Below are 71335 nucleotides of genomic sequence, written 5' to 3' on the forward strand. Positions count from 1 at the left end.
ATTTTTTTAAACATTTTTTTCAATGTTACAACCTAGATCATTGCTAAAAACTATGACATAATAAAACCCTAGAAAGGAGAGTTTCATACTATAAAGTATAAACTCTTTATATCCTTTTGGGTCACATATTATTAAACTAAAGTACTTAGATGAAACTTTTCCAAGCCCTAGCAAGGGAGATTGTCACCAGGGAAAACACCAAGTTGATTGCAGTAGTCCTCGTAATACTCGACACGTGCGTTGACAGCATCTCTGTTTCCTCCATTGCACTCTGCGCCATTGATGGCATGGATCGTTGCACTAAACCCTCTGTTTACGATATCGTGCACATTTTTCATCCAAAACCAAAAGGCTGTTTTGAATGAAATAACTGGATCATTAGCCACAATTTCAGGATTGTTTGAGCCATTGAACCCTATGCTCTCTCCCGCTGGTCCATAATTAAAGTTCCACGTTATCTGAAGGGGACCACGACCATAATAACCCTTCCCAGGCACACAAGGATATCGTGTATCCTCAACACAGTAGTTCTTAGAGGGACCATCAATTTCCTCGATGTAACAAAAGCCTACACGCATATTATTTAGTTTAGGAAGCTTGAATGGTTGAAATTTAAGGCTTTATTTGTATAGAAGTTCAAATAGTTGAAATGTAAGGCTTCAGCTGTATAAGATCTTACATCCAGTCTCGTGGGTGGCATGAGCAAAGAAAGCAGCGATCTCACGCTTAGAGTCGTTAGCATAACCACCCTGGCCAAACTCAGGGTAGGAGTTGAGAGCATCAAGGAAGGCGCGGCGCGTGTAGAAGTTCTTCCCGGCGCAGCTCGCATCAACCTGGTTAATAATCCCATCGAAGAAATCCTCCGTCACAACATCTGCGACCGAAATACAACCCCCATCACCTCCACCACTAGGCGGTGAATAGCAAGGACCGGCTTGGCAGCCGTCGCCACAGTATCTAACCCCGGTGCCGCAGAACCCAAATTGGCTGCAACACAGGCCAGCGTTGCAGCTGTAGTTCTGAGCCAGCACCGGCCACGGGAGGGCTCCGGCGAGGACTCCGACAATGAGGATTGCTACCAGCTTTGCAACCATGTCTGGAGAGGAGAAGAATGAAGAGAAGAATGTGAGAAATGGGATGATAAGGTTGAAACCTTGGTGGGGTTTTTGTAGAGTTATATTACCAGTGCGTCAGAAAAAAATTGAAGGAAACCGATGGCTTTAAATTCACTTTTGAATCTGTAATGGGATGCAGGAATTAAACTCATTCTATATATGTTATGACCCATTTGGAAATGAAGCTTGTAGATAGGGTTTCACAGTCGGTTTTAAAGTCACTTCTTTTAACATTTAGAGGTATGTTTGGTAACTACTTTCAAAAATTTGAATAGATTTTCAAAATAATATTATTAGGGTGCTCCACTAAGATAATTTTTCTATCAGCAAAAATATTTTCAAATTCTTAAGTTTATATTCAAACACTAATTAACTTTTCATAAAAATGTTGTTGATAGAACTTAAAGACGCTTTTAGAAGAGTCGCTTTCAATCTTTGCATGAGTTTGAGCAATATAGAAAACCTCTAATTTCTTCCAAATCTGGAAAAAAAAAACATCCAACCATTCTTGTCAAAAGTTCTTTGGACATCGATAAAAGTAGTCATGAAATCAACAATTGGTCCTTTTGCTCCCAATCAAAGTGATCCTGATTACTTTTACACCCGCTTCATCCAAATTTAGAAAGAAGAGAATCAATTCCATTAATGAACTTTGAAAGCTTGTAACGCTTAATTGCAGCCCCAACTTGTTGACGCTAAATTAGAAAGTTCTTGTGAACAAGTTCTGCAGAAATTGAGTGATTAAAAATAGGAATAAAACAAGAAGAGGACGAAGATGAGGATGTTACTATGTTAGAGGTCAATAGTCGATCGGCCATGAGTGATAATGAAAGCTCTCAAACCATGTAAAGGAAGTAATGAGAGAGAGTTTCATAGAAGAAAGAAATTCTTTACTTTACGTTTATTTGTCTTATTATTTTAATTATGCGATTGTAGAGATATATAGCATGTGAATCTAATAAACACTCTAAAACCTTTTGAGCTTGTAATATTTTTTCATAAGCTCTCTTTTCTTATTCATGTAAGAACAACACACAACAACATACAACGACCAAGATCATTGTCAAAGACCAAGAACAACACACAACAAAACCCTATAAACGAGAGTTTCATACTATAAACTCTTTATTTTTAAGGGTCACATATATCAAATCCAAATATTTAGATGAAACTCTTTCATGCCTTAGCAAGAAAGATTGCCACCGGTTGAAACACCAAATTGATTGCAATAATCTGTATAATATCCGATACGTGCGTTGACAGCAGCGGTATTTCCTCCACCACATTCCATACTATTGATGGCTCGAATTGTGGCTCCAAATCCTTGTCCTATGATAGAGTGCACATTATTCATCCAGAACCAAAATGCTGTTTTAAAGGACACTACTGGATCATTAGCCACCGTTTCAGGATTGTTCAAGCCATCAAACCCTATGCTCTGTCCAGCCGGCCCATAATTGTAGTTCCATGATATTTGAAGCGGTCCACGACCATAGTAACCCTTTCCAGCTACACATGGGTACTGTGTGTTGCTCTCATCGCAATAGTCCTTAGAGGCACCATCTATTTCTTCTATGTAACAAAAGTCTATGCACAAAAAATATCTTCATTAGACAAAGCATATGTAATAATATTATGTGATAAAAAATTCAAATTAATTTCAAATAATTGAAATATAAGGTTTTTTCAATTAACGAGATCGCGATCTTACGTCCGGTCTCATGCGTGACATGAGCAAAGAAAGCAGCGATTTCCCGCTTGGAGTCATCTGCGGAACCATCCTGGCCAAACTGAGGATACGAACTGGCAGCCTCAAGGAAGGCATTACGCGAGTAGAAGTTCTTCCCGGCGCAACTCCCAGCAGCTTGACTAATAATCCCATTGAAGAAACCCTCCGTCACAACATCAGAGACAGAACTACCTCCGGACGAATAGCAAGGGCCTGCCTGGCACCCAGTCCCACAGTAGTCATCCCCGGTCCCGCAATACCCATATTGGCTGCAACACAGACCCGCGGCGCAACCGCAGTTCTGGGCCAGCACGAAGGCAGGGAGGGCTCCGGCGAGGACCCCAACAAGAAGGATTGCCACCAGCTTGATAGCCATATCAAGAGAAGAATGTGAGAAATGGGATGATAAGGTTGAGACCTTGGTGGGGTATTTATAAACTTACATTACAGCTACAGTATCAATAGAATTCAAAGAACCTGATCAGTTCAACTTCAGTTTTTAATATGCCGTCGCGTGTAGTGTTAGAAAAACTGATCAGTCTCTGCTTGACCATGGCTAGAGAGTGAATGTGTGTTTGTGAAGATAAGACTGAGTTTTGGTGTCTATAAATAAATGTATGGAATTTTGATAATGGAATGATTTGATTAAGAAGATTACGGGTTCTTAAAATCTAGGGTTTTAGAGTCGACTTTGTATCAAGACTGCCTTGATCCAACCATATATAATAGTCTCCGCACAAAACGACATTCACATAAGGTTAGAAACTACAGAAAAGGACATTGACATAATATTTCAATATTGAGGGGTTTGCCATCAATCTCAAATCCAATAACTTTTTGGATTTGAGACATAAAATTTCAGATCAAAGTTAAGTATTTGTTTGTTTATATTATTTTCTGTTTGTATTTCTAAACAAAACAAAATTCATGTCTAGAAATATGGTTGGGTATAGCTTTTTTCTTTTTCTTTTTTTTTGAAATTTTATTTTTTGAGAATTTGAGTTCTAAACATGGAAAAAAAAACACATTGATGGGGTGCTTTCAAAATCGTTTTTAAAAAATAGATGAAAATGATTTTTAAAAACAAGGAAATTTTAATTATATTTTTTTCACCATTTTTTAATACTAGTAAAAACTCAAAATCACACAAGATTTCGAAGTTTTCATTTTTTTTTTTTTAAATTTAATTAAATATGTAAAAAACTATTTTCACAAAATGAAAATTAAAAAAAAAAAAATTCTATATCAAATGAAAAGTAAGAGAAATGAAAACCATTTCCCAAAAAGTTAAAAATGAAAAATGAAATAAAAACTATAGATATATATATAAAAGAAAACAAAAAAAAAAGGAAATATAAACTATTTTTATAAAATAAAAATTAAATAACATTCTCCAAATTAAAAGCAAATAATACTAAAAACATTTTAAACCAAGAGAGAATGTATCTTCATAGGTTTCAAGTAAAATATGGTGAAACGTCACATGTGATAAATCAATAAATTATGTTCCCATCTATCCATCAACGATAGAGGCATCAAGCTTAGAAAAATCCTTACAACGAATGTGGATCATCCTTGGCAAATATTTATATGGGCCGCCCATGGTTGAAGAACAGAAGGTAGAGTCAAGTCAAAACATTTGCAACCATTAATTCAGGCACTTTTTAAGGTTAGAAGAAGTATTTAATATAACTTTGAAGGTTGGGTGAAAATTGGAATATTTTTCCGGATGGCATGATACCGTATTTTAACGAGGTTAGTTTAGATCGAGTCTTTCAATGATCTTTGATTTGAGAAGTTTTGGAGAAGGGAGACCTACATATATGAGTTCATATCCTTGCTTTTTTATTATTATGATTATTATTATTATTATTATTATCAATCTCTCTATCGAAAAACATCACAAATCAAATAATATTGTGGATATTTTTTAGATTTTATTACTTTATATGTGAGTTTCATTGGTTTGTTCATATGTGTGGAATTTGGTGGTCCAAAATTGATTGGCCACATAAGCAAAGTTAGTTGATTAACTAACTTGTTTGCTTAGCTTTTCCCATGTACTTGTATAAAAGTGTGACAAAAAAAAAAAAAAAAGAGAAGTGTGTGAGTTTTCTGAATTACAAAACAAAAAGTGAGGATTTCAGAGTGTGAGTCTTCTTCATTGTACTGTAGAGAGAGCTTGATTATTCTCAGAATTCTTGAGGGTGTAAAATGGTTCAATCTTAGTGGATTTTTGGAGGTGATCTTGATCTGTGGATGTAGGATTCAAGTCTTGGATCCAAACCACGTAAATTCTGCTTGTTTTGTTTTGTTTTTCTTATTTCTAGTATTGTTTTTCTTTGTCTTCTTAAATTGGTGTTCGATCTCAATTTATTGAGGAACTTGGATAAAACCTTAACATTTGGTATGAGAGCCAAATCAAGAATAGAGAAAGAAGAATGTCGACTACAAAGTATGATATTGAGAAGTTCAATGGCAGAAATGACTTCAGGTTGTGGAAGATGAAAATGAAGGCCATCTTGATTCAATAGGGCGTTGAAAAGGCTTTATTGCCTGATAAAGATCTTCCAAAAAGCGTGACTGAAAAGGAAAGGCAAGAATTTCAAATAAAGTCTTACAACTCGATCATATTAAGTTTTTTGATCAGGTTTTGAGAAAAATATCTCATAAGAAAACTATTGCTAGGGTTTGGAAAAAATTGGAAGAACTGTACAGAACCCGAGCTTTGCCAAATCACATTTATCTGAAGGAACATTTATATGGTTTCAAGATTGAAGAATCCAAGCCAATTGATGATGCCTTAGATGAGTTTAATAAATTGGTATTGGATTTAGAGAGTTTAGATATCAAGGTGGAGGATAAAGATAAGGCATTCATTCTCTTAAACTCTCTCCCTAAATCTTTGAAGCATTTTAAAGAAACCTTGAAATATGGCAGAGATGCCATTACATTTGATGATGTTCAGAATGCCTTGAATGCTAAGGTGTTGGATATGAAGTCCTCTGACAAAAAAAAACAGTGGTGAGAGTTTAAATGCCAAAGAAAGACCTCAAAATAAAAATAACAATGGAAAATGAGGAAAATCTCATTCAAGATCAAAGTCCAAAGGCAAGAAAGATTATAGGAATGTCAAGTGCTATCATTGCAACAAAATGGGACATATAAGAAGAATCTGTCCAAATAGACAAGAAAAAGAAAAGACTCAAGCACTAGGAAGTGCTGCCATTATAGATGATGGTTATGACAATGCAAAGGTACTCATTGTTACATTGAATCAAAATCATAAAGAATGGGTCTTGGACTCAGGTTGCACCTATCATATGTGTTCAAGAAGAGATTGGTTTTCATCCTATCAAAAAGTTAATGGTGGAAAGGTGTTGCTGGGAAACAACATGAGTTGCAGTGTGGTTGGAATTGGCATGGTGGCTATTAACATGTTTGATGGAATGACAAGAACTTTGAAAAAAGTCAAGCACATACCAGACCTAAAGAGAAATCTAATATCTTTTGGAACTTTGGACGAATAAGATTATAACTTCAAAACAAAAAATGGGAAATTAACAATTTCAAAAGATGCCATGGTTGTCATGAAGGGTTAGAAGAGAAATGACTTGTATATCCTAGAAGGTCACACATTGAAAGGTTTAGTGGGATCAGTGTTAAGAACTACACTGATAAAACAATTCTTTGGCATAGAAGACTTGGTCACTTAAGTGATCGAGGTTTAAAAGAATTGCACAAACAAGACCTATTGTGTGGGGATAACATCAACAATATTGATTTTTGTCAGTATTGTATTCTTGGCAAGCAGCACAGGTTGGCATTCAAATCTGTAATACACAAGTCAAAGGATGTATTGGAATATGTGCATTCAAATTTATTGGGGCCTACAAGAGTTTCTACTCGCAGTGGAAACAAGTACTTTCTATCCTTGATTGATGAATACTCTAGAAAAGTTTGGTTATACTTGTTAAAAACTAAAGATGAACATACTATCTTAACAAAGGTTAAGGAGTGGAAGACTTTAGTTGAAAATCAAACTAATAAAAGAGTAAATATGTTAAGGACGAATAATGGGCTAGAGTTTTGCAATGAGGAATTTGAATTGTTTTGTAAAAATCAAGGTATTTTAAGACACAAAACGGTTATAAGGAATACACCTCAACAAAATAGCTTAGCAGAGAGGATGAATAGGACATTGTTAGATAGAGTAAGGTGTATGTTGTATAGTTCTAGATTATCTAAACATTTTTGGGGTGAAGTTGTAATGACAACTTTCTATTTAGTAAATAGAACTCCATCTAGTGCAATAGACTTTAAAACTCCAGAAGAGCTTTGGTCTGGAAAGCCTTTTAACTATGATCACCTTAGAATCTTCGGGTGCACAGCTTATGTTCACCAAAGTGAAGGAAAATTAGAACCAAGGTCAATAAAATGTATCTTCTTAGGTTATCCAAAGGGTATTAAAGGTTACAGGCTATGGAATAAGGAATCTTCGAGAGTTAAAATAATAATAAGCCATGATGTTGTGTTTAATGAAATGAAATGCTTTCTATGAGGATTAACGCTGCAAGTATAGAGGAAGATTTTGAAAACAGGAGCTTGACACTTGACAAAGACCATTTTGAGTTTGAGGTGGAGTTATCATCTCAAGATGGTCATGATCAACAAAATGATTTAGCACATGGTGGCTTAGAGACAGAAGATACTAAGGTGACATGTTCAAATGTTGAAGGTGGTGCATGAACCAACTCACAAGAAGCTGGTCTTGATTATCTCTTGTCAAGGGAGAGGGTTAAGAGGAACATAAAACCCCCAGATAGCTATGGTTTTGTAGATCTGATTGCCTATGCCCTATTGAATGCTATAGAGTATGAAGAGAGTGAGCCACTCTTTTACCAAGAAGCTATAAACAACAATGAATCAATGAAATGGCTCATAGCAATGACTGAAGAATTTGAATCCTTACAGAAAAATCAAACCTGGGTGCTTGTAGAAAGAAAGCCAAATAAAAAAGTGGTAAATTGTAAATGGATATTCATGTAGAAACAAGGTGCCACTGAGAATGAACCCATAAGGTTCAAATCTAGATTAGTGGCTCGAGGGTATACTCAGAGAGAGGGCATTGACTACATCGAAGTATTCTCTCCAATGGTGAAACATACCTCAATTAGAGTATTGATGTTCATTATAGCTCAGTTTGATTGGGAATTGGAGCAACTAGATGTTAAAATTGTCTTTTTACATGGAGACTTAGAAGAAAAAATTCTAATGACTCAGCCTGAAGGTTTTAAAGAGCCAGAAAAGGAACATCTAGTGTGTTTACTTAAAAAATCCTTATATGGATTGAAACAATCCCCAAGACAGTGGTATTAAAGGATTGATACCTTTATACTAAAGATTGATTTCAAAATGAGCAGTTATGATGGTTGTTTCTATTACAAGAAGTTACAAGGAAGTCTGATGATGTTTCTTCTAATATATGTCGATGATATGTTATTGGATTGCATAGATAAGTCACAAATTCAAGAGGTGAAGAGGGTTCTAAAGTCAGAATTTGATATGATAGATCTTGGGAATGCAAGAAGAATACTGGGCATGGAAATTGTAAGAAATAGAGAGGATCATACTTTATTCTTGTCACAAAAGGGCTACTTAGAAAAGGTTTTGAAGAGGTTTTCCATGGAGAATTCAAAACCTGTAAGTATACCATTAGCAGGACATTTCACATTATCAATGACACAATGCCCTCAATCTGAAGCTGAAAGGAAAGAGATGAATTTTGTTCCATATGCTAGTGTTATAGGGTCACTCATGTATGCAATGGTGTGCTCACAACCAGATATTGCTCATTTAGTAAGTGTTTTGACCAGGTTTATGGCTAACCCAGGTATAGAACATTGGAATGGAGTTAAGGGGTTGCTAAGATATGTAAGAGGATCTCTTGGTATAGGATTGAAGTTTGGATCTTCTAAAGAGGGTATTGGTATCAAAGGTTATGTGAATTCAGATTATACAAGGGATCTTGATAAGAGAAGGTCAACTACAGGTTATATTTTCTCCTTATTTAGAGGACCTGTTAGCTGGAAGTCACAACTACAATCGATAGTGGCACTTTGAACCATTGAAGTTGAATATATAGCAACTACTGAAGCCATGAAAGAAGCTCTTTGGTTGCAAGGACTTGTTAAGGAGCTTGGAGTGCTGAATAGTGTAGTGGAAATATTTTCAGCCAGTCAAAGTGCAAAATATTTGCCGATATATCCATAAAATCCAAGTACTGATATATCCGTGATTATTAATATTTTCATCCTTGGTTATCTTTTACAAATCCTCTTAATTTTTGAAATATAAGTATCATTATCTTCATGTAACTTGGTAGCATTTTCTTTGATCAAAAGTGATCCACATGATTTTCGAATATGTTGGATCATTGACTTTAGTTATACACATTCACGACTTGCTTCATCAATTGAGAGTATCTTTGAATGATTTGAAGAAGTGACCATTATTATTTGTTTAATCGATCTCCACGATATTGTTACACTACATTAAGTAAATATATATACCCCTTTTGGTAGTGGCCCTCCCTTGTCCCCCCCTTATGTCCATCTTTGTGTCTAGGTATGATAAATATTTAGCTTTTAGGGCTATAACCACAATAGCATTAATGAAAATCATCATGGTCACATGGCTAATAATCATTCTTTCTTATTTAATTAAAGTAATATATAGCATGGTGGTATTGTTCTTAAACATTACTACCACATATTGATTTTAATAAGATCTTATACCTTAGGAACTAAGATTGTTACGGATGGAAATACCAAATTGATGACAATATTCGTGTAAAACTCATTAGGATGGGCAACACATTGAGCAGAGTGCTAATAATATGATGAAATGTCACTACAAATCCTTTTTTATTTTTTTATTTTTTCCATGTTTGGATATTGAGGGTTGGTAGTATTGTAGTAATTCCTACATGTAATATCTTTAGAATCCATATTACATAAGTTTTGTAAGGGAGGTAAGAAATAAATAAATAAATAAATAATATGATTGTTAGATTTAATGTTTTTAGAATCGGATTAGATATTGAATTGAAAAAGTTATCCGTTCATGGTTTACTGGTTAGATCGATAGTTAAACCGTGATCAAACCAATAATATATGACCCTTTGCTTATTTTGATAACCACGGTCCCTAGTTTAAATCTCCACAATGTAAAGTTCCTTTTTAATATAACTAAAACCTATCCCACATCGGAAACTAATAGACCCCATGCATGGTATAAATACCTAACACATCTTTAAGAGGTTGCAAATGACATTTTGGATCGAATTGGAGAGGCTGTAGATCGACGATTAAACCGGCCAATCTGATTTTCAATAATTGGTTAGGTTTATTTATTGACTTTGACTTGTCATTTTATTTATAATTTTTGAGAAAATGTTTTATAAATCCAACGGTTTTACCTAATAGGTTACCAATGCCTCAATCTCATAAAGTAATTTTCCTAAAAAGTTATAGCCATGCTAATAGTTGAGATAGAGATATATAATTGTTCATTCAAAATTTATCCTTATAATGTATTTTATAAAGATTGATACATAAGTATACTTGATTTTATATTAATTTTTATAATATAATATTTCTTTTTATCAAATAACATGAGGAGTGTAACATATATACATCATTTTCTAAATTATTATTTGTATCCTTATTGCATTTTAATTAAAACCTTTTGAGTTTCCGAATTTTTTTTTTTATAAGCCATCTTTTATCATTCATGTAACAACAATTTGATTATACAACCAAGATCCTTGTCAAATACTACAATACAACAAAACCCCATAAAGGAGATTTTTATGGGTCACATATCAAATCCTTATAAAGGAGAGTTACAAACTATGGACTCTTTATTTTTAAGGGTCACACATATCAAGGATAAGTATTTAGATGAAACTCTTTCATATATACCCTAGCAAGAAAGATTGTCACCAGTTGAAACACCAAATTGATTGCAATAATCTGTATAATATCCGATACGTGCATTGACAGCAGCGCTATTTCCTCCGCCACATTCCCCACCATTGATGGCTCGAATTGTGGCTCCAAATCCTTGTCCTATGATAGAGTGCACATTATTCATCCAAAACCAAAATGCTGTTTTAAAAGACACAGCTGGATCATTAGCCACTGTTTCAGGATTTTCAAGCCATCAAACCCTATGCTCTCTCCAGCCGGCCCATAATTGTAGTTCCATGATATTTGAATCGGTCCGCGACCATAGTAACCCTTTCCGGATACACATGGATACTGTGTGTTGCTCTCATCGCAGTAGTCCTTGGAGGGACCATCTATTTCTTCTATGTAACAGAAGTCTATACACAAAAAATATCTTCATTAGATAAAGCATATGTAATTATACTATGTGATAAAAATTAAAATAAACTGCAAATAATTATACACAAAATAAGGCTTGTTCCAAAACAGGATCTTACGTCCAGTCTCATGCGTGACATGAGCAAAGAAAGCGGCGATTTCCCGCTTGGAGTCATCCGCGGAACCATCCTGGCCAAACTGAGAATACGAGCTAACAGCATCAAGGAAGGCATTACGCGAGTAGAAGTTCCTCCCGGCGCAACTCCCATCAGCTTGACTGATAATCCCATTGAAGAAATCCTCCGTCACAACATCAGAGACAGAAACACTACCACTACCACCACCCCCGCCCCCGCCGGACGAAGAGCAAGGCCCTGCCTGGCACCCAGTCCCACAGTAGTCATCCCCGGTGCCACAGTACCCCCATTGGCTGCAACACAGACCCGCGTCGCAGCCGCAGTTCTGGGCCAGAACAGCGACCGGGAGGGCTCCGGCGAGGACCCCAACAAGAAGGATTGCTACCAGCTTTGAAACCATGGCAGGAAGGGAAAGGAATGAAGAGAAGAATGTGAGAAATGGGATGATCTAAGGTTGAAACCTTGGTGGGGTATTTATAAACTTCCATTATAGCTAGCCAGAGTCTGATCAATAGAATTAATTGAAGTAATCTGACCAGTTCAACTTCAGTTTTAGATATGCTGTGGCGTGTAGTTTGGAACAGCTTGACCTTGACTAGTGAATAAATGTTTGTTTTTGAAGATTAGACTGCAGTTTTGGTGTCTAAATATAATTCAGTCTTCATTATAACTGAATTAATGATTTGATTAAGAAGATTATTGATTCTTGAAAGCTAGGGTTTTGGAGTCAACTTTGTAATGAAGACTGAGGCGGTCAGACCATATATGATAAACTCCACAAACGACATCCACATAAGGTTAGAAACTAGAGAAAAGGACATTGAAACAATATTTCAATATTGTGAGCTTTTCCATTAGTAGGGATGGTAATGGGGTGGAATGGATTTTTCCGGGTATCTGCCTTGTTCTGTCCCTAATGGAAAGGTGTTCTGTCCCTAATGAGAAAGGTTCGTGTTAAAGATAAATGAGTTTAAAAAGTTTTTCAAAACCCAATATGGGTTGGGGGCGGATTCACATATGACTCTGGCCACCCAAAATGTATGGAATTTTGATAGTGGAATGATTTGATTAAGAAGATTATTGGTTCTTAAAAGCTAGGGTTTTGGAGTCAACTTTGTATCAAGACTTCCTAGGCCCAACCATATACAATGAACTCCACACAAAACGACCTCCACATAAGGTTAGAAACTACAGAAAAGCACATTGGCATAATATTTCAATATAGAGGTTTTCCATTAGTCTTAAATCCAAACAACTTCATTTTTTTTTTTGAAGTTTGATAATTATGAATGGGTGATGCCACTAGTGAGACATAAAAAGGGCTTGTTTAGCAAATGTTTTCAATAATAGTTTTCTCTTTTTTAGAATAAAAAATTGGGAAAATATATTTGACAATAAAAAAAAACTGTTATTTATTTATTATTATTCATAATACAAAATAGGGTGTTTTCAGATAATGTCTTTTAGTTATTTTTTGTAATTTTCACTTATTATGTGAGGGTTATTTTAAAAAACAATTATACAAAAATATAGAATGATTAAAAATAAAGAATTGGGTATAAAAATTATTTTAAAAACATATTTAAAAATAATAAAAACAAATTAAAAACATTTCAAGTTTTCAAACAAAATTTTGTTTTACAAAACATTAAAAAATAGTTTTAAAAAATTGTTCTTAAAAGTTGTTTTTGATAACTATTTTCGAAAATAGTTAGCAAACAAACCTGAAATTTCAAATAAAATTTAAGCAATTGTTTGTTTATACTCTATTATGTTTAAAGAAAAGAAAAATGAAAAATCATGTCTAGAAAAATGCTTGGATAGTGGTTTTATTTTTAGTTTTATTTTCTTGAAATTTGAGTTTAAAAAATAGAAAAAGGAAAACAAAGAAGGGAATAAAATCATGCAAGTCATACATGTCATAATATAAAATATATTAACATGAATAAAATATAATCTCATATATATATATATATATATATATATATATATATATATATTTAAAATAAATATTATTTTAAAAGTATGATATATATTTTGTTTAGTTATTAGAACATAGATCAATCAACTAAAATCAATTAGTTTCTAATATGAAAATAGAAAATGAAAATTAAAAATATTTTCCAAATCAAAGGAAAACCCACAATATAAAATTAATACCAATATTACATATATGAAATTAATATGAATAAAACATTATACATAAATAATTTAATTAATTAATTATAATTATATTAGACTATTTTATATAATATAATACTCAGGTTTCATTGTGATATTTCATATCAAATATAAGAAAAAATTGTAATGGATAGATTCTTCTTTACCTATGTAAATGCACTGTATAAATGGGTTGTGTTTTAAAGTCGCAAAGTTGTTTTCCATACCACCTTAGAAAATTCCTTACAATGTAAACGCGTTGTGTTTTAAAGTCTTAAAGGTCTTTTTCAAACTACACCTTAGAAAAATCCTTAGAATGAATGTGAATCCTCCTTTATATGGACATCTCATAATTGAAGAAGACCAAGTAGAGTCAAGTCAAACATTTACAACCATTAATTTCGGCACTTTTTTATGAATAAAAGAAGTATATAATATAACTTTGAAAGTTTGGTAAACATTCGGTATTTTTCTACATGGTATGCTATCTTTCCACATGGTATGGTATCATATTTTAGCGTCTTTCCATGATGTTTGACTTGGAAAGTTTTGGAGAAGAGAGACCATTGTTTTTATGAATAGAAGAAGTATATAATATAACTTTGAAAGTTACGTAAACATTCGGTATTTTTCCACATGGTATGGTATCATATTTTAGTGTCTTTCCATGATGTTTGACTTGAAAAGTTTTGGAGAAGAGAGACCATAAAACGAGTTTCCATCAATTTGATTCCTATTAAAAATAAATAAATAAATAAAAACCACAATCAATCAAATAATATCATTCTATATTTTTTTGGATCAGACTATTTGTTTTGGAGTCTCTTAGCTTTGAACCTTATATGGAACCTCATTTTTTCAATTTTTTTATATTATCTTATCCCATATGTTTACCTAGGTTTCATTGCACATTTTCAATGACTTAAATTTCAGTAGTTACAAATTTGATGTTATAGATTTTTTCCAATACTATTAATAAAGGAAAAATTATAATCAAGTGCATCAATTTAATTTTATCAACCTTTTTAAAAACAAATTAAAATGAATGTAAAGAATATATATATATATTTAAATACCCTCATCTTTCTTAAACCCACCCCATCTAAACCCTAATCCTTTCCCTCCACTCCTCTCATTCTTTTCTTTTCCTTCTCGTTCTTTTCTTCCTTTTTAGCAATAATTTTATTTTCCAAAAGATTTAGGTTATGTTTTCCAAAGGAGCCCACAAATGTGTTGAAGTTGTGGCCCAAAGAACAAACCAGCTTTGGCTGCTAAAAAAATTTAAGGTATATTTAGTTCCTATAAATTTTGAGGATTAAAACACCCTAATCCTATTTTCAAAAGCGATAATGAACAAATATGAAAAATTAAAGTACAAGAACATATAAGATTTATAGTGGTTCATTCTCAATGTGAGTGTTGGAATTTTTACATAATCAATGTGATAATGCCATAAATCAATGTTGCTTTAATTTTTGTATTGTGGTCCATAATTGGGTTGGACACATTATTGCTTGATTTTTATGGACTCACCCTAATTCACTTGACTGGTCCATTAAGTCAAATGACCCAAATTGTGCACGTGTGATATGTGGTATATATATGAATTATATATACATACATACATACATATATATATATATATATATATATATATAAGGGAAAAAGGCAGACTATTGTTCTATTTTGTTATGTTTTCTCTTGGAGCTAAGAAGAGCACATATTGCAGACTATTGTTAAATTGAACTCGGGTTTTCACTCCATCACAAACTGATCGTAGTCTTAGACATCAGTGCACCACAAAATGGCTTTCCATGGGATTAATCAAGGTCAGTTTTTCATCAATTCCCAATTTTACTGCATGCTTTAATGTCTACATGAGATCTTGTGTCGTTTAATTTTTTCAACAATTGGTATAAGAGCTACCATGGATGACATTTAAGCTACATTTTTTTTGGATTATTTAGGGTTTCCATTTTTTGATGTGGAAGCCATTTTGGGGGTTTTTTTTGTTTGGTGTTAATTCTCTAATTTGAAGCCCATTTGATGTTGGAGACTTGTAGAAACATCGTTTGGAGCAAAAGCCATCATTTTTTTTTTTTTTGGTTTTTGGAGATCATTTGATGGGATTTCGAAAATTAGGGTTTGTTGTGGTTCTTCATTTTATGCATTTTTGTGCTTAGATTGAAAGATTAATGTTTGAGGATGGAAAATTGATTGTTTTTCGTCGAAAATACACAATTTTTTGGCCAGAAATTTTTTTTTTCTTCTCCAAGAAGAACCAGGACTATTAAGCCCGAACTAGGTCTGTTCATCCCGTGGAGAAGACGATGACATCATTAAATTTTTTTTTTTTGTTGGTTGTCTTGGTATTATTGGAATGATAATGCATATGTTGGAATTATTATGCATTTGTTAAGTTTGGCTTTATTGGGACAATTATTATTATTATTATTGTTCTTTTGGGTATATTTTTTTTTATATACCAATAATGTTGTCCTAAGCTATTTTGTTAAATATTTCAATTTACTGTGACATTAAAGAACACTTGTGTGATTGTTTATCGCAATTCCAAGTGTGTCAAACTGTACAAATTGAGATATTTTGAATTTATCATGACAATAGTGAACATATATGTGGTTGCCTATCGTAATCCTATATGTGTCAAATTGTCTTTGTTGAGAAATTTTATCTCCCACTTTTGGTTATTTTATTATTGTGATTACTAAGGTCCATACGGGTATTGTAATTGTCCTATCGATGATTATAATACTTGGTGGGATGCTTAGATTGGTAAAGGAAATTAATTATATATTATGAACCGTACTAATTTTCTTTACCCTTTCGGTAATAAAATTAGTGCATCTGGGTTATGATATTTAATTAGTTGTCCTTACCGTTGTGGAATTTTCAAAATTCCAGGCTATTGGTAAATCGAGTAATTCTAGAAACTAGCAAATGACATGATTTTGTGGTAATATTGTTTAATTTTGTTATTTTCCAGTTACTAGCAATCTTGGAATTACTCTGCAATTGTCTGCCATCAAGCCTCTCACTGGAAATAATTTTGAGGAATGGTATGAGTCCTTTAATGTGCATATGACTCTGCACAATTTGGACTTGGCTTTGAGAGTTGATAAGCCAAGTAAGCCCATTGATATGAGCTTTTCAGTTGAAAGATCCTTTTATGAGAAATGGGAGCACTCCAATAAGAGTTGTTTGATGGTGATGAAATACACTATGGATAAATCTATCAAAGAATGTGTGCCAAAGACGAAAAGGGCCAAAGACTTTTTGGAATATGTGAAGGCCAATTATACCAAGATTGATAAGGCAGAAATGACAACTTACTTGAAGCTTCTCACAACCAGCATGTATGATGGAGTGGGTGGGGTTAGAGATCACATCATCAAGCTAAAGCACTACTTCAACAAGGCAAATGAGATGAAAGTGGAGTTGAGTGAGAAATTCCTGAAATGGTTGATACTTGAGTCTCTTCTTACTTCCTTTGATGTAGTGAAGTTGACTTATAATGCCTTGAATGGAGAATGGACTTTGGAGGAGTTGATGTCCATTGTGGTGCAACATGAAGTCTCACTGAAGAAAAACGAGACTCACTCATTTGCTCTTGTTATTGACCGAGGGAGCAATATGAAGAAAAAACCCCCACACAAGAATTTTGGAGGCTCTAAGCAATTCAAGAGGAAAGGGAATTCGAGTCAAAGAGCCTCTAGTGCATCTGCTTCATCTGATGCTACAAAGAATGAGAAATTTAAGGGGAAGTGCAACTTTTGCCGAAAGATTGGGTACAAGCAGGTTGATTGCTTCAAGTTTAAAAATTGGCTAGAGAAAAAGAAGAAAGGTAAAATTGTGGTTGTGGTTGATTTGAATGCAAACATGATTGAGACTAATATTGTTAATGTTCATGCCAATTCTTGGTAGTTAGATACTGGTGCCACTATTCATGTTACTAATTATTTGCAGGAGATGAAAAATAAAAGGAGGTCGTTAAAGCATGAAGAATTTGTGTATATGGGTGATGGAAGCAAAGTGAAAGTAGATTTTTTGGCATGATAAAGCTAAGATTGGCCACTAAAAGCTTTTTATTGTTACACGATGTTGCTTACATACCCTCACTTAGGAGGAATTTGATTTTTGTATCTGTTTTGGATAGACAAGGTTACTCTTTCCACTTTGGAGGAGGAAAAGTGAATATTTTTAGCAACTCAGTTTAAATGGCAATGGTGTTTTGTTTGGAAATCTTTATAGTCTTAGTTTGCATCATGGTCCTTTGTGTGATTCATCTTCTATTAATTATGTTATTAGTTACAAGCGTGCTAGAATGAATTTGAGTTCTTCCATGTTGTGGCACAAACGCCTAGGTCATATTTCTGGGCAAAGATTAGAGAGATTGGTTAGAAATGGTGTGCTTTCTAATCTTGATTTCTCAGACTTTGAAACTTATGTTGTTTGCTTAAAGGGGAATATGATAGCTGAGACCAGAAAGGAGAAGATTGATAGGTGTGGAAATACTTTAGACTTGATCCACACAAATATATGTGGTCCTTTGACACCAATTGCTTTAGAGGGTTATAAATATTTCATCACTTTTATTGATGATTTCTCTAGATATGGTCATGTTAAACTAATCCATGAGAAATCTGACTCCCTAAATGTGTTTAAGGTCTTTAAGGCTAAGGTGGAGTTGCAGTTGGGAAAGCCCATTAAAGTTGTGAAGTTGGATAGAGGTGGTGAGTATTATGAGAGATATGATGAGACTAGACAAAATCCTAGACCATTCTCTAAGTTTTTGTTGGAATGCAACATTGATGCTAGATATACAATGCCAAACACTCATCAACAGAATGGGATTGCAGAAATGAGGAATCACAAATTGTTGGTTATGGTGGGGTGCATGTTATCTAATTCCTCCTTACCATAATTTATGTGGGGTGAAGCCTTAAGGACTACGACATATATTTTGAATCAAGTGCCCAGTAAGTCTGTGCCTAAGACACCTTATGAGCTATGGTAAGGGAAGAAACCGAGTCTTCATCATTTCCATGTTTGGGGATGTAAAGCTAAGGTTAGGCCATATAACCCACAGTCAAAGAAACTTGATCCTAAAACTATCAGTGGTTTCTTCATTGATTATTGCATTGGATCAAGGGGTTTTAAATTTTATTGTTCATCTCATACTACTAGGATCATTGAGTTAGACAAGGTTGTATACTTTGAAGATGAAGTTAACGACACAACTTATGATTACTACTCAAAAAGTGCTATTTGATAGCTTGTAATAAACTCTTTTAAACACTTTTGAGTAGTAGTTATCACCTTTTAACCCAATTAACATATTAAGGACCCTTGATATCAATTCTAATCAAATTGTGTTAAGTTTTGGTGTTTTGATAGCTTTTTTATCACCAAAGCAACCAAGAGATTGAGGAGAGTTATTTGGAATCCATGGCAAAGCAATGGAAAGCTCAGAAACATGAAGAACCGAAGCTTTGAAGTCCTTTGCCATAAGCAAATCCGGAATGCAAGGAGTAAAAGATGTCCGGACAGGGCGTCCGGACAGGATGGCGGCGGAAGTCAATGATCCGGACAACATATCCGGATAAGATATGCTATCATCCGGAGTGTGATGTTCACGAGTGCCGGATAGCATGGCGGCACATGTCCTCTGAGGGAATCCGGATGGAGTTGCTCCGGATAGCGACATGCGGCATAGCTCAGTCCACCCGGGTAGGAATTCCATGCGCCGACATTTTACATCCGGATATCTCACATCCGGATGGGAGAAGAGGCGTTTCAACTTCCCCGGATAGGCATGTTCGGATCCTCTGTTAGTGTTCACCCGGAGAGCATCCGCGGCCGACATTTCAGATTACCCGGATTTTGCACAGTGCCGCGGTGTTCTCCTGAAGCTTCCCGATATTTGCCAACCGACTAAGTTAGATTTTTCTCTCAAGATATTTTGTGTAAATTTCTATTTTCTCCTTGTAATTAGTCAAAGATATTATTGGGATATTTCTTAGAAAATATTTTCTCTATATATATCTTTGAACCAATGTAAAGGAGAGGGGGGACAGATCATATATCATCCATCATATATGTAATCGACGAATAGAGCACTTGCTCTGTTCTTCCTTCATATTTTTGTTTTCTCGTTAGTTTTCTTTCTAGCCAATCAAACTCTGAGGATTTTTCCTCAGAGGATGAGAGACTAGGCTCTTCGTCTCTTGGAGTAAAGAAAGCCGGGTAAGTTTCCTTATGCATAAATTGGAAGTTTTGTTGTTTTAGTTTTTAATGAAGAGAAAGTGTGACCCGTTAATGGTTTTTATCTTTTTAGTTAACTTAAAACGCCTTTAATTCACCTGGGCCAACACTTGATAAGGCTAGTGATCTCAATCCATTGAGATACACTTGTTTATCTCTTGCGAGCCTTTGGGAGGTGGTTTGAAGGTAGGATTTTCTAGAATAGCCAACACTTGGTAAGCTTTTGGACTCTAAGGAGACATCCATTAGTTATCTCTTGCGAGCTTGTGAAGGGTAATCCAAAGTTAAAGATCACCTTGAATGGTAAATGCTAGGTAAGAGGCACGAGCCATTGCAAGTTGCATCAGTGAGAGAGATTTAGTGTTTGAACCCATTAAGGGGAAGCATCTGTACCGCACCGGTTAGAGAATTAATTATATGTTAATTCTCTAATGCGAGGAAAAGAAACAAGTGACCGAAACTCTCTTTTTGTATGAGGAACCTAAACCTAGTGATCTAAACTCCAAGAAACACTTTTCTTTGTAAGTAAAATCAGTTACTATTTTTTGGTTAGTTTAAAACCAAACCTTTTTCATTTAAACATCTTTATGTTTTCTTTTAGAGCTAACCTTGAAATGAAAAATCACCGATTCAGCTTTGAATTAATATCAATTGTGAAGTGAAAACTCATCCCAGTGAACGATCCTAGAGTCACTATGCTATAGTAGCTTTGTCTTTGCTACCATAGTACATGGTGTAATAGGTTATAAATTTTGTTGATTACTCCCTCAATCAAGGAGCAAAAGTTGGACATGAATCAGTTGATACACCAATTGGGAACGAATCAGCTTACCAGGTTTGGGTCAGTGTTCCGCTCAACTACTTATATCTATTTCTTTTCTTTTAAATTCCCTTTAATAACTCCTTAGGGTGGTGAATTGGAGGGAGGGAAGCCCTCGGGGGGAAATGGTGCTACTGTACAATCAATAGCTGTCTACTAAACTAGAGGAAAGCCTCTTAAAGAAAGGAACTCATAAAACAATGTTGCCAAATACTAAACAATTTTATGCCTCGTGAGATACTTTTTGGAAAAGAGCATGTTGTAATTCCTTTTCCTACATCTCATGTTCCAAATGTGGATGTTCCTATTGTCCAATAGCCAACCACTAATCAAGGAGAGCATGGTGATCAAGTGGAACCTGACATTCCTGTTGATGATACTGTTGTTGATGGGATTCCTTTAAGAAGATCACAGAGGGTTCGTAGGCCGACTATTTCAGATGACTACATGATTTATTTGCAGGAGCATGAGTATGATGGTTATGATGCTTCTGATCCAGTCACTTATCAAGAAGCAATTCATTGTCCTCAATTCACTTCTTGGAAAGAAGTCATGGATGATGAAATGAATTCTATGTATATGAATGGTGTTTGGGATTTGGTCGAATTGCCACATGGTTGTAAACCAGTTGGGTGCAAGTGGGTCTTTAAGACCAAACGTGATTCTAGCGGGCAAATAGAGAGATATAAAGCTAGGCTTGTGGTTAAAGGTTATAGTCAAAGAGAAAGGATTGATTTTAAAGAAACCTTCTCACCTATGTCAACAAAGGACTCTTTTAGAGTGATTATGGCCATAGTAGCTCATTTTGATTTGGAGCTACATCAGATGGATGTCAAGACAACCTTCTTGAATGGTGATCTGGATGAGGACATGTATATGGAGCAACCTATTGGTTTTATAGAAGTTGGAAAGGAAGACTTAGTTTGCGAGCTCAATAAGTCAATTTATGGTCTTAAATAGGCTTCGAGGTATAGTGGTATATGAAGTTTGATAAAATTATCACCCAAAATGGTTTTAAAGAGAATACAGTTGATAAATGCATATATTTGAGTGTCAATGGGAGTAGTTACATATTTCTTGTTTTATATGTTGATGATTTACTACTCGTATCAAATGATTCTGACTTGTTGATTGAGACAAAGCACATGTTGTCAACCCATTTTGACATGAAGGATCTTGGTAAGACTTTTTATGTTTTGAGCATAAAGATTCTTTGTGATAGGATTAATGAGGTGCTTAAATTGTCTCAAAGAACCTATATTGAGAAGATATTGAAGAGGTTCAATATGCACAACTGTAGTTCTACTAGAGCACCAATTGTGAAGGGTGATAAGTTTTCAAAGGCTCAATGTCTTCAAAATGATGATGAGAGAGAGGAAATGAGAACCATTCCTTATTCATCTTTGGTTGGCAACCTTATGTATGCTCCAGTATGTACACGCCCTGATATTTTTTTTGTTGTGGGCATGTTGGGAAGATACTTGAGCAATCCTGGGAATCAACATTGGAAAGCTGCTAAGAAGGTCCTTAGGTATTTGCAAGGAACTAAGGACTTAATGTTGACATATTGGCACACCAACATACTTGATGTAGTTAGGTTTTGTGATGCTGATTTTGTTGGTTGCATAGATGATAAGAAATCCACTATGGGCTATATTTTTATGATGGCAGGAGAAGTTGTATCTAGGAAAAGTGTCAAACACACACTTACAACATCCTCAACTATGGAGGCAGAGTATGTGGCATGTTATGAGGCTTGTTGTCATGATATATGGATGCAAAATTTTATTTAAGCTTTGGGAGTTGTTGACTCCATTTCTAGACCACTAAAATTATTTTGTGATAATTTTGCAACTGTTGCTTTCTCTAAGAACACTAGGAGTATTTCTCGCTCCAAACATATTTGATATAAAGTTCTATTTTGTTAAGGAGAAAGTGGTAGAATCTCTTATTGATATTGAGCACATGTCCACAAAAGGTATGTTGGCAGATCCACTAACAAAAGGCTTACCCATAGTTGTGTTTCAAGAACATGTATCTCAAATGGGATTGTTGGAAGCCTAGGTTGCATTAAGTTAGTGGGAACCACTTTTGGTATTGTAATATTATGCTATTGTTGGAAGGATTGCTATTATTGTATATTTCCCTGTGAATCGAGCAATGAAGCATGTATGATTGCTTTTTTGATTATTTGTTTTTGATGAGATTCTATGGGACATTGATTTATAATTATGTATATGTTGTGATGTTTGATTATGTAGTCCAAGTGGGAGAATTGTTGGAATTTTTATGTGTGCACTTACATAATCAATGTGATAATGTCATAAATCAATGTTGCTTTAATTTTTGCATTGTGGTCCATAATAGGGTTGGACACTTTATTGCTTGATTTTTATGGGCTCACTCTAATTCACTTGACTAACCCATTAAGTCAAGTGGTCCAAATTGTGTGTGATATGTGGTATATATGTATATATAAGGGAAAAAGGCAGGTTGTTGTTCTATTATGTTATGTTTTCTCTTGGAGCTGAGAATAGCACATACTGCACAAACGAACTCTTCTGAATACACACAGATTGTTTTGGGTGTTGAAAGGGAAGAGTCAATTAAACCCGGGTTTTCACTCCATCACGAACTGATTGTAGTCTTGGACATCAGTGCATCACAAAATGGCTTTCCATGGGATTAATCAAAGTCAATTTTTCATCAATTCCCAATTTTACTGTATACTTTAATGTCTACATGAGATCCTGTGTGGTTTAATTTTTTCAATAGTGAGAATTATGTCCATGTGCAACTATTATAGATTTTCCTTAGCTAGGATGAAATGGAGATTACAAGAGAATCACAAAACCCCTTACATCCTCTAGATTTTAGTCATGTGTTCATCTATCTCTCTCAATACACTTATCTAACCAAGTTGGTTGTCTTAAATGTAATATAATTAGAATAACCAAAATTATACATGTAAATTCCCTAAAATACCCCAACTTAAAATACTCTTAGATAAAAAATTTTGTCAAGGGGCTTCAACCCCAAGAAAGGGGATGGTCCATGTCAGCCTTATCTGAAGGTTAACCTGCATGTTGTCTTTACGTATGGTCAATCTGTTAGGGCTATTACCGTCAAGATAATAATTAGGTTTTACACATCTTAACATAAGAAAAGTACAAAGGAAAGAAAATATAAAAAATAAAAAATAAAAGTAAAAAAAGATTTAGAGTCAAGTTAAATTATTTTTATATTCTATTTATACTTATTTCACTTATTTAGCTCATTTATGTAAAGATTAAGTAATTTTAAAATACACAAGTTTCTTATTAATTTTAATTATGTATAACTTTCTTCTATATTTTTTTATGGTAAAATCAAACTTAGAAAATCATTTTTCTTAGCAATTTTCATTCCTTATTTAGTACTTTTCAAGAAACAATCCTAGCCTAACTAGTCCATTAAGAAAGGAACCCTCATGATATAGGGTACTGGACTTCACCCAATACTAGTTCTTATACATATTTGACTTTAATCATAATCATTCTAATCAAATTACTAATAATCATTTTTTTGCTTATTTAACTTGATATATGTACCACAATATATCCATAGATCTTATAATGTTCGAATTTTGTTTCTGCTTAAGCTATTAGCTTAAGCACTAGTCAACTTGATATATGTTTAGTACATGCTTTTACTACCTTTTGTTTACATATTGAAAACAAGTACTTAATTACTAAGCTTGAGTGTCTTGCCAAGTGAGATCATTACTAGTAGAAACATCGATCAAATTGATGACAATATCCTTGTAAAACCCAATGACATTGGCAATATATCGAGTTCTAGAGCTAGTAATGCATTGAATGGTTTACTAAAAAAACCTTAACTTACAATATTAGGGACATTATTAATGAAAAATGTACGGTTTTCGTTCACTCTCTTAGCAATTAACCAAATATTTCATGAAATTCAAATAAAATGGTTGAAATTATAAAACTTTATCACATGCACTTTTTTTTTTCTTTTTTTTTTCTTTTTGTGAAAAAAATGCCTTGTGGGGGATTTGAACCCCTTCTAATAGATAAAAGATGAATTTCTTTGTTATTGTCCCCTGAAATAAAGAGTTACATGTTGCCTCCCCTCAAGCCATTTGTTGGCTCTGTCATTGCCTCAAATCATGCTAATTAAGGACAAAAAGAATAATTAAGCTATGAAAGAAGATTAAATTAAATTCTTAAAAGAAATACAAACAATTTTTTTGCTACAAGATTATTCATATGATAGAACTTGGAAACACCTAACCTTTGCTCTCCTTCAACACATCTTTGAAGCCTCACCACCAAAAGGAAGAAGAATAAGAGAAGAATAGGAGAAATTATGAATTTTCTTGCATTTAGTTTACATATTTATGAATTTACTCCTTTGATTTCCTTCTTTTCATGGAGTATAACAAATACTCCTATACGATACAAGAATAACAAGATGGACCTTAAAATCTTTTATACACTATAGGTGTGCCAAGTATCCTCTAAATTATTCGCTTTAAGTTAAATTAACCATGTACCTTGATTTTCTAGTTATATTTAAGTACTTAAATTAAGGTTGAAATTTTAATATTTTGAAGTTATGAAATTTATGATTTAAAGGGAATTAAACAACTATAAGAATTAAGAAAATTTACTCTAATTATATTTTGAAAATATCGTTGGTTATTATAATTCAATATAATATAATACTTGAATCCTCTACGTTAACCTTCTTTTAAAAAGTAATTTTTTTTTTTGTCTTTACTGAAATCATCTAATAATTAGACTTGTTTAGTTTCATAACAAAGTTCACTTTCTTTGAAAAACTAGGCACTAGTGAGTAACATAATTTTTTTTCCATTCAATTTTAACATTAATAATATGATGCACTTTGTATAATTTGTTTATATACAAAATAATTACATAAATAAATATTTTGCTTTCATCTACTAATTTTTCACTATACCCAAATATTGAAACCTATAGCAGGTGACTAGTCTCAATTATTTCTCTTATTTAGTCAAAAAAATTTCCGATCGACAGTATATTAAAGGCTAATAACTTCTTTACTAATTAGGGTTGAACTGCATTATTACTTCCACCAAGGATTATAAAAGTCCACAACTTATTTCCCATTAACCAAAACCAATAACCATAGTTTTAAAATAATTATAATAAAATAAAAAGTCAATTTGACTTGTATAACGATCAAATAAATCCTATAACACTTCTAATATATTTTATAAATTAAGGAATAAATCATAATACAGTTTCGAAAATATATTACTTAATCCATCTTAAGGAAATTAAACCATTTTAATACTTTTAAAAACATATGAATATATATATATATATACAAATTATTGCGTAGTTAATATCACTTTTTTTTAGTTGAATCAACACCAAAATAATTATTAATTTTTGGTATTTATCTAAAATTTCAATTTAATATTGTTTATAATTTTACATTCCTAATAATATTGTGTGATGATATTATTATCCTTAATATTCTTTCTAGCCAATATCACTTTAATTATTCAATTCCTAATTTTTATACAACTCTATTCCCAAATCTGTCTAAGAATCTATTTATTTTACTTATTTATTTAAACTAAATCTCTCAAAAGTCTGCTAATTTTATTTAGTATTATTATTATTCTATTTTCAATTTCGCTTCTTACCGGTAGCACCAAGCTTGCATTTATTTCCATCAGGGCAACCAAACATTATCTCAAAAGAAAAGAAAAGAAAAAAACACTTTTATTCAATGCTTTCTAATGACAAGACATGATTTCCAACCTTTTAAAATTCATTCAATCTACTTACATAATCTCTCTCTCTCGTGCCCAAACCAATTTTAAAACTCTACTATATTCAAATTGCCCAACGTTTTATGTCTTTAGATTAAATTAGGAAATTACGTAAGCTTTGAACTAAGGTGTTACAACTAAAAAATGTGAACTTTGTTGTAGCTATTGTCACTAGTTGAAACACCAAGCTGGTTACAATACTCTTGATAGTAGCTCACCCGTGCTTTGGCTGCATCATTTCTTCCTCCAGAACATTCAATAACATTGATGGCCTTGATCGTCGCTCCAAACCCTTGGTCTACAACAGAGTGCACATTATTCATCCAAAACCATAAGGCTGTTTTAAATGAAACAACTGAGTCATTAGCCACGATTTCAGGATTGTTCAAACCATCAAATCCTATGCTTTCTCCAGCTGGCCCATAGTTGTAGTTCCATGATATTTGAATTGGTCCACGCCCATAGTAACGTTTCCCAGACACACAAGGGTACTTTGTGTTGCTCTCATCACAATAGTCCGCAGAAGCACCATATATCTCCTCAATATCACAAAAGTCTACATAAAAAAATACATATATATGTTACAGTTTTTTATAAGACATGGAAACAAATAGAACCATTGATAAAGCATAAGGATCTCAAACAACCTATTATAGTTATTGAGAGGTAATTTTTTAAAAAAAGATCCAAAAGATATCGTTAAGAAAACCTTCCATAAAATTTTTCATTATCTCTCCAGTGAACTCTCTAAAACTCAGGAATTTTATGAATTTATCTCATGATTGAGCATCACCTAGATAAATTTGATAACTAGGAGTTTGGATACTCCACTTATTATATCCTTAAGATCCTCAGTCTCTTAGTCGGGAGCAAATCCTAACACCCCAAGAGAATTCTCTTAACCATTTAAGTTACTGGGATTACTAAAGGGTTCGGTATAATGTTTTCCTTATTCACAGCGAGAACTTTTGTCATTCATGGATGTTATTTTCAATCTAGATGAAATTTTAACGAAGTTTAGTCATAATATTTTTAAAGAACTAATCATTAAAGATCTTCAAGAAGAACTAAGACGGTTCAAATTTGGAAATTCAAGAATTAAGATAATATACTAATATAGGTTTAAAAGACCTCCAAAAACAAATAAAACAAATCTTAAGAAATAAGATATACCAGAAATATCCAAGGACAATGAAGAATTAATTGATTCATATCCCGGTCCTATAAACAGAGTAATCTTCCAAAAATGGAATGTTTCCTAAACAATTGTCATTAATAATGAATTCACCATTAAGATTGTTGCTCTAATAGATTTGAGAGTAGCACCTTGACTTGCCTACAAAAAGGATTAGTTCCTACAAAATATTATGAAAAAACAAAAGAAGTTATTTATGGTGCTAATAGAGTCTGACTTAAGATTAATTACAAATTTTCTAAAATATATATTTGTAATCAAGGGATATGCATCCAACAATCCTTTATTTTGGTACAAGACTCATAGAAGAAATTATTCTAGACATCTTTTTCAAATACCATCCACCCTATCACCAGAGTAGATAACCAAAGGTATAAGAATATCCTAAACAAGGAGATTCTTTTTTAATTTGCTTATTCCCCATATGAAAGAAATCTAAATTAATTAAGATCTATGGCTATTTCCAAAAGAATTGAGGTTAATTAAGGATAACTATATTAACTTCTTAATCCAAGAAGTCAGTTATAAGAGAACTGAGAATCAATTAAATATTAAGAAAACTTAAGAATCCATCCAAAGATGAAAAGAGAAATTGATTAAAGAAGTTTGTTCAAAATTTTCTAATGCATTTTGGCATAGGAGTAAGCATGAGGTAAAATTACCCTATAACCTAGACTTTAAGGAAAAAGATATTCATATGAATCAAGAATTACTAAAGTATTGCCAAAATGAAATTTAGGTTCTCCTTAATAAGAAAATCTAAATGTCCATGGAGCTATTATGTTTTTTATGTTAAAAAAGACAAGTAGAATTACAAAGAGGAATTCCAAAGCTTGCAATTAAGTCCTCTTACATGTTCAGTCAACCAAGTATAAAATCGATCAACTAAGAAATAAGTCTAAAATTAAACATAGACTCCCCCAATATAAATAATTAAATAACACACAATTTAATATAATTTTATTATTTTAGTTGTAAATTAGTCATCATTTAATTAACTCAAAAATAAAATATTTAAAATTTTCAAATTGAAAGTGAAAAGAATCGTGCCACCAAAAAATTATTTAATAAAACATCAAATTAAATTACCAAATATTTAATTCTGTAAAAAAAAATGTAATAAAAAAAAAAAAAAATTACATGCACTACAAGAATGAAAAATAAATATATAGGAAAAAATATAAGAATATATTCAATAAATTTTATTAAAGATATATTGTGTTTGGTTGTTAATTTTATTTCAAATTTATAAATTATTTTTATTTAGATCCTTGGGAGGTAGTATTTTGATCGGATTGAAAATTTTGGTTTAACAAATTTCAAATAATTGGAATCTAAGGCTTACGTCCAGTCTCGTGGGTGATGTGAGCGAAGAAAGCAGCGATCTCCCGCTTAGAGTCGACCGCAGAACCGCCCTGGCCGAACTCCGGGTACGAATCTACGGCATCTAGGAAGGCGCTGCGCGTGTAGAAGCTCCTCCCGGGGCATGTCTCACTAGCTTGATCAAGAATTCCATTGAAGAAATCCTTGGTCACAATATCAGACACAGAAACACCCCCACCAGATGAGGACGAAGACGAATCGCAAGGCCCCGCCTGGCACCCGGTGCCACAGTACTCCTTGCCCGTCCCACAGTACCCAAATCTACTGCAACACACACCCGCCCCGCAACCGCAGTCCTGAGACAGCACCGCTGACGGGAGGGCTCCGGCGAGGACCCCAACAAGAAGGGTTGCTACCAGCCTGGCAACCATATCAAGAGACTGAGAGGGGGCATGTGAGGTTTTGGAGATAAGGTTGAGAACGTGGTGGGGTCTTAGAAGAAAATTCATGGAAGTTCATCGCTGTAAATTCACTTTTTGAATATTCCACGCGGTTTTTGACTTGTGGGTGAACGTACGTGTATTTGTCAATATTAGAGTGAATTTTGGTGTATGAAAAAGAGAGCTGGCACTGAGGTCAAAAATTGAAATTCTTACAATCAATGTTTATGTTTGGTATATGAACTTTGTTTGTTCAATGTTTATGTTTGGTATATGAACTTTGTTTGTCCAAGAACATGCAGTGTAGTTGAATACAATAGTTAACTTCATCCGTCTTCCCATTTACTCAAAGTAAGAGAAGTTTTTGACTAAATTTAGGAAAGTGTGTATAGCCCAAACTTTAGGAAAGGTGAATGAAATTATCCCAATACTCATTCTTTTTTATTTAACTTAATGTATATTATAACCATAGCATAAGTATTAGTGGTCTTGATATATGTTTAGTACACGTTGTACTTCCTTATACTTACATGTTGAAAATAAGTAATTAAATAGAGAGCTTGAGTTGCCTAACAAGTGGAGATCATTACAAGTACGTACAAACACCAAGTTGATGACAATATACTTGGAAACCCAATGAGGTGGGCAATATATTGAGCTCTAGAGCTAGTGATTTATTGAATAGTTGCTAAATAGTCTTGACCAACAATATCGTGGACATTTTTCTTTTAAAATCCATAGTGTGGTCTTAAACAATACAATTAGGTCGTCAAACATAGTTTTAGAATTGTTTAAGCATTCAAACCTAATGTCTTCTATGATAGGGCATAATTGTAGTCCTAAGATAGCTAAATCAAGTTGCATCTGTTGTGATTTTTTCTAGCCATACATAATATTGATGATAGGTTGGTGGCATTGTAATAATTATAAATCTAATAAGTTTTCATGATTTTAAAATGCATTTATGTAGTTAAAAGGAGCTCACCACTCAAATAGACAAACACCATTTACAAGAGTTAGACAAATAGAGTCTCATACTAAATTGAGGATTGATTTTAATATTATCTATAATCACCCAATTCATGCTATATAAGTACTATTCACTCTTGATTGACATTTTTCTCTTCACTTTTTCTTTTATTTTATTTTTCTTTTCTATTTTCTTTCGCTTATATTTTTTAAAAACTAAACGTAAAAAATATTTCAAATAAAAATACTACCAAATATATTCTTAATAGTTGTAACTTAGAATAATTCATTTTTTTCAAAGGATAGACTTATCCTAAGAAAATACAAATCTCAATCACACTAAACTTTTCTTTTACAAAAATACTTCATTCCTAACTTAAAAAGCCAAATGGTTGGTATCTAAATATCCTTAAATCTCTCTCTCTCTCTCTCTCCTAAATTCCTTGTCTCCCAAAACTTTTAAGAAATAAAAAATAGAAGAACATGAATTTTATGAGGACTTTGGTATTATATCTTAATTAAAAACACAAATTTGTGTCTTTATTATCACATAGATCCAAACCTTTCAATAGTATTAAACAATATAACTTTTATTCATTAACGGAAGGACATTATAACAATATGATTTCACAATAAAAATCATTTGTCATGTTGTCAAAAGTACTTCAAAGACTACACGCAGCATAATATGGCAAAAGCCCTACTAAGGGTCTCATACCACGTAACTCTTTATTCTTCTCATGGTTTACGTATACCCTCCATATATATAACTCAGTTGGAGTTTGTATACATAAAACTTATTAGCAAGTGAGGTTGTCACCAGGTGAAACCCCGAGCTGACTACAGTAGTCCTTGTAATACCCGACGCGTGCATTAACAGCAGGCGTGTTTCCACCATTACATTCGACAGCACCATTGATGGCTCGAATCGTGGCTCCAAAACCTTGGTCTAAGACAGAGTGAACATTGTTCATCCAAAACCACAATGCAGTCTTGAATGAAATAAGCACGTCAGTTGCAACAATTCCAGGGTTGCCCAAACCATCAAATCCAATGCTGTTTCCAGCAGCACCATAGTTGTAGTTCCATGTTAGTTGGAGTGGTCCACGGCCAAAGTACTTCTGCCCGGCCGCACATGGATATTGGGTATTGTTTGAATCACAATAGTCATGAGAGGCACCATCGATTTCTTCAATATAACAAAAGTCTGCATGCATGCACAAATTATTAACAAGTTAAGTTTACATGTATGTGAAATATTTTACTAACAGATAAAAGTTTAAATAAAAGTTTTTCCATTTTAAAAACAATACTAGACTGAAAACATTTTTTGAGAATTTGTTCTAAAAAATTTAAAGTATTTTCGGATTTTTTTTTTTATAGAGTATTTTTACAAATAATTAAAAATATAAAAAATATTTTGTATTGTACATAAGACTAGAAAGAGGGTACGCACATATATCCATGGATAATAAAAATAAATAAATAGTTGGAATTTAAGACTTTATAAATTAAGTATTAGACAAAGAAAACCTTACGTCCAGTCTCGTGTGTGACATGGGCAAAGAAAGCTGCAATCTCGCGCTTAGTACCATTGGCAGAACCATCGTTGCCGAACTGAGAATACGAATTCGAGGCATTAAGAAACGCTGCACGGGTGTAGAAATTCTTCCCAGCACAACTCGAAGCAGCTTGATTAATTATCCCATCGAAAAATGCCTGTGTCACAATATCAGCAACCGAGCTGCCCCCACCGGAAGAACCATTGCCGCCACTTGAATAACAAGGACCCGATTGGCAAGTGTTACCACAGTAGTCATTGCCGGTGCCACAGTACCCGAACTTACTGCAACATTGGTCTGAGGCACACCCACAGTTCTGAGCCACTGCAGCTCCGCAAAGGGCCCCAACAAGAAGGATTGTTAGTAGCTTGGCTGCCATTTTTGGGAGATGTTTTGTGGAAGAAAGAAGGGAGAATATGTGAGGTGAAGATGAAAAATATGCTTGTCTCGGAGAGGTATTTATAGGGCAGGTAGGAGAGTTCTAGTACAAGATGTTAGTGTTTTTTTCAAATTCAATTGCAACATGCAATTGACTGAATGGAGGAGTGTGGAAAAACGGAAGGCTTCAAATTCATAGATATAATGTACATTGTATCAATGTCCTGATTTTTTGGGTTATCTAATAGAAACATATGCATGTTTCTCCACATACATAACAAATGATATTGCCTAACTTTGAATTTAGAAACCCTAGTAATTAAAGAAGTTGGATGAAGAAATGTTTGTCAGACATGGGAAAAAATTGCAATCAAATGACGTGTGAGAGGAAACTTGTTTTTGGCCTTCACTGATATCTTCTTTGGCTCAATTGGGATGTGGGGTTGGATGCAAAACGATCATATGCAGGGTTTGAAAATTTTTGCCACTCCCATCCAAGACAAGGATCAACTCATCATTTCCTTACTATGGTTGCATACCATTCTACACAAAAATGTGGGACAAACTTGGATTGAAATCAGCCAAAATTGATGGAAAAAAAAGTGACTAGATAAAATCAAGTCAAGACTCGTTGCTAATTCAGTTAGAGTCGTTAAATTTGAATTTAACAGGTAATGACAAGAATAAGTCATTAAATTTGAATTTAACAGATAATGACAAGAATAAGCTCATCATACCCAGAAATTAACATTAAATTAGAATAATAATAAAATTTATTTTCTAACATGCCGTATGGAAGACGAGTCTTAATTTGCTTGATATGTTTACTTATGAAGATGAATGTATTCTTTGTGGAGATTGAACTGAAGTTTGGTATGGAATTTTTGGAGTCATAAAAAAAAAATTAATATTCATCTAATCATTTGATTAAGAAGGTTAGTTCTTGAACTTCTTTTAGGAGTCAATTTATGGCACCACATCCTCCACAACACGGCATCACAAGCAGCCCCACGACGCCGGGTCGCGGCAAGGGCTTTCAATTCATGGCCCCATGCGAACTAAGATTTCAAAATAGAGTTGTTAATTTAGTATATTAACTCCATTTGAGATCATAAAATCTTATTATTTAAGCAAAATTATTAATTTATCAAACATTTATTAATTGAGATTGTTTGAGTTTGGTGAATCGAATTCTATTTGGTCTAACTCAAAAAGCTCGCGATGAGACATATATAGTGAAAGTAAAATTATGAGATTTTTTTTAGGGTTTGTGGTGGTAGCGGAAGGATCAAGCCTATGTAGTAACCACTTAAATCTCTCCTTATACCAATTTTTTGATATAGTGGATTTTCTTCTTCTCTACCCATGATTTTTTCCATATAGGGTTTTCCACATAAATCTATTTGTTTTTTTATTTTTTCCTTATTACCTATTCTCGTTTTTTCTCGAGATTTTATTATAAAAGTATACTCTATGCCAACCTCCTCTACTATATATTTGTGGACCTTAATCCTAGATGATCCTCAACTCTACAAAATTGAAAATACCCATGCGTCTTCTACCTCTCAAATCCCAATCTCCCAACCTAGCTCTCCATTGATGAGGACTTGATACCATAAAGTGTTGCATGCAATATTGTACCTGTCAATCGTCATTTAGAAAGTATGCCTACAGATACCATGATTGTATTATATACATATGTTTTCTTACTATGAAAAATATAACTAAGATATTAAGGTATAAAATGTCACAAGTTATAAAAAAATATGACTAAGACACAAAATATACAACTTATTTAAGTACAAAAATGTGATTAAGATGTTAATGTACAATAGATATAACCTAAGTATAAAGAATGTGATCAAGGTATTAAGGTATTAAGGTACAAAAAAATATCACATAGGTATAGAGTAATTATGTGAGGTATTAAAATGCAAATAAAAAATATATATATGATTGAGTATAAAATATGTGCTAAAGTATTAAGATATGAAAAATATAACCTAATTACAAATAATTAATCAGGTATAAAAATATGATCAAGGTGCAAAGAACATGATTAAGATAGATTGAGATATTATGATTAAAAGAAAAATGGGAGATAGGGTACTAATTAAGATATATAAAATCTTACTAAGGTAGGTATTAAAAATGTGATCAAAGTATAAATAAATAAATGAATATATTATTAAGGCACAAAAAGCTGTAATTAAGATACAAAAAATATAACAATGATACTGAGATATGAAATTTATGTTTTAAGTATGAAAAATATACATGATCAAGTATAAAAAATGTAAGCGAAATTTAAATATGTGAAAAATATGTATAAAATAAATACATAAGTTTATTATTATTTAACAATTAACATAATAGTTTTCTTGGTATAAAATATGTGCTAAAGTATTAAGATATGAAAAATATAACCTAAGTACAAATAATTAATCAGGTACAAAAATATGATCAAGGTGCAAAGAACGTGCAAAGAACATGATTAAGATAGACTGAGATATTAAGATTAAAAGAAAAATGGGAGATAGGGTACTAATTAAGATATATAAAATCGTACTAAGGTAGGTATTAAAAATGTGATCAAAGTATAAATAAATAAATGAATATATTATTAAGGCACAAAAGGCTGTAATTAAGATACAAAAAATATAACAATGATACTGAGATATGAAATTTATGTTTTAAGTATGAAAAATATACATGATCAAGTATAAAAAATGTAAGCGAAATTTAAATATATGAAAAATATGTATAAAATAAATACATAAGTTTATTATTATTTAACAATTAACATAATAGTTTTCTTGGTATAAAATAAATTAAAAAGAATGTTATCTTAAATCAATGAGACTTTCAACTCGCCGCAAAAATAAAATTCATCTTCAACGTTATTAAGGTACAAAAAATTTTCAATTTTCTATTCTCCTTCTTACCAATATAATTCAATAATAAAGATAATTGAGTTTTGTGTTTTCTAAAAAATTTATTAAATTTTGATAAATATTATATATAGTATATTCAATTTATTTTTATCTTAATTTATTGATTTTTTATTAGTAACAAAATTATATAAAATTCTCTTAAAAATAATAATTGATCAATTAAAAAAGAGTCCTAAACTTTTTATATTCTTATATTTTGATGCAATCACATCATATAACACAGTGTGGTTAGTACCTGAGTTTAACCCTTAATTTAATGTCATTTTAAATCATTAAATATTAAATATTATTAAATTTTACCGACCACCAATTCCATATCCACAACCCAACCCACACCCACTACTCACATTATTCTCCCTACCTTACATGTCATTAAACACACTACTCCTACCTTATTCATTAACCGACAAGGCAATTTCCTATATGCAATAATACCCCATAAATGAGTGGGTAGCATTAGAGCACTAATTTCAATAGTAAATTACTAGCCACCCTACCATTTTTTTCTTTTTTTCTTTTTGTTGTGTTATTCTTGCGGTGGTAGATTTCTCTGTATTATTAGTGTTAAGAGTTTGGTACCTAAATTTTATATTTGTTCTAACTCGAAAAGTTCTAACTCGAAAAGTTTGCGGGTCTGATCCCATGGCCTACCATTGATCTAAGGGCTCCACCCGCATGGTATGGATCTATTTTGTTATTAACTTTCATGAATTTCCTTCTCCTCTATTCGTGATTTTCTTGTCTAAAATTTTATACATTAATCTATATATTCTTATTCTCTTATTCTTTTATTGTCTTTTCTCCTTTTTGTGTTACAATTAGTATACTTTACATAAGTCTTAATTAAATTCACAAATTTGTATCTCTATTATCATAAAAGTCCAAAGCTTTTATATTGATAAATTATATAAATGAATAATATAAAGCTTTTAATACTAATAAACTATTTAACTTTTATTCATTGATGGAAGAACATTACAACTGATTTTAGGACAAAAAATCATGTTCATGTTCTCAAAGTTACTTCAGAGACTCCATGGGAAAACCCTAAATAGGATTTGATACGCATTTTTCTTATTTTCCTCGTAGCTCACATATACTCATATAACTTGGCTAGGGTTGTTATATTATTGTCTGCCTTAGCAAGTGAGGTTCTCATCGGGCGAAATGCCGAGTTGACTGCAGTAATCCTTATAATACTTGGGTCGTGCATTAACTGCACCCGTGTTTCCACCATTACATTCAATAGCACCATTGATGACTCGAATTGTAGCACCAAAACCTTGGCCTATGACAGAGTGAACATTGGTCATCCAATACCATAACGAAGTCTTGAATGAAGCAACTACGTCAGTTGCAACAATAGCAGGGTTTCTCAAGCCATCAAACCCATTGTTTTTTCCGGCAAGGCTATAGTTATAGTTGTTGGAATTTTTATGTATAGACTTACATAATCAATTTGATAATGTCATAGATTAGTGTTAATTTAATTTTTGCATTGTGGTCCATAATAGGGTTGGACACATTATTGCTTAATTTCTATGGGCTCACTCTAATTCACTTGACTAGCCCATTAAGTCAAGTGTTCCAAATAATGTGTAATGTGTAATGTGTAATATATATATATATATATATATATATATATATAGAGAGAGAGAGAGAGAGAGAGAGAAAGATATGTGCATTTGGAAGGTGTCTCCTTTCTTCTTCTTGGAGAGCACGCACTGCATGCACACACACACTTGGATTGAATTTTTGGGGAGGAAAGGGAAGAGTTCATTGAACCCTAATTCTTGTACCATCACGCACCTAGAGCAGCTTCTTGGATACCAGTGGAGGAAGAAATAGCTTTCCATGGCATAAACCAAGGCAATCGGTTCATTTTTTGTCGTTCAATGCATGTTTAAATGTTTACATGTGATCCTATGTTGTTTAAATTCTCTTCAATTGGTATCAGAGCTAGCATGGATTACATTTGAGTTGCAATTTTGGGTTTTTTTTTTTTTTTGGTTTCTCGTTTTCTGGTTATGGAAGCCATTTTTTTTGGGTTTTTTTTCGTTTGGTGTTTTTTCTTGGTTTTCAAGCCTAATTAAGGTTGGAGACTTGTAGCGAATATTGTTTGTAACAAAACCCATCATTTTTATGGTTTTTGGAGCTCATTTGATGAGATTTCGAAAATTAGGGTTTATTTTTGTTCTTCCTATTATGCATTTTTTTTTTGTGTGTTTTTGGGTTTAGATTGAAGGATTGATATTTGAGGATGGAAATCTAAGTGTTTTTGTCGAAAAATGCGCAAAATTTTGGGCAGAAATTTTTTTTCTTTCTTTCTTCTCCAGAACCAAGGCGTGTTCAGCTAAAGAAGAAGATGAACAGACCCCTACTGACGTCATCATGACGTCATTAAAAAAAATTATTATTATTATTATTATTATTATTTTTTGTTGCCTTGGTATTCTTGGATTGATAATGCATATGTTAGAATTATTATGCATTTGTTAAATTTGACTTTATTGGAACAATTATTGTTATTATTGTTTTTTATGGTATAAGTTTTATCTTATACCAATAATGTTGTCCAAGGTCATTTTTGTTAAATATTCAAATTTATTGTGGCAATAAATAACACTTGTGTGATTGCCTATCGCAATTCTACGTGTGTCAAGTTGCGCAAATTAAATATTTCAGTTTATCATGACAATAGTGAACATATATGTGGTTGCCTATCGTGATCCTATACATGTAAAATTGTCTTTGTTAAGATATTTTAACTCCCATTTTTAGTTGCTTTATTATTGTGATTACTAAGATCCATACGGGTATAGTAATTGTCCTATCGATGATAATAATACTTGGTAGGATGCTTAGCTTGGTGAAGGAAATTAATTCTATATTATGAACCGTACTAATTTTCTTTGCCCTTTCGGTAATAAAATTAGTATATCTTGGTTGTGATATTTAATTAGTTGTCCTTACCGCCGTGGAATTTTCAAAATCCCAAGCTATTGCTAAATTGAGAAATTCTGGAAACTAGCAAATGCATGATATTGTAATAACATGCATATTGTTGAATTTTGCTATTTTCCAGCTACTAGCAATCCTGATATTACTCTGCAATTGTTTGCCATCAAACCTCTTACTGGAAATAATTTTGAAGAATGGTTTGAGTCTTTCAATGCGCATATGGCTCTACACAATCTGGACTTGGCTTTGAGGGTTGATGAGCCAAGTAGGCCCACTGATGTGAGCTTTGCAGATGAAATATCATTTTATGAAAGATGGGAGCACTCCAATAGGAGTTGTCTGATGATGATGAAATACACTATGGATAAATCTATCAAAGAATGTGTGCCAAAGACAGAAATGGCCAAAGATTTCTTGGAATACGTGAAGACAAATTATACCAAGATTGATAAGGCAAAAATGACAACTTATTTGAAGCTTCTCACAACCACTATGTATGATGGAGTATGTGAGGTTAGAGATCACATCATCAAGTTAAAGCACTACTTCAACAAGGCAAATGAGATGAAAGTAGAGTTGAGCGAGAAATTCTTGAAATGGTTGATACTTGAGTCTCTTCCTGTTTCCTTTGATGCGGTGAAGTTGACTTATAATGCCTTGAAGAAGAATGGACTCTGGAGGAGTTGATGTCCATTGTGGTGCAACATGAAGTCTCACTGAAGAAAAATGAGACTCACTCCCTTACTCTTGTAACTGACCAAGTCAGTAATATGAAGAAAAAACCTCCACACAAGAATTTTGGAGGCTTTAAGCAGTTCAAGAGGAAAAGGAATTCGAATCAAGGTACCTCCAATGCATCTGCTTCTTCTAATGCTGCAAAGAGTAAGAAATTCAAGGGGAAGTGCAACTTTTGCCACAAGCAGGCTGATTGCTTCAAGTTTAAAAATTGGCTAGAGAAGAAAAAGAAAGGTGAAATTGTGGTTATGGTTAATTTGAATGCAAACATGATTGAGACTAATATTGTTAATGTTCATGCTAATTCTTGGTAGTTAGATACTGGTGCCACTATTCATGTCACTAATTCTTTGTAGGAGATGACAAACAAAAGGAGGTCGTCAAAGCATGAAGAATGTGTGTATAGGGTGATGAAAGCAAAATGAAAGTAGAATTTTTGGCATGATAAAGCTAAGGTTGATCACATAAAGTTTTTTGTTGTTAAACAATGTGGCTTTCATACCCTCACTTAAGAGGAATCTGATTTCTGTATCTATTTTGGATAGACAAGGTTACACTTTCCACTTTAGAGGAGGAAAAGTGGACATTTTTAGCAACTCGGTTCTAATTGGCAATGTTGTTTTATTTGGCAATCTTTATAGTCTCAATTTGCATCATGGTCCTTTATGTGATTCATCTTCTGTTAATTCTGTTGTTGGTTGCAAGTGTGCTAGAATGAATTTCAGCTCTTCCATGTTGTGGCGCAAACACCTAGGTAATATTTCTAGGCAAAGATTAGAGAGATTGGTTAAAGATGGTGTGCTTTCTAATCTTGATTTCTCAGACTTTGAGACTTGTGTTGTTTACTTAAAGGGGAATATGACAGCTAAGACTAGAAAAGAGAAGATTGATAGGTGTGAAAGTACTTTAGACTTGATCCACACATATATATGTGGTCCCATGACACCAACTCCGTTAGGGGGTTATAAATATTTCATCACTTTTATTGATGATTTCTCTATATATGGTTATGTTGAACTAATCTGTGAGAAATCTGACTCCCTAAATGTGTTTAAAGCCTTTAAGGCTAAGGTGGAGTTGCAGTTGGGAAAGCCCATTAAAGCTATGAACTATGATAGAGGTGGTGAGTATTATGGGAGATATGATGAGACTGGACGGAATCCTAGACCATTCGCTAAGTTTCTGTTGGAATACGGTATTGATGCTAGATATACGATGTCAGGCACTCCTCAACAAAATGGGGTTGTAAAAAGGAGGAATCGCACATTGTTGGATATGGTGAGGTGCATGTTGTCTAATTCCTCCTTGCCAGAATTTTTGTGGGGTGAAGCCTTAAGGACTACAGCATATATTTTGAATCAAGTGCCCAATAATTCTGTGCCTAAGACACCTTATGAGCTATGGTCAAGAAATAAACCAAGTTTTCATCATTTCCATGTTTGGGGATGTAAGGCTGATGTTAGGCCCTATAACCCACAGTCAAAGAAACTTGATCCTAAAACCATCAGTGGTTTCTTTGTTGGTTATTACATTGGATCAAGCGGTTCCAAATTTTATTGTCCATCTCATACCACCAAGATCATTGAGTCAGACAAGGCTGTATACTTTGAGGATGAAGTTAATGTTGATCCAAATTTTGTGCCTCATGAGATACCTTTTGGAAAAGAGCATGTTGTGATTCCTTTTTCTATATCTCATGCTCCAATTGTGGATGTTCCTATTGTCCAACAGCCAACCACTAATCAAGGAGAGCATGGTGATCAAGTGGAATCTAGCATTCCTGTTGATGATACTATTGTTGATGGGGTTCCTTTGAGAATATCACAAAGGGTTCGTAGGCCGGCTATTTCAAATGATTACATAATTTATTTGCAGGAGCATGAGTATGATGATTATGATGCTTTTGATTCGGTCACTTATCAAGAAGCAATTCATTGTCCTCAATTCGCTTCTTGGAAAGAAGTCATGGATGATGAAATGAATTCTATGTATATGAATGGTGTTTGGGACTTGGTCGAATTGCCACATGGTTGTAAACTAGTTGGGTGTAAGTGGGTCTTTAAGACCAAACGTGATTCTAGCGGGCAAATAGAGAGATATAAAGCTAGACTTGTGGTTAAAGGTTATAGTCAAAGAAAAGGAATTGATTTCAAAGAAACCTTCTCACCTGTGTCGACTAAGGACTCTTTTAGAGTGATTATGGCCATAGTAGCTCATTTTGATTTGGAGCTACATCAGATGGATGTTAAGACAGCTTTCTTGAATGGTGATTTGGATGAGGACGTGTATATGGAGCAACCTACTAGTTTTGCAAAAGTTGGAAAGGAAGATTTAGTTTGCAAGCTCAATAAGTCAATTTATGGTCTTAAACAGGCTTCGAGGTAGTGGTATCTGAAGTTTGATAGAATTATCACCCAAAATGGTTTTAAAGAGAATATAGTTTACAGATGCATATATTTGAGGGTCAGTGGGAGTAGTTACATATTTCTTGTTTTATATGTTGATGATATACTACTTGCATCAAATGATTCTGACTTGTTGATTGAGACAAAGCACATGTTGTCAACCCATTTTGACATGAAGGATCTTGGTGAGGCTTCTTATGTTTTGGGCATAAAGATTCTTCGTGATAGGGCTAATAGAGTGCTTAAATTGTCTTAAATAACCTATATTGAGAAGATATTGAAGAGGTTCAATATGCATAACTGTAGATCTACTAAAGCGCCAATTGTGAAAGATGATAAGTTTTCAAAGGCTCAATGTCCTCAAAATGATGATGAGAGAGAGGAAATGAGAACCATTCCTTATTCATCTATGGTTGACAGCTTTATGTATGTTCAAGTATGTACACGCCCTGATATTGATTTTGTTGTGGGTATGTTGGGAAGGTACTTGAGCAATCCTATGAGTCAATATTGGAAAGCCGCTAAGAAGGTCCTTAGGTATTTGCAAGGAACTAAGGACTTAATGTTGACATATCGGCGCATCAGCTTACTTGATGTAGTTGGGTTTTGTGATGCTGATTTTGCTGGCTGCATAGATGATAAGAAATCCACTACAAGCTATATTTTTATGATGGCAGGAGGAGTTGTATCTTGGAAAAGTGTCAAGCAAACACTTATAGCATCCTCAACTATGAAGGCAGAGTATGTGGCATGTTATGAGGCTTGTTGTCATGCTATGTGGATGCGGAATTTTATTTCAGCTTTGGGAGTTGTTGACTCCATTTCTAAACCGCTGAAATTATTTTGTGATAATTCCGCAGCTGTTGCTTTCTCTAAGAACACTAGGAGTATTTCTCGCTCCAAACATATTGATGTAAAGTTCTATTTTGTTAAGAAGAAAGTAGCAGCGTCTCTTATTGATATTGAACACATGTCCACAAAAAGTATTTTGGCGGATCCATTAACAAAAGGTTTACCCATAATTGTGTTTCAGGATCATGTATCTCAAATGGGGTTGTTGGAAGCCTAGGTTGTATTAAGTTAGTGGGAGCCACTTTTGGTATTGTAATACTATGCTATGGTTGGAAGGATTGCTATTATTGTATATTTCCCTATGAATCAAGCAATGAAGCATATATGATTGCTTTTTGATTATTTGTTTTTGATGAGATTCTATGGGACATTGATTATGATTATGTATATGTTGTGATGTTTGATTATGTAGTCCAAGTGGGAGAATTGTTGGAATTTTTATGTATGGACTTACATAATCAATTTGATAATGTCATAAATCAATGTTAATTTAATTTTTTCATTGTGGTCCATAATGGGACTGGACACATTATTGTTTGATTTCTATGGGCTCACCTTAATTCACTTGACTGACCCATTAAGTCAAGTGTTCCAAATAATGTGTGTAATGTGTAATATATACATGAATTTTTTTACATATATATATAGAGAGAGAGAGATATGTGCATTTGGAAGGTGTCTCATTTCTTCTTCTTGGAGAGCACGCACACACACACTTGGACTGAATTTTTGGGGAGGAAAGGGAAGAGCTCATTGAACCCTAATTCTCTTACCATCATGCACCTGGAGCAACTTATTGGATACCATTGGAGGAAGAAATGGCTTTCTATGACATAAACCAAGGTAACCGATTCATTTTTTGTCATTCAATACATGCTTAAATGTTTACATGTGATCCTATACTGTTTAAATTCTCTTCAATAGTTCCATGTTAATTGAAGTGGTCCACGGCCATAGTATTTCTGCCCACCCACGCATGGATATTGGGTATTGCTATTATCACAATAGTTCTTAGAGGCACCACCTATTTCATTTATGTAACAAAAGTCTGCATGTACAAATTAATAATATTAATTCCATGCAACATATGTGTGAATTCATCATAAAATTAACTCAAATGTAGCATTACCCTTCAAATTCAAGTTAAGATGCCACCTATATAATATACGATATCATATGATTTAGCCTTCAACGTACTATATATGATGGTCATGTATTGTTAAATTGCTAAGAGGAGGAATGTATTTGTAAAATTCAAATAATTGAATCTTATATAAATATTTGCTCAGAAACTATTCTCAAAAGCAGCAATCTAGCGCTTAGATTCAAGGGCGGAACCATCCTTGCCAAACCCAGTATACGAATTCAAGGCACTAAGAAACGCTGCGCGGGTGTAGAAATGCTTCCCTTCGCAATTCCCGGCAGCTTGATTAATAATCCCATCAAAAAACGTCTGTGTCACGGTATCAGCAACGGAGACACCCCCGGAAGAACCACCACTTGAGTAACAAGGACCTGCTCGGCAACCGTCACCGCAGTAGGCATTGCCGGTGCCACAGTAGCCTTGCTGCAACATAGGCCTGAGGCGCACCCACAGCTCTGAGCCACTGTGGAGCCCTGCATGGCTCCCAAAAGGACTCCAAGGAGAAGGATTGTTGGCAGCTTGGCTGCCATTTTTGTGAGAGGTTATTGTGGAAGGAAGAATGGAGAATGTGTGATGTGAAGATGGAGGACTTGGGAGGGGTATTTACCGGGCAGAAAGGACAACCCAAGAAGAAGACATTATGATTTTTACAAACTTGCTCTTTGGCCATTATTAGTGCCGGTGGCATGGTTTTGAATTTATCTTCTAGTGATAGATGACCAGTTGATTTAAAATATAAAATAATATATAATAAAAAAAAAGGTGATTAATTCATAAACATTTTAAAGCCCCAAGGGAAAATAATTACCTTGTTTCGGGTAGAGCATAAATGTAATTTATCGCCGTATATCATAATATTTAGGTGAAGCATACATGCAATCAATGTTCTCGAAGTATACTTAAAATTGACTCTTTTTGGATTAATAGCTCGTAGATGAAATTTTCTTTTTATTTTTCTTACTACCATGCTTTCTTAAAAATAACTCCTTTTTCTATCATGTATATAATTTTCGGGTTATTTATCATATTATTTAGGTATGAAGTAATAGTTGTGGAGACATACCCAAAACTTAAAAATAATTATTTGATGCAATTTAGGTAAAATAATTGTTTGAGGCATGCTTAAAACCCAAAAATTATTTTGTGATGAATTTGGATTGAACACGAATGTAGTCATATATCATATTTATTTAGATGAACCTAAAAACAACTCATTTTGGATTAAGGATACGTGCAATTAATTTTGTGCATATACAATTTCATTTGGATGTAGCGTATACTCAAAACTTTTAAGTCAATACTTTGTAAGTATAAGTTATTTCAATAAACTCTAAGGCTATGTTTGGTTCCCATAAAATTTGAGGAAAAATGTAAGGGAAAGAAAATACAAAGATAAGTAGAAGGAATAAAAAAATGAAGAAAAATAAAAAAATATATTAAAAGCCAATAAATTATTTTTTTTGTCACTTTAAACTCATTTTATTTATTTTAATTCATTAATATAAATATTAAAATATTAAAAAATACATAAGTTTTTAATTATTTTTAATTATATTTGATTTTCTTTTATATTTTTTATAAGAGAACCAAAATGAAAAAATCATTTTTCTTGATTATTTTTTTTCTTTCCTTAGTATTTTTTGGGACCCAAACACAACTTTAATGAATAATGACATCAACGTCTTGAATCACGCATACATGTATGTTTCTCTAGTGACATGACAAATAACATTGCATAACCTAGAACTTAGTAACCCTACCAAGGATTTTTGACAAAGAAATGTCTCTTATATATTTCAAAGCACACATGTATCATATTTATCTTATCTGACAACACCGATACTTATCTTCTTTGACTTATTTGGATTGCATGTGGGGTTAGACGTAAAAAAAATCGGATGCTTTGAAAAAAAATTCTCATCCATTTAAAGCATGGACCAATTTATTTTCTATTTGTCCCTTTTAGATGGGACAAAGATAATTAATTTCCATTGAATAAGACAATGCATCATACTATTCAACCTAAAAAAGTTAGACAAACTTTATAAAAGATTGCCAAACTTGATGGAGAAAGGTGACCAGATAAAATTAGGTTAAGACTCTTTGCTAAGCTCTTGATGACTAAAATTTGATTGGAGCCGAAGTTAACAGAACTCTTTGCTTGATATATTATATATATTATGACTTAGGAATCAATTCCTACCACCGCAGCCTGGCTGGTCCTAACCAACACGGCATCACAAGCAGCCCCACGGCACCGCGTCCCGCCAGGTGTTGTCAGTTCATGGTCCCCATGATATTTGAATGGGTATGGATTATGTATGTTATCATATATCAAGATAAAAATATCAAGATAGGAACATCTAGGTTGGATTTTATAAAAATATAAAAATTTAAGACAAAAATTCTAAAAAATATATTTTTGTGAAGGTAAAATTTTATTTAAATAAATTTTAATATTTTTAAATACATTAAATGTCTAAAATTGATTCCTCTAAGAAGCTCAGAGGAATCCGTTAGAGGAAAATGCTACGTCGCGGACAAAAATCAAGGTATAGGTGTTAAATAGTAAGTCTTTAAGGTAAAGCGATCAAGTAAATCTGTATACTTTGATCTTATATGGTGAATTGTAAATTAGAACTCTTAGACCATCCTGGCTTTTTGTCTCCATAATTAATGTAAGGGTTTTCTACATAAAAATTCTTATGGTCTGACTTGATCTTTGATTACTTTGAATATCCCTAATATCTTCAAGTTTTAATTTGGGATAATTTATTTAGGTCATTCTCCCAAAAATACTTTTAAAGAAAACATGTTCACCAAAGCTATGTTTGAATCCTGAAAAGTCCTAAGAAAAAAAAAAATTACTAGGGAAAATAATTTTCTTATGTACTTTGGCTTCACCAGGAAAAATATGAAAAAAAAAAATCAAATATTATTAAAATTAATTATAAATGTATGTATTTTAAAATTATTTAATCTTTAAATAGAAGAGAAAAAAAAAAGTAAAATGAGTTTGAAGTAATATATAAAAATGATTTATTAATTTTAATTTTTTTTCCTTTCACTTTTTCTTTTCTCCTCTATTTTCTTTCCCTCCAATTTTTCGCAAACCAAACATAGCCTAAAAGTATTTCAAATAAAAAACACTACAAAATGTATTCTTAACGGTTTTAACTTAGAATAATTTGTTTTTACTAACCTTGTTTTACAAAAATATTCGATTCCTATCTTAAAAACAAAATGCTTGGTATCTAAATATGGTTAGATCTCTCTCCAAAATTCCTTGCCACCAAAAAATTTTAAGAAATAAAAAATAGAACATGAATTTTATGAGGACTTTAAGGTATTATTCCTTAATTAAAATCACAAATTTGTCTTTATTATCACAGAGATCCAAACCTTTTGATAGTAGTAAACAATATATAACTTTTATTCATCAACGGAAGGACATTATAACAATATGATTTTACAACAAAAATCATTTGTCATGTTGTCAAAATTACTTCAAAGACTGCATGCAGAGCATTATATGGCAAAAGCCCTACTAAGGGTTTCCTACCACAGAACTCTTTATTCTTCTCATAGTTTACGTATACCCTTCATATATATAATTCAATTGGAGTTTGTATACGTATGACTTATCAGCAAGTGAGGTTGTCACCAGGCGAAACCCCGAGCTGACTGCAGTAGTCCTTGTAATACTGAACGCGGGCGTTAACGGCATCTGTGTTTCCACCATTACATTCGACGGCACCATTGATGGCTTTAATTGTGGCACCAAAACCTTGGCTTAGGACAGAGTGAACATTATTCATCCAAAACCATAATGCGGTCTTGAATGAAGTGACCACGTCAGTTGCAACAATTCCAGGGTTGCTCAAGCCATTGAATCCAATGCTGTTTCCAGCAGCGCCATAGTTGTAGTTCCATGTTAGTTGAAGCGGTCCACGGCCGTAGTAATTTTGACCGGACACACATGGATATTGGGTATTGCTTGAATCACAGTAGTTATGAGAGGCACCATTGATTTCTTCAATATAACAGAAGTCTGCAAGCATGTACAAAAGTTTACTAAGTATATGAAATATTTTGCTAATAAATCATAGCAAATTAACGACTAAGAGCAATAGTAAAATATTATTAGAGTATTTTTAAAAATATGAAAAATACTTTAATAACTTTTGTATTATACGACAAATGTGAAAAATATTTTTTCATATTTAAATTTATAAATAAAATTGTCTTTAAAAATAATTATAAATTATTTTTTGAAAAAGTTGTCAAAGAAACCTAAAGTTTCATAACTAAAAATAAAAAGAAAAAAAAGAGTATGTGGGTATATAAAAATAAATAAATAAAATAAGATAGTTGGAATTTAAGACTTTACAAAATATTAAAAAGGGAAAATCTTACGTCCAGTCTCGTGTGTGACATGAGCGAAGAAAGCTGCAATCTCGCGCTTATTAGCATCGGTAGAACCATCGTTGCCGAACCCAGAATACGAATTCAAGGCACTGAGAAACGCTGCACGGGTGTAGAAATTCTTCCCAGCACAACTCGAAGCAGCTTGATTAATTATCCCATCGAAAAATGACTGTGTCACAATATCAGAAACCGAGCTACCACTGCCGCTACTTGAATCACAAGGACCCGATTGGCAACCGTCACCGCAGTAGTCACTGCCGGTGCCACAGTACCCGTACTTACTGCAACATAGGCCTGAGGCACACCCACAGTTCTGAGCCACTGCAGCTCCGCAAAGGGCCCCGACAAGAAGGATTGTTAGTAGCTTGGCTGCCATTTTTGGGAGATGTTTTGTGGAAGAAAGAAGAGAGAATATGTGAGGTGAAGATGAAAAATATGCTTGTCTCGGAGAGGTATTTATAGGGCAGGTAGGAGAGTTTAGTGGTGTTTTCAAATTCAATTGGAACATGCAATTGACTCAAATGGATGAGTGTGGAAAAATTCCACACTTGCACTTTGGCCATATATGGTATTGGTGGCATCGTTTAATTTTCAAATTTATCAATTTTATCAACATTTCTCATGTACATTGAATCTATGTCCTGAATTTTCGGGTCATATAATACAAACATATGCATGTTACTCCACATGATACCGCCTAACTTTGAATTTTGGAAATCCTAGTAATATTTGAGGAAGTTCAATAATGAAATGTTTGTTATTGCAGGCCATTGTAATGACGTGTGAGGAAATTTATCTTTGACTGAGTTGGGTCGTGGGCTTGGATGCAAAAATATCATATGCAAGGTTTGAAAATTCTTTCCATTCCCATCCAAACCAAGGATCAATTCACCATTTTATTTTTTATTTTTTTGAGGACACGACCAAACTTGATGCTAAATAAAATTACATCAAGACTAGTTCCTAACTTCTAGAGAGCTAGAATTTAATTTGACAGGTAATGACAAGAATAGGGATCATCATATCGAGAAATTAACATTAAATTAGAATAATAATAAATTTTATTTTCAGGCATGAGGATGGAAGGCGATCGAGTCTTAATTTACTTGATATCTTGACTTATGAATATGAATGTATTTTTTGTGGAGATTGAACTGAAGTTTGGTATGGAATTTTTGGAGTCATAAAAATAAAGATTAGGAGTCAATTTATAGCACCACAGCGTCCACAACACGGCATCACAAGCAGCCCCACGACGCCAGGTCGCGGCAAAGCGCCGGGTCGTGGCAAGGCGCCGGGTCGCGGCAAGAGATTTCAGGCATGGTCCCCAATCCCCATGAGAAATAAGTGTTCCAAATAGAGTTGTTAATTCATGGTCCACATGAGAAAATGTTCGAAGTCTTGGTCGTGCGAGTCTAGAAGTTCTACTAAGCTGCAGTTTGAAAATAAGGTTTCAAATTTATATTAAAATTGTACCGCCTGTTTAGTCAATTTTTTTAAAAATTATTTTTAAGTTAAAAAAATAAAAAATAATTTTTTAGTGTTTTATAAAGATAAGGGTGTTTGATAAGTTGTTTTTACAAATAAATAATAAAAAATTTCTTAGATAAGTTGTTTAAAAAAAAATTCTTTTTTGGTTTTATAAAAATATTGCAAATTTAATTTATATAATATAAATTTAATTTAATTCAGTTCTTATTAAAATATATATATATATATATATATAGTTTTTTAATTACAAATATATCAATAAATAATTTTGAGTAAAATATGAAAAATAAGATTATAATAAATATAAGTTTATTATCATTTAATAATTGACATAATGATTTTCTTGACATATTTTTATTTGTATGAAATAAACAGAAGATTGTTTTCACCACAAAAATAAAATTCATCTTCACTAGTATTAAGGTACAAGAAATCTTAAATTTTCCATTCTCCTTCCTATCAAAATGATTAATAAAGATAAATAAATGTGTTTTGTACTCTCTAAAATCTATTAAATTAAATTGTGATAAATATTATATATAATATATTTAATTCATTTTTATCTTAATTAATTAATTTTTTTCATTAGGTAGTAAAACTACATAAAAATTCTCTTTAATATAATAATGTATTAATTTAAAAGAATTGCGAAATTTTTATATTTCTAAAAATATATAGAATCTAATCTCACTTGTACTTCTTTTTTTTTCTTTTTTCTTTTTTTGCAACTATCATATATTACATCTTGTAGCCAAGTTTGACCCTTAAGTTTACCAAACGCCACCATCCACATCCACTACCCAACCCACTCTCACCTTTCACATTTTCCTCCCAACTTCCCTTATAAATCATTAAAGACACCACTCCTAACCTATTTATTAACCCACAAGGCAATGCCCCATGTACAATGACACCCACGTGAGTGAGTGGATGACATGTAAGAATGACAATAGTTCGGGTTTTTTCGGGTACCAACCCCACCCCGCCCATAATGGGACGGGGTTCAATTTTAATAAATAGGTTTTGAACGAGTTTGAGAATTTTTTTAAAACCCAGAGCAAGTTCGAGTATTACCCTGCCCCATCCCGCCTTGCCCCATCCCGATTATACATAAAATTAATTAAATTTAATTTTTATTTTACTATTTTTAATATATAGATAATAATAAAATATTTTTAAAAAATAAGTTATAAAAAATATAATAATTTAATTATTTATAAAATATATTTATTTTAATGTAATTAAAAAGTTTAAAAGTAATTTAAAAAAAAATTAAAATTAAAAAAAAAAGTTAAACTGGACAAAACGGGTATGAGAATTTATCATACCCGTCCTATTTAATTTTTTAAATGAGACGGGGATGAGAATTATTTTGAATAAACGGAGCAGAATTGGGATGGGGGCAACCCATCCCGAACCCGCCCCATTACCATCCCTAATGGCATGAGAGCACTCCTGTCAATTGTACATTACTAGCCATACCACCATGTCTTTTCTTATCTTTTCATTGTCTTGTTCTTGTGGTGGTAGAGCTCTCCTTTTTTCTTTTTTTTCTTTTTTTAATTTAATTTGTTAGTATTTATCATAGAAATCCCAAGCTTTTTATACTAATAAACTATACAAATGAATAATCTAAAGCTTTCAATACTAACAAACGACATAGCTTTTATTCATTGATAGAAGAACATTACAACCATATGATTTCAGGACATAAATCATGGTCATGTTCTTAAAGCTACTTCAAAGACTACATACATACCACATATCTCTCATTTTTCTCATAGCTCACTTATTGTCTTCGATACATAACTTAGCTAGGGTTTGTACATTGTTGTCTACCCTAGCAAGTGAGGTTATCACCAGGTGAAACACCAAATTGACTGCAGTAGTTTTTGTAATACTGGACACGTGCATTAACCGAGGACGAGCTACCACCATTACATTCAATAGCACCATTGATGGCTCGAATTGTAGCACCAAAGCCTTGGTTTACAACAGAGTGAACATTGTTCATCCAAAACCATAACGCGGTCTTGAACGAAGTATCTACGTTGGTTGCAACAATTCCAGGATTGCTCAAGCCGTTGAACCCAATACTTCTTCCAGCAGGACCATAATTGTAGTTCCATGATATCTGAAGTGGTCCACGGCCATAGTACTTCTGCCCGGCCACGCATGGATTTTGGGTATTACTACTATTACAATAGTTCTTAGAGGCACCATTTATTTCATTTATGTAACAAAAGTCTGCATGTACAAATCAATAATATTAATTTCAAGCAACATATATGTGAATCGAGTAAAATTCAGGTTAAGATGCGACCAATAGAAGATATGATAGCATATGATTTGACCTTCAACGTAGTCATGTCTAGCTAAATTACTAATAGGAGGAATGTACTTATAAAATTCGAACAATTGGATCTTAAATATTTGATTGGAAACTATTCTCAAAAACAGTTTTACATCGGGTTTGAACTTTAAAAACACATACAAATATTAAAATATTGAAAATAGGGTTTTGAGAATTTGTTCAAAAAAAACTAACTTCTTATAATAGTTTTTAAAAATAAAAAATAAAAAAGCAGTATATTTCAAATAGTTGGAATTTAAGGTTTTATAAACGTTAAAAAAGAATGAAGATCTCACGTCCGGTCTCATGTGTGACATGGGCGAAGAAAGCAGCAATCTCGCGCTTAGACTGATCAGCGGAACCACCCTTGCCAAACCCAGGATACGAATTCAAGGCACTAAGAAACGCTGCACGGGTGTAGAAATGCTTCCCTTCGCAGTTCCCGGCAGCTTGATTAATAATCCCATCGAAAAACGCCTGTGTCACAACATCAGAAACGGAGACACCGCCGGAAGGACTACCACTTGAGTAACAAGGACCTGCTTTGCAACCTTCGCCGCAGTAGGCATTGCCGGTGCCACAGTAGCCGAACTTACTGCAGCATAGGCCTGAGGCACACCCACAGTTCTGAGCCACTGTGGAGCCCTGCAGGGCTGCCAAAAGGACTCCAACGAGAAGGATTGTTAGCAGCTTGGCTGCCATTTTTGGGAGAGGTTATTGTGGAAGGAAGAATGGAGAATGAGTGGTGTGAAGATGGACTTGGGAGTGGGGTATTTATAGGGCAGAAAGGAGAGCTCAAGAAGAAGATATTATTTTTTACAAACTTGCTCTTTGGCCATTATTGTTAGTGGCATGGTTTTGGATTTATAATCTAGTGATCATCATTTGATTTGAAGATGAATTAATTAATTAATTAATTCTAAATATTTTTTAGCCCCCATGGGAAAATAATTACATGTTTTTTAGGTACGTAATCCATCATTGTTTATCATAGTATTTAGGTGAAGCATGCAATTAACATTTGCCAAGCTAGGCATACTTAAAATTCAAAAATTAAATCATTGTCTTTGGATCGACCATTGATGCAATTTCATTTTCATCCTTCTTACTACCATGCTTAAAACCTAAAAATAATTATTTGATACAACTTAGGAAAAGTTTAAAACTCGAAAATAATTCATTTGATGAATTTGGATTAAATATGAATGTAGTTATTTATCATATTTATTTAGGTGAGTCTAAAAACAACTCTTCTTGAATGAAGGATACATGCAATGAACATATGCAATTTCATCGTCATTTCATGTATTATTAAGTATAGCACATATGTAAAACTTTTAAGCTGACACTTTGTAAATATGAACTAGTTTAACAAACCCTAAATAAACAAAGACGTCAATTTGATTCAAACATATATGTTTCTCTCATTACATGAAAAATAATATTGCATAACTTAGAACTTAGAAACCCTACCAAGGAATATTGGCAAAGAAATCTTTGTTATATATGGAAAAGTTTTTTCTATCTACGACATTGTCAATCAAAGAACATGTGTATTATATTTATCTTGTCTTATTACTTATGTTTATCTTCTTTGGCTCAATTGGATTGCATGTGGGGTTGGATGTAAAAAGATCGAAAGGTTTGAAAATTCTTCATACCCCATCTAAAACATGGACCAATTCATTGTTACATCGTTATATTTGTACCTTTTAGGTGGGACAGAGATAATTAATTTGCATGGGATAAGACAATGCATCGTACTATGCAACCTAAAAAAAGTTGGACAAATTTTATGGAAGATTGGCAAACTTGATGGAGAAAGGCGACTAGATGAAATTAGGTCAAGATTTCTTACTAAGCACTCGATGACTAAAATTTGATTGGAGATCGAGAAATTAACATTAAACTAGGATAACAATAATAAAATTCATTTTCAAACAAGGGTTTAAAGGATGAATCTAATTTGCTTGATATTCAATATATATATCAAGAAATAGGAGTCAATTTGTACCACCACAGCCTGGCTGGTCCTAACCAACACGGCATCGCCAGCAGCCCCACAACCGCGTCGCGGCTGGTGTTGTCAGTTCATGGTCCCCGTAAGAAAATTGGAGAATTGTGTTTTGAGTCTAGTTGGGCCCAGAAATTAACATTTGGTCCTCCAACCATTTATATTTAAGCCCAAGACCCAAATAAAGTATGAAAATTAAGATGAAGGATATTATTTTTCATTAATTCCTAAAATACCCTTATCCCTTATATGCCTACAAGTGAGTGTGAATTTTAATTTTTTTTTTGTTTTTTTTCTTCTTCTATTCCCTATTAAATATTACTCATTTCTAACTTTTTTTTTCCTTTTTATTCCAATATATATTTATATTTTATGTCAAATAAAAAGTAATAATATTTTTTTATTTTTCATTTTTAAAGATATTGAATCTTTTTGCTCTTATTAAAAGCAATGATAAAAATTTTGGGATTTTTCATTCAAATATTTTTTATCTTTTTGTATTTATCTTTTAGTTTAATTTTAATTTTTTATTTTAAATTTATATTACCCTTTCATCTATATTTTTCTCTTATTTTTAATTATTTTTTATATTTTCTACATTAACCATATTTTAAAAAATTTTAAAATTAACTATCACTTCACTTTATTATATATATATATATAGCTTTTTAATTTTTAATGTTTTTATTTTAAAATTTTTAAAAGATAAATTTGTTGAAAAAAATAACTAAGATATGAAGTTCTAATATTATATTAATAATTTTTCTTATCTAGATAGATTAATGTAAAGTATTTTGACCCACAACAAAAAAATTGTCAATACAATTTTTTAGTTAAACTTTAAAAATTAAGTTTCAAATAAAATATATTATATAAAATTTTATCTAAAAATTATTGAAAGCGGTATTTAACTTTTTTATTTATTGACTTTCAAACTTATTTAATTTTTTACTTGAAAAGTAATAGAACATGTTTACAAAAAAAAAAAAAATTAGTTTTTCATTTTTTAAATAAATGAGTATAAATATATTAAAAGAATTAAAGATAATCTAAGTAAAAATTTTGGTAAATATGATTATAATTTTAAATATAGATTCATTTGGATAAAATTTCACAAAAAAAAAATAGTGAAAAGAAAGAACATTGCTAAAACTACAAAAACAAAATATGCATTTACAAAATTTTGATGATCAAATTTAAAAATAAAATTCAAAACAATTCTTGAGTGAGAGAATTTGAGTGGGGGAAAAATCTTTGAGTGGGGGAAAAATCTTTGAGTGGAAAAAAATAGGAAAGTTTTTCAAAATCACTTGAAATCCACAACAAAAAGTAATCTTGTACACCCTTGTACAATTAATAAATTTGTCTTGTACAGTTAGTGTAATACTCTTGTACAATAACTCAAATAACTCAAAATTTTATTTCTTATGTGTTAATTTTTGTAGGGAATGTCTTAATGAAATAGTTTGGTAAAAAAAAAAGAAAAAAAAAAACTATCAATAATCATCTTAATATCAAATTCAAGTTGTTTAAAAATCGTACAAAACCTATTAGGAGTCTTATACACCCTTATATACTTAGCACATTTCCCTTGTACAATTAGTGTAATACCCTTATACAATGACACAAATTTCATATTTGTCATAACTTAAACGTATTTTCAAAAAGAGACAATATAGAAAATAAAAATAAATAAAAATAAAAACTAGAAAAATATTTTAAAACCAAACTCAAATATAATCTATATAATTTTTAGTTATTTGTTTTCATCTAAAACAAGTAAACATGCATTTCAACCCTTTTTATATGAAAATAAATAAATAAATCTCTACTATGTATTGATATAATCCACTTCTAAAATTAGGTCATATGAAAACATTTTAATTGAGTACTTAAAATAAAAACTCTCCATCCATCATCATTTTAATCGAGTACTTAAAATAAAAACTCTCAATCCATCCACTTTCTTTATTTTTCTTTTTCTTATTTTAATAAATTTTCAATTAATTCAAATCATTAAAAAAAAAATCCTTAATAAACAAATTTGTAGCATTTCATATAACTTATTACTAAAAGTCATGTTCAAAAAGTTATTAAAATAAGGAAGGAAGAAGATTTAAGAAAAAGAAAATTGAACTTTTTATTTTATAATAGTAAAAAAAAACTTTAAAATACTTTTTAGTATAAAAAAAAATTAAAATAGTGAATATATTTATTTTAAATTGTATTTTAATCATTAAATTATTTACTTCTAAAATGTAAACTATAAAAATAAATGTAAAGGATAATTTTTATTTATTTAAATTAATATTTTTTTAGAAAATATTTTCCAAAAGTTAATATAATTTTTGTTTATTTATAATTTAAAAATAAAAAATAATGTAAATTTTCAATTATTTATAAAAGAGTTTTAAAAAAATGAAAAATCCAAAAATGGTTAAATAAGAAAGAATAGTGGCAAGTAGTAGAATAAAGATAAAAATGAGTCAAGTGGGTATTTTTGTCGATTACTATCTTATATCCTTGGGCTTAAATATGGGTGGTTAGAGGACCAAATGTTAATTTTTGGGCCCAACTGAGCCCAAAACACAATTCTCTTTAAGAAAATGGTCACAAGGTTCAACATGCATCCATGCATGAGTAGCTATGAATTTTACATATATGAAAATATCATGAAGTGAAGGAATCTTGGTTGGAATATCCGAGGGGGTTTTATAAAAATATAAAAAATTCCAAAAAAATATATTTTTGTGAAGATAAAAATTTATTCAAATGAATTTTAATATTTTAAAATACATTAAATTATGTTTAATTTCTAAGTTGTTATCTTTTTATCGTTTTTTTTTTTTTCATCTCTTGGTTTAAAAAAAAATTGCAATTATGATTACAAGTTTATACCTTCTCGTGATTTTTATATTTGCAATAGGTAATTTGATAAAATTTGAATATAATTAAAGATCGTATAAATGGAAATCTACTACCCAATAAGAAGTCGAAGTGCAATGATTTGCTCTCGATCGTATAAATGTTATCCATTTTGGGGTTTTCACCTACATGAGAGAATAATTGTGATATATAGACGTGTTTTAAAAGTCAATTTCTCCATGGACCAACTAACTTCTCTTTATGCACTTGAGGAGATTATGAGAATGCGTAAAGGGTGATTGTGATATATTAGAATTTAGGAAAAAAAATCATAATATTATTACATATGTAAGTATATGGGTTTCTCTTAATTATATAGATATGTTTTAAAGTTGTTGGGGTCTTTTTGGACTCAAAACATTATTCTTTCTTTGGATCAAGTTGTTGTTAGGGTTGGATGCAGAAAATATTAAAAGTTTGTTTGATATTTGTTTTTGTAAACAATTTTGAAAAATAATTTTTGAGAATATTTTTTAAAAACTATTCTCTTATTTTTATAAAATAAAAGTTTGTTTGGAAACCAAAAATATTTTTAACCCCTTTTTAATATTTTGAAATATGTTTTAAAAATAATTTTTATATCTAGTATTTTATTTTTAATAATTCTATATATTTGTATAATAATTTCTTAAAACAATCATAAAAAAACAAGTAAAAACATTAAAACAACTAAAAGATGTTATCTAAAAACACTATATTTTATGTTCTTAAGAATTAAAAATAGAAAACAGTTTTTGGTTATCAAATGTGTTTTTTTTTATATTTTGGAAAACAAAAAACTATTATAAAAAACAGTTCCCAAACATACCCTAAATCCCTATTTTCTTATTAAAAATGTCAAAATTTTGCTTTATTTTTAATAAAAATATTTCTAAAATAAGATTTTTGGAATATATAAATTTAATTACACATAACTACACCTATTTTGACTTTATTTGTTTTCACTTTTAAATACAAAAGCTAAAAAAAAACTCTTCGTTTCACACATTACAATCATTGATTCAAACTTTTTTATCAATTGCAAAATATTCATAACAAAACTACATGAAATGGGATGAATTTGGGCTAGCCTTAGGGTGACCAAGCCAGGTCAGGCCCAGTCCAAGATAAGGAAAACGGGCCACCAGGCTTCTTTTGCTGCCCTTTGTGTGGGCTTTCCAAATAGGCCTTGGGTAGACCAATCTGGGCCTAAGTTTGTGAGTTGGGTATATGCTTATCCATCTAATAGCTGGGCCAAGTAGTTGTGGACACTGGATGTGTGGTATTGAAGATACTTTCAAAGTCCATTTATATATACTGGCTCATACAAGCCTTGATTTCACAGCTATAATCAAATGATATAAGAAAACCCCAGAACAAGGGTTTCATAATTCATACTGTATCATCTTTATTGCGTCTATGGTGTTACATATCAAAAGAGTTCAAGCATTTAACATAAATGGATTCGTTGCCCTAGCAAGTCAGATTATCCCCCGTCGAAACACCAAGCTCATTGCAGTATTCAGTATAATACTCGACACGAGCATTGACAGCAGCAGTGTTGCCACCATCGCATTCGATACTGTTAATAGCCCGAATGGTCGCACCGAACCCTTGGTCTATGACAGAGTGCACATTGGTCATCCAATACCACAAGGCAGTCTTAAATGCTATGTCAACATCGGTTGCTACTGTTTCAGGATTGTTCAAGCCATCAAACCCAATGCTATCCCCAGCTGCACCGTAGTTGTAGTTCCATGATAGTTGAATCGGTCCACGGCCATAGTAATCCTTCCCGGACACACATGGATATTGTGTATTGTCCTCATCACAATAGTCATTCGACGTACCATTTATCTCCTCTATGTAACAAAAGTCTGCACATACACAAAATTCCACGTTACATTTATACGTAATTGGTTCTCGAAAAATTTAAGTGAAAATGTAAGAAGAAAATTAAAAATAAATAAATGAATAAATAAATTTAAAATCAATAAAGCTTATATTTTAATTTATCAAGATTAAAAAATTTTAAAATATATAAATTTCTAACTATTTTTAATTATCATTGATTTTTTTTCCCTATTTTCCCGATGAAACCAACCAAGAGAATCATTTTTCTTAATATTTTTTTTTTTAGTCCGGGGACAATGCGTAGAATTTAATGTGATATTTTTTAAAAATAATTGAAATATAAGACTTTTATAACGTAAAAAGAAAAAAAAATAGATGATAAAATCTTACGTCCAGTCTCATGCGTGACATGTCCAAAGAAGGCTGCGATCTCACGGAGAGAATCATCCGTGGAACCTTCCGTGCCAAACCGAGGATACGAATTCAAAGCATCGAGAAACGCCGCCCGGGTGTAGAAGTTCTTCCCGGCGCAGCTCGAGTCAGCTTGATCAATAATCCCATCAAAGAATTCCTGTGTCACAACATCCGAGACCGAGACATTGTTACTAGTCGAAGTGCAAGGACCGGACTGGCAGCCGGTGCCGCAGTAGTCGTCGCCGGTGCCACAGTACCCCCACTGGCTGCAACACTGGTCAGAGGAGCAGCCGCAGTCCTGAGCCACCGTAGACCCCGGCAGGGCTCCGGCGAGGATTCCGGCGAGAAGGATTAGAGCTAGAGCTTTGGATTCCATGGCAGAATGAGAGAAAGATGTGCAATGTGATTAGGGTTTGAGACTCGGGAGAAGTCTACTTATAATCGAAGATGGAGAATTGAAAAGAGACGAATGCATGTATGAAATCAGTTTGGACATGCAAAGCTTGTGGTGGGCGTGTACGAAACGTGTAGTGGGAGCATGGCTTTGACCCGCCCATTTGAAGAGAATCGGCTGCTTTCTTCCATCCAAAAGTCAAAACCGAGTAGGTTTTGAAACCCGGAATCATTCCCGGAAAGAAATAAGAATGGAAATAGGATGAAAATTTATTAAAATCATGATAAATGTGGAAGAAAGGAGTAATATATTGATAAAATATGACTTGATTTTCATAATAATAAATTTTTAATCTATACTTTTTCATTCTAAAATATAATGCATAGATGAAAATAAAAATCAATTTCCCGTTATTATTCTAAAATATATAATTCATTTATTTCATGCTTAATTTTGAAGCAAGTAACATTTACATTTTTCGATTTTATTCTAAAAATCCGTCCAATAATAATTTTAAAAAATGTTTTTAGTCCTTTTAACATTGAAAAATAAAATTTTTCAAAGTGTTAAAAATATTAAAAATTTTACCTAAAATCATTATCAAACAGATTCTAAATCAATTTTATATTAATAACTTAACATGGTAATCGAGTCTTCATTTATGATAGATCATGAATTTGAACCTTATGCATAAATAAGAATCAAGTTTGATCATGAGTTTGAACCTTATGCATAAATAAGGATCAAGTTTAAGCTATCGGACTAAATTGATAACATAACATAACAATTTTTAATTTGATCATCTAGAATGTTATGTGAAATAAATTTCCTTATTGTCTATGCCATTAGAGTTACTATATTATCCATTGTCCATGCATGTGCATTAAGAGAACATTCCATTTGACTGAAACATTATAGAAAAAGTCATAGTTGTGGGCAGCATGGTGGTGTGTTGATCTTATCTAGAAGTAGGGTTTTATACTTGGCATCACAATGCTTAATTTTGACTTTTAAGGAAAAGTCTTATTTCTTATGTTAATTATTATATCATAATGTGAAATTTTGACCGAAAAAAGTCTTATTTCTCCAACGTTGTCTTGGGACTTTTTCTTTGGATGACCAAAGCCTAACTTATATACTTTGAATCTATTCATAACAACTTCTCACGCTATCGATTTATTTATAAATTATATGAATTAATCAAAATTATATTTGTTTACTTCAATTTCATCATTAAAAAAATTATTAAAATATTAAATATACATTAAAATTTCAAAATCCTTATTAGATAATAAGTCAATATTTACTTGAGAAAAAAAAATAATTTCCTCATATTTGATTTTTCTATGTAAAATATAAAAAAAACTAAAATATAATTAAAATTAATAAATAAAATAAATTTAAAATATAATTTATTGACTTTAAATTTTTTTTTTTTTTCCCTTCTACCATTCAACTATATTTTCTTTGGCTCTATTTTCCCTCCAACTTTCTAGAAGCCATCTATACTTTCTTTGCCTCTATTTTCCCTCCAACTTTCCAGAAGCCAAGTATAGCAGAAATATCTGGATCAAAATTTTATTTAAACATGCAAATATGAAATATATATATATATATATATATTCTCCACTTATTGTTCGATACCATTTAAATTTATTTTCAAAAACAATCCGTTTTCAAAACAAATTTTCCAAAAAACTGTTTTATATCAAAAATTTGTTAAATATGTCCTCCGTGTTAGAAAATTGTTTTTTTATTTTTAAAAACATAAAATGGTTTTCAAAAACAATCCCCAAACAGGACCATAAAATTTTCACTGGAGTTTCCCCCCAACCTCTCTTTAGTAGATTCAATCGTTGGGTAGAATAATCAGCATTGGAGTACTCCAAGTCCATTCATTCCGATATTCAATAGCATTTTATCTAGGCAGCAGCTTCTGGCTTATCATCCTGAGTTACCCTTCCTTGGAGTGCCCCAAAAACACCCTAAAACCCTAAATTAAGGTAACTAACACACTCCAGAAATGAGTAAATCAAACTTGGAAAGCTAATGCATTCCATAATTACCGTCTAGAAATTGAACAGTAATGGAATCCGAGACAAACCTCTTGAGGCGATCAACTTGAAGATACACTGCAGTGGCCAAACTTCCTTGCCCAGAAATGCTGGTATCCTGAACTTTGGAAAGATCTTGATCAAAAATTCTCTTTGCCTTTCTCATCCTCATACCCTGATGCCTTTCCAGCTCTCCCAATCAAATATGGTTCAGGCGAGGAGTCGTTGCTATGCATCTCAAGGCCATGGTAAGATCGGGCTGCAAAGAACTCGGCTCCAGATTTAGCTGTTCCCTTGATTAGGGAATTAGGGTGCTTGTCCCGCACTTGTAGGGCTTTCTCTGTTGCATATGCTAAAGCAAGAGCACCGTCTTCATCTTCTTTAGCATCCTCTGTCTCTGCAACAAATACAAATATTTATCAAAACTAGGAAACACTGGCCACATGTAAGATATTCATGATTGGGAGCGTCAAAAGCCCTGAAAGACCGAATCCCAGTAGGGCTCAACCTAAGTAGATCCTGCAGATTATAAAAGCCACAGGGATGGACAAGACTAAAAATAGATCAATAAGAACAAAAAGGCTAACCTGATGCTAGTCGATATCGATCAATTATAATCATTTATATAGAAATGAGTGCTAATTCAATCCACTTCAATTTCGATATCAACCTTTGCTTTAAATATGAGGGGGAAAAAATGAAAATTTAAGTACCGAAAAACACATAATTCCTAAGCTTGAATTTCCAATAGTGAATAAATCATAGATTTTTCTGTTCATGAGTTACAACTTACGATTGATTGTGAAAGAGTAAATCACATCCAACATTTTCAACGATGAGTGATCTTGGTTGATGAACCCATATATGCCAGCCAAGATAAGTAGTTTTCCCCACCAATAGTGTTATAGCTCCCAGTTCTCTTTGCAGGATACGTATTAAAGGGTAAGTTTATTCTTCTAACATTTATAAAAGAACAGTTGGTATCTCAATGTTTTACATAAAAGGTCTCTTTGTTCCGTAAGGAACAAAACCCAATACCAAATTCTCATGACACTTTCCACACTACCAAACAAGACTAACTATTTACTTGTATTAGTCCTTCTCAAAGCACCACGCAAAGAGGGAAGAAAGGATAGGCTTCACTGGTTTCAATAGAAGTCATTTCCCAACCCAAGGGAAAAAAGAATGTTTCAGTTGGTTACTCATTAATTAAACGGATTCTTCAAATTATGCCACCATGTTACATCCTATAACCTAAAAGAAAACTTTACTTAAATAGAAGAGAAAGTGAGGAGGTGTGTTTACCATGATGAAATAGAAGAACAAAACTAGAAGTTGTTTCCTGCTCTGTTCTCAGGATTGAAGAGAAACACAACCAAACAGTATAGTCTATAGTCATTATTAACTAAACCTCTTTTTTCACCAAGGAAGGCAGTCCCATTCTGAAAGAAGTAGATTGGAGAGAAAACTACCTTTCAAGTCAAAGTCTTCAACATATCCCCCTTGAAGGAAGGAAAATCGTGCTTCTTCTGATTGGTTTCTTACTTCCACTGGAGATGATGAAATCAAATCACGGAATTCCATAACATATGCTCCAGTCCATTGACTTCCTCTGAGGAATAAAAAGCAAAAACAAACTTTTTTAGGTAATCTAAAATCAACAAACAAACAGAAATTCTGGTAGTAATAAACTGGACCTATATGAATCCTCGGAAACATTATCCCTTTCTGTACCCTTCACCTCAGCTTTTGCATTTCATATCCTGACCCCATAATTTTTACTTCATTTTCATTTTTCTATTTGCATTTCATATTCTGCAGATTAGAGAAGGTGTCCATGGTGTTACCATGGCCTAACATGTGAATTGGAAAAGTAGAAGTTTGGTTTACAGAGAGCAGAGAAGTTCATGCATTTGACACCCTAAAGCAACTGGAGTCAAAATTCAGAAGATTTCAAATATCCAATGAATATGGAAACAAAACAAAGATTTTCACCAGCTACATGCTAGAATACAGACATTTCTTCAAAGCACGATCCCAACTGACTCAACAACCTTATTGTTTGCAAAGGTGCCCATCCAGAGAAGTGGCTAAATTGCTTTCAATATTTTGATATTTGTATTAATTACTATAGTTAGCATTAACGATGACTCCCCAAGTTTAAATTCTTTAATATTCACAAGCTTGAATAAAGGAAAGGTTCCATAGCATCCAAATGATGAATCCCCAATAGATCAGCTAAAATATGACTCCCAAATGATGATAACTGCTAATTAACTTTTACCAAAGCATCTAATTATCATAAACCTAATGCTCTACAAATATCGATTTCTTATTCCAGTCAAGAAGGGAGAGGGGCAGGCACTTATTAAGAATTCTCTTCCAGTTGATAGAGACACAGGCAGAAATGAAGAAACACTCCTACGATATTTTGTGTGAAATTTTATTTATAGCAGAATCATCTAGTGATATCTTATGTGAAGCATGAGGAGCATCAGGACATTAGGAGAGTTATTGGTTAACCCTAAAAACTGGTGTTGGGATGCCCCAAGGAAACTGTGGGAAAAGCAGCACTGATCATTTAAAATTGTAAAGATTAAAATCAGTTCGAAGTACAAATATGAAGTGTATTCAAAGCAGTACCTGTTGAAAGCAAGCATCGCTTCGAAAGGAGTAATTACTGGAGCTAGGAATTCTTTACTATCCAAGAGAGCAGTTTGGGCACAAGAGACATATATGAAAACATCACACTGCCCAAAATGTAGATGTAATTAGAACTCAAATATATTCTTATCACCCCTAGCAGAAACCAGACAATTATCCATTTACATGGTTCAGAAGATTACCTCAGGAAAGTTGGCAAGTTTTGCAGGGTTTGGTCTTCCCATAACAAGAGTGTATGCCTTCTTCCCCGCTGCTGCAATTAGCTCTTTCATCTGGCGGATCATATGAAGATAACCAGCTGCATCAATAGTTGAAAATTAAATAAATGACCTTCTAGGATCACAAAGGAGACATACATGATCACAAACACAAGCAAACTTCCAAACATTTGCATGATAGATTTTAAGGAGGAGTTAATGTATTGGAGGTTCAGGGAAAAGCTAAATTCAGAATCTGAATCAATCATGACATACAAGTGTCTTGATCTCAATAAACCGACCAGATAGGATGGACGGATCTCACTAACTTTTTTTCATGTTTGAATTTCTCAAAATTAAATAGAAAACCAAGAAAGCCAAAGAGTGAAGCTAACAACCAAACCCAGACCTCAGTGGTACCCATAAGATCTGAAACTATGTGCAGGATCATTGTCCACGTGATTTCCAAATAATGGATGTTTATCAGAACTAATCATTTGTGAGTAGGAAACCATGCTACATAGGTAAAAGAGAATTTTGACACCAAAGCATCATCAAACTTCAAAAGAAATGGCTATAGAAAAATTAAAATTAAAATTAACATACAAAAAGCAGCAATAAGAAGGAACAAATCCATCAACAACAACAGCAGTCCACCAATATTTATAAAACCTTAGGCATGGAATATCTGCTAAGCCATGAAGACTAGAAGAAAGCATCAAAATAAATAAAAATGCATGGCTGTTACTTTTTCTCTTGGTAGGCAACAGTGTTGTCACATTCTGTTCATATTCATTTTAATCTTAAGCAATGGGAGCATAGACATAAAACATGCTCAGTGAAACTATGGAATACAGGTTCACAAAAAACTGATTTTCAATTCCAAAACAACATAACACTAAGACTTTGTTCAGAAAAAAAAAAAAACCTAGGGGATCTTCAAGAACAGTAAATTACAACTAGAACTCACAGGGGAACATACCTACACCAAGAGTTCCCACCAAAAGCCCAACAATATTAGAATCCTTTGCCTTCTCCACTAAGTAATATCTGTCAACATATTCCTCAGAAAATCATGCAACAAAACTAGTGAACAACTGATTATAAAGGAACAAGAGAGAGAATTACATCATCACATAAGGACATAGACATTAAATGCATTGTAAGTTTAGCAGAAGCACAAGTACTACCTACGCTTGAGAATCCTTCTCTGTTGTGATAAGTCTGTCACCAAACGATTATCCACTGCATCATATCTGACTGAACAAGCATCAAGACAATTAAATAAAGGTTGAACTGAAAAGAGAAAACTGGAACACTGGGTAATTCAAGTGGTATGCTTTATCTATTCTGTAACTAATCTCCAGGAAAATAACAGAACTGACAAACTTGCAGAATTATTTCAAGAACGTTTGGTTAAAATTCAGGGTCCTCATTAAGGACTAGAAGGAATAACACACAAGTGCCCACTATTCCAAGGTCCCTACTAATGTACCAGGACAAACTAGGGAATAAAAGTATGCAATTGTGTAGCTTTGTCCAGGAATGTCCATGGCAAAGAGATCCAGTCCAAAAATCAAAACTATCAAGTCAGAGGAAATTTTGGTCATATCAAATTAGCAATCTACCGATCAAAGTTAACCTGCCTCATTTTCAAAGATGCTCTACTTCTGCTAACCTCCTTCCAAAGTGCTCACCACTAACTTCCATGTCATTCTGGCCTTATTAATCTTCTCATAAAAGAAAAAGAGGATGTCGGTGAAGGTTTTCGTGGAGAGGAAGACCTTCTTGGTTAAGTATGAAGGCGAGCAAGGAGGAACGTGGTGTTCGATCACAGAGCACAGTAGAGGCTCTGATTTCGTCTTAGGTTTTGAAAAGGAAGCAGTGGGGTGGATGATCAAACATTTGACGAATGCCATAGAAAGGGAGGGTCATCTAGGTTTTAACAGAAAGATCAGGGGAAAACGTTGTGTCCACTTGATGGAAGTTGGCTTCAACGACCATGGAAGGTTCATAAGGATATCGGAGTTTGCTACCAAGAGAAGATATTGTTGTTTGATTATTCCAGAGGGCAAGGAGGGCAGAGGGTGGGAGAATATTAGAAGTGCGCTGTCTTAAATGTTGGTGGTCCCCTCGTCGAAAACAGCTGAGAAAGGAAGGCAACACAGAGGAGAAGATTTCCCACAAAATCAGGTGGGTCCCTTGCAAAGGTCTTTTGCGAAAGTGGTCAGTGGCGAAGGAACAAGAGAAGGCGGCCTTATTTCTATCGGGAGATGGGCGCGTGCAGTGGTGTGTGAATGCAATGAGGATAGGGTCAACTGGGTTGAGGTTGGCCGAGTGGTGGCGAGAAAATTAGGGAAGAAAGGCGTAGTCACAATTGTACCATTCTCAGGCGGAAAAGGAGTTTTCTTCGTCGAAACAACAGAGGAAGCTATATTTCTCCAAGACTTGAGGAAGTTACGGGTTGGGGGAAGGATTTCAGTACAGATGAGAAGATGGTCGCCAAAGGAAAATGCGGAAATTGAGGGGAAGTTCAGAAGAGGCTGGATCGAACTACGGGGGTTACCATTTCACCTCTGGACTGAGATACACCTGAAGAAAGTAGTGGAGCAATGGGGGACAGTGACTGAAATTGATTGGCGCACGTTAAAATTGTTCGATCTTAGCAAGGCGAGGGTAAGAATAGCAATGAAAGACAGGTCAGTCCTCCCAGCTCTACTCGAGGTGACAAATGGCGACTGGGTGTTTACAGTTGCCGTCGTAGTGGTCGGAGAAGAAGACTGTCGAGGAGGTAGCGCAAAGGGCAAGTCGACTCGGGAGGCCTATGCATCTAACTCGGGGACAGGTGGAGGAAGGTGGGTGGAGAAATTCAGATCAACGGCTGGAGATAGATGCCGTGTCGAGGAGGACAATAGAACGAGGAAGGGGGAAGAAAGGGGTATGGTTGTGGCTGTTGCAGAGGGACACGTAGCAAAGGAGAGCAGGCACAGTCGGTCGCCCAATTCGAATTCAAATAAAAAGGACGATGGGACTGTTGAGAAGATGGAAGGGGGCGGGGAAAGGGCCGGAGGGGACGAGGCCTCTGCTGTTGAGGACAGTCGGGCCTATGAGAGGAAGGCCCAGAATCCATATAAGTTTGGATCAAAAGTTGAAAAAATGGACTGCTTTTATAAAGGCCCGTCGGGGATGGCCTGAGCCCAAGGGGAAAAGATACAGTGGAGGTGGAGACGTCGTCAGGAAATGGAGATGATTCACCCGCAGCGGGAAAGGGGAGAAAAGATTCTGGATATGGTCTAGAGGCTCAGACCAGTAGTCCCGCAAAGAAGAAAACGACGATCGGTTCAAAGAAGCTGTGGTCTACCCTTCTCCCTCCAAGCTCTGAGCGCAAACAAGGTCTTCGATGTCGCAGCGAGACCATTTTGAGCGAGAAGGACAAGGTCGGCATCGAAGAGCAACCAGAAGTTGCGGCTTTAGGGGCCGATTACCTGGCGGAAAGAGGATTTAGCGCGAGTCCTCTCGTCTCTCGCCGTTATTCAAAGATTTGGAAGCTTCGCTGTGGGGAAGGGGCTTCGACATCAAAAAACGAAGCGGTCATGCACAATTTCCACTCCGACGAACAAAAGGAAGGATTTTTGGGCCGAGTGGGGTCCGATCCTCGCGGCGCAACAGTCATGGTGTTGCCTTCTACGCCAAAAATCAGAGGTAAAGGGCTAAGAATTTTGGGGAATTGTGGATTATTGGCTGCGGAAAATCTGGAGGTAACCCCGTCTTCAACTTTTCAGTCTCCCTCGTCTCATTTCCCCCCTTCTTATGGATCTTTTTCTCCCCTCTTGAGTCCTGCTGCCCCCACTCTTCCCAGTTCAGACATTCAGCCCCTGAATTCTTTGGAAAACCGAGAGAACTCAAAATTTCTTTTCAAAAAAGATGACGATGGTACTGTGGGTCAAATTAGTGTTGGTTTCCCTAACCTCGGTTTGGAGGTGAACCAGACTGATTATCCTAGCCAGGTGACCGACAGAGTTAGCCCAGTGATGCCTAATACAAATCCATCTCCCAATCAGGCTATAGTCAGTCTGGGTGTTTGTGCGGGTTCCCCATCAGGTAAGTTTCAAATAGAAGGAATTTCTCCTAGAAAAATGGCAAAAGTGCGCGATGTCTTAAAGACTCTGGATATAAAAGTATATTCCAGGAGGAAAAGCAGATGTACCAAAGGTTTGTGAGATGAGCTGGAGCTAGTTTGGAGGATTAGGGTCCGTGTGTTTAATCCATGAAGATAATCAGTTGGAATACCAGGGGGGTTGGGTTCAAGGAAAAAGAGAAGGGTAGTTAAAGACTTTTTGAGATCGGAAAAACCGGATATAGTGATGATTCAGGAAACAAAAAAGGCAGAGTGTGACAGGAGGTTTGTGGGTAGTGTGTGGACATCCAGAAATAAGGAATGGGCAGTCCTTCCGGCATGTGGGGCTTCGGGGGGGATTTTGGTTATGTGGGACTCTAAAAAGTTGCACAACGAGGAGGTGGTATTAGGTTCCTTTTCGGTCTCAGTCAAGTTTGCAGTGGATGGAAGCGAACAATTTTGGTTATCAGCCGTCTATGGCCCAAATAGCACAGCTCTTAGGAAGGATTTTTGGATGGAGCTTTCAGACATTTATGGACTTTCGTACCATGTTGGTGCGTGGTGGAGATTTCAATGTCATAAGGAGATGCTCAGAAAAATTGGGCGGCCGCTAGATTGACCCCAAGCATGAAGGACTTGGATGACTTTATAAGAGAAAACGAGCTGATTGATCCTCCTTTAAGGAGTGCTTCATTCACTTGGGTCAAACATGCAAGAGAATCCCGTTTGCAAGAGATTAGACCGTTTTCTCTACTCAAATGAGTGGGAAACAATTATTCCCGCAAAGTCTCCAAGAAGTTCTTCCGAGATGGACGTCGGATCATTGGCCGATTGTCTTGGAATCCAACCCGTTCAAGTGGGGTCCAACACCATTCAGGTTTGAGAATATGTGTTACATCATCCAAGTTTTAAGGAGAGCTTCGGAAGATGGTGGAAGGAGTTTCAAGGAGATGGGTGGGAAGGTCACAAGTTCATGAAGAAACTCCAATTCCTTAAGGCCAATTGAAAGAGTGGAATAAGAATTCTTTTGTGACCTAATTGAAAGGAAAAAAAGCATTTTGTTAGATATTGCTAACTTTGACTACATGGAGCAAGAAGGGGGTCTTCCCCTGAACTTTTAATCCATAGAGCCGTAAGGAAAGGGGAGTTAGAGGAGTTGATCTTGAGGAAGAAATTCATTGGAGACAAAAAGCTAGGGTGAAATGGGTTAAGGAAGGGGATTGTAATTCAAAATTTTTCCATAAAGTGGCTAATGGCAGGAGAAATAGGAAATTTATCAAGGTGTTGGAGAATGAAAGAGGCTTGGTGATGGATAATTCAGAGAGCATCAAAGAGGAGATCTTAAGGTATTTTGAAAAGCTCTATGCTAGTCCTTCTGGAGAATCTTGGAGAGTTGAAGGCTTAGATTGGTCTCCTATATCTAGAGAGAGTGCGTCTAGGTTGGAATCCCCTTTTACTGAAGAAGAGATCTATAAGGCCATTTTTCAGATGGATAGGGATAAAGCACCGGGGCTTGATGGTTTTACTATTGCAGTGTTTCAAGATTGTTGGGATGTGATTAAGGAGGACTTAGTGAAAGTGTTTGATGAGTTTCACAGGAGCGGGGTAATTAATCAGAGCACTAATGCGTCCTTCATAGTTCTGCTACCCTAAAAAAAGTATAGCAAAGAAGATATCAGACTATAGACCCATTAGCTTGATCACAAGTCTTTACAAGATTATAGCCAAAGTGTTAGCAGGGCGTTTAAGAGGGATACTTCATGAAACCATCCATTCCACTCAAGGAGCTTTTGTTCAAGGGAGACAAATTTTGGACGCAGTCCTCATAGCCAATGAGATAGTGGATGAGAAAAAACGATCAGGGGAGGAAGGAGTTGTCTTTAAAATTGACTTCGAAAAGGCTTATGACCATGTGAGTTGGGATTTTTTGGACCATGTGATGGAGGAAAAGGGGTTCAATCCTAGATGGAGGAAATGGATAAGAGGTTGTCTATCATCGGTGTCTTTTGCAATTCTAGTGAATGGAAACGCTAAAGGGTGGGTTAAGGCATCTAGAGGTTTAAGACAAGGAGACCCTTTATCCCCTTTTTTGTTCACCATAGTAGCAGATGTTTTGAGCAGGATGTTATTGAGAGCAGAGGAAAGAAATGCTCTAGAGGGTTTCAGGGTGGGTAGGAACAGAACAAGGGTGTCCCATTTACAATTTGCAGATGACACCATTTTCTTCTCTAGTACTCGAGAAGAGGACTTGCTAACTCTCAAGAGCGTTTTGCTTGTGTTTGGGCATATTTCTGGGCTGAAGGTTAACCTTGACAAAAGTAATATTTATGGCATCAACCTTGGTCAGGATCATCTTCATAGGTTGCCGAGCTGCTTGATTGCAAGGCATTTGGGTGGCCCATACTCTACCTGGGTCTTCCTCTGGGTGGGAATCCCAAGTCGGGTAGTTTCTGGATCCTGTAATTGAGAGGATCTCGAGCAGATTAGATGGGTGGCAAAAGGCATATTTATCGTTTGGAGGTAGGATAACTCTCATTCAATCTTGTCTCACTCATATGCCTTGTTACTTCCTTCATTGTTTAAGATTCCCGCCTCCGTGCAGTAAGAATTGAGAGGTTGCAAAGAGACTTTCTATGGTCTGGGTTGGGGAAGGAAAAAGAGATCATCTAGTCAGTTGGGATGTAGTGTGTAATCCGAAGGCGAAAGGGGTTTGGGTCTCGGAAGGATTTCCTTGCGGAATTCCGCTCTCTTAGGGAAATGGTTTGGAGGTATCCCAGGGAGGGTTCAGCGCTGTGGCATTAGGTCATTTTAAGCATTTATGGATCACACTCTAATGGTTGGGACGCCAACACTGTTGTTAGATGGTCACATCGTTGTCCTGGGAAGGCTATTGCACAAGTTTTCCAAATTTTCCAAGTTTACTCGGTTCTTGGTAGGAGATGGGGAAAGAATTCGATTCTGGGAAGACTTTGGTGGGGGATCAACCTATGGGGGTCCGTTATCCAAGACTACTTAGAGTAGTATTGGATAAAAATATTCCTATTTCTTCTATTCTCGGATCCACTCGACC

The 71335-nt window shown here is 33.7% G+C and overlaps 8 protein-coding genes and 2 pseudogenes across 8 annotated transcripts in view; all 10 read right to left on the minus strand.

The window, feature by feature from the left end:
• Positions 1–167: 167 nt before the first annotated feature.
• Positions 168–1094, minus strand: LOC117910197 (endochitinase EP3-like). The gene is made up of 2 exons (XM_034824254.1): positions 680–1094; positions 168–568 (listed from the first exon to the last, which is right to left on the minus strand). The coding sequence occupies exons 1-2, from the start codon at positions 1092–1094 to the stop codon at positions 168–170; spliced, it is 816 nt and encodes a 271-aa protein (XP_034680145.1).
• Positions 1095–2123: 1029 nt separating this feature from the next.
• On the minus strand, positions 2124–3220 carry LOC117910195 (endochitinase EP3-like). Its single transcript, XM_034824253.1, has 2 exons — positions 2827–3220; positions 2124–2702 (listed from the first exon to the last, which is right to left on the minus strand). Exons 1-2 carry the CDS (start codon positions 3218–3220, stop codon positions 2299–2301), a joined length of 798 nt encoding a protein of 265 aa, XP_034680144.1. The 3' UTR covers positions 2124–2298.
• A 7395-nt stretch (positions 3221–10615) lies between these two features.
• On the minus strand, positions 10616–11799 carry LOC117910188 (annotated as a pseudogene).
• Positions 11800–26390: 14591 nt separating this feature from the next.
• LOC117910186 (endochitinase PR4-like) lies at positions 26391–29432 on the minus strand. The gene is made up of 2 exons (XM_034824246.1): positions 29004–29432; positions 26391–27019 (listed from the first exon to the last, which is right to left on the minus strand). The coding sequence occupies exons 1-2, from the start codon at positions 29410–29412 to the stop codon at positions 26601–26603; spliced, it is 828 nt and encodes a 275-aa protein (XP_034680137.1). The 5' UTR covers positions 29413–29432; the 3' UTR covers positions 26391–26600.
• Positions 29433–30958: 1526 nt separating this feature from the next.
• On the minus strand, positions 30959–32361 carry LOC117910192 (chitinase 5-like). The gene is made up of 2 exons (XM_034824251.1): positions 31929–32361; positions 30959–31597 (listed from the first exon to the last, which is right to left on the minus strand). The coding sequence occupies exons 1-2, from the start codon at positions 32329–32331 to the stop codon at positions 31191–31193; spliced, it is 810 nt and encodes a 269-aa protein (XP_034680142.1). The 5' UTR covers positions 32332–32361; the 3' UTR covers positions 30959–31190.
• A 4062-nt stretch (positions 32362–36423) lies between these two features.
• Positions 36424–43911, minus strand: LOC117910199 (annotated as a pseudogene).
• Positions 43912–46784: 2873 nt separating this feature from the next.
• On the minus strand, positions 46785–48220 carry LOC117910198 (chitinase 5-like). Its single transcript, XM_034824255.1, has 2 exons — positions 47798–48220; positions 46785–47432 (listed from the first exon to the last, which is right to left on the minus strand). Exons 1-2 carry the CDS (start codon positions 48183–48185, stop codon positions 47026–47028), a joined length of 795 nt encoding a protein of 264 aa, XP_034680146.1. The 5' UTR covers positions 48186–48220; the 3' UTR covers positions 46785–47025.
• A 2719-nt stretch (positions 48221–50939) lies between these two features.
• LOC117910189 (endochitinase A-like) lies at positions 50940–52377 on the minus strand. The gene is made up of 2 exons (XM_034824248.1): positions 51950–52377; positions 50940–51547 (listed from the first exon to the last, which is right to left on the minus strand). Exons 1-2 carry the CDS (start codon positions 52353–52355, stop codon positions 51141–51143), a joined length of 813 nt encoding a protein of 270 aa, XP_034680139.1. The 5' UTR covers positions 52356–52377; the 3' UTR covers positions 50940–51140.
• Positions 52378–57849: 5472 nt separating this feature from the next.
• LOC117910193 (endochitinase EP3-like) lies at positions 57850–59443 on the minus strand. The gene is made up of 2 exons (XM_034824252.1): positions 58816–59443; positions 57850–58448 (listed from the first exon to the last, which is right to left on the minus strand). Exons 1-2 carry the CDS (start codon positions 59213–59215, stop codon positions 58045–58047), a joined length of 804 nt encoding a protein of 267 aa, XP_034680143.1. The 5' UTR covers positions 59216–59443; the 3' UTR covers positions 57850–58044.
• Positions 59444–61043: 1600 nt separating this feature from the next.
• The window catches only part of LOC117910203 (2-(3-amino-3-carboxypropyl)histidine synthase subunit 2-like), a 16323-nt gene continuing 6031 nt past the window's right edge, over positions 61044–71335 (minus strand). Inside the window, exons 5-10 of the mRNA XM_034824263.1 lie at positions 65339–65408; positions 65131–65198; positions 64134–64249; positions 63931–64037; positions 62760–62899; positions 61044–61684 (exon numbers count right to left, since the gene is read on the minus strand). Of these exons, the coding sequence (XP_034680154.1) occupies positions 61428–61684; positions 62760–62899; positions 63931–64037; positions 64134–64249; positions 65131–65198; positions 65339–65408 (758 nt within the window). The 3' untranslated portion in view covers positions 61044–61427. The remainder of the gene's footprint in view (positions 61685–62759; positions 62900–63930; positions 64038–64133; positions 64250–65130; positions 65199–65338; positions 65409–71335) is intronic.

The sequence above is a fragment of the Vitis riparia genome, unplaced genomic scaffold (assembly GCF_004353265.1).
Source record: "Vitis riparia cultivar Riparia Gloire de Montpellier isolate 1030 unplaced genomic scaffold, EGFV_Vit.rip_1.0 scaffold644_pilon_pilon, whole genome shotgun sequence".
Lineage (NCBI taxonomy): Eukaryota > Viridiplantae > Streptophyta > Magnoliopsida > Vitales > Vitaceae > Vitis > Vitis riparia.

Coding starts and splice junctions, on each gene's coding strand:
- LOC117910192 (XM_034824251.1), bottom strand. CDS start 32,331: ATGGCAGCCAAGCTACTAACAATCCTTCTTGTTGGGGCCCTTTGCGGA. Junction 31,598..31,928: donor TGTCACACACGAGACTGGAC/GTAAGGTTTTCT, acceptor GCATGCATGCAG/ACTTTTGTTATATTGAAGAA.
- LOC117910195 (XM_034824253.1), bottom strand. CDS start 3,220: ATGGCTATCAAGCTGGTGGCAATCCTTCTTGTTGGGGTCCTCGCCGGA. Junction 2,703..2,826: donor TGTCACGCATGAGACCGGAC/GTAAGATCGCGA, acceptor TTTTGTGCATAG/ACTTTTGTTACATAGAAGAA.
- LOC117910193 (XM_034824252.1), bottom strand. CDS start 59,215: ATGGAATCCAAAGCTCTAGCTCTAATCCTTCTCGCCGGAATCCTCGCC. Junction 58,449..58,815: donor TGTCACGCATGAGACTGGAC/GTAAGATTTTAT, acceptor GTGTATGTGCAG/ACTTTTGTTACATAGAGGAG.
- LOC117910197 (XM_034824254.1), bottom strand. CDS start 1,094: ATGGTTGCAAAGCTGGTAGCAATCCTCATTGTCGGAGTCCTCGCCGGA. Junction 569..679: donor TGCCACCCACGAGACTGGAT/GTAAGATCTTAT, acceptor ATATGCGTGTAG/GCTTTTGTTACATCGAGGAA.
- LOC117910198 (XM_034824255.1), bottom strand. CDS start 48,185: ATGGCAGCCAAGCTACTAACAATCCTTCTTGTCGGGGCCCTTTGCGGA. Junction 47,433..47,797: donor TGTCACACACGAGACTGGAC/GTAAGATTTTCC, acceptor ACATGCTTGCAG/ACTTCTGTTATATTGAAGAA.
- LOC117910189 (XM_034824248.1), bottom strand. CDS start 52,355: ATGGCAGCCAAGCTGCTAACAATCCTTCTCGTTGGAGTCCTTTTGGCA. Junction 51,548..51,949: donor TGTCACACATGAGACCGGAC/GTGAGATCTTCA, acceptor TTGTACATGCAG/ACTTTTGTTACATAAATGAA.
- LOC117910186 (XM_034824246.1), bottom strand. CDS start 29,412: ATGGTTGCCAGGCTGGTAGCAACCCTTCTTGTTGGGGTCCTCGCCGGA. Junction 27,020..29,003: donor CATCACCCACGAGACTGGAC/GTAAGCCTTAGA, acceptor TTTTTTATGTAG/ACTTTTGTGATATTGAGGAG.